The sequence below is a fragment of the Primulina eburnea genome, chromosome 4, assembly GCF_022965805.1.
Source record: "Primulina eburnea isolate SZY01 chromosome 4, ASM2296580v1, whole genome shotgun sequence".
In the NCBI taxonomy this organism is placed as follows: domain Eukaryota; kingdom Viridiplantae; phylum Streptophyta; class Magnoliopsida; order Lamiales; family Gesneriaceae; genus Primulina; species Primulina eburnea.
The window spans coordinates 37,994,501-38,066,589 of NC_133104.1; the positions used below are offsets into that span (position 1 = coordinate 37,994,501).

A 72,089-nucleotide genomic window follows, 5' to 3' on the forward strand; every position below is an offset into this window, starting at 1 on the left:
TAATTCAATACACACAACTTTACATAAATAAATCGAAATACAAATAATTATGTCTAAGTGAATAAACTTATGCGTTGTCTCAGGACAAAAATCGTTAGAAATATTTTCAATTTATACAAATACAATACTAGAGATAGCTAAAAACTAGTTTTCTTAATACATCAATAGATCAAAGTGCATCAAAAATAACTATAAGCAAAATAATCAATTATGATTCAAACTCTATGAAGCATGAATATTCAAAATTACAGTTTTTTTTTTTAAAAATAAGATATAATGATGTAGTTTGATTTAGAGATGAGCAAGATTTCGATTAAACCGAATTAACCGACCGAAGCGAGCCAATTCAGAAATTCGGTTCGGTTATTTCGGAAATTCGTTTTTTCAATAAAAAATTCGGTTTTCCAATAAAAAAATTCGGTTATATCGGTTACGGTTTACAAAATTTGAAATCGGTTAACCAAATTAACCGATATAATAAATAATACTATTTAATAATTTTTTTATTTTTTTAATCAATTTATATTTATATTTTTTTAATTTTTAAATTAACCATAATTCTAATATGACAAAAACTTGTGTGACACGGTCTCACGGGTTGTATTTTGTGAGACGAATATTTATTTGGACCATCCATGAAAAAGTATAACTTTTTATGCTAAGTGTATTACTTTTTATTGCGAATATTGTTAGAGTTAGGATCCGTGAGACGGTCTCACGTGAGACGGTCTCACATGAGACTCGCTCTTCTAATATATGGTCTCATCCTCACTTCTCTAATCGAATTTCTCGTTCTCACTTCTCTATTCTCCATTATTGACTTCATACGCTGTCAAAAATAATTATGTATATAATTAAATTTAAATCACAAACTTGTTTTTTTAAAAAAATAATCGGTTAATTCGATCGGTATTCGAATACCGATCGAATTAACCGATTTTAATTCAGTTCGGTTTTCATCGGTTATGAAAATTAATTCGGTCAGTTCGATTATGGCTAAATATTTCGGTTCGATTATGGCTAATTCGATCGGTTTGGTTAGCTCACCCCTAATTTGATTCAGTTCGTTCGATTAAAGCATTTTTTTTTTAAGTTCGATCACACGCTACAACTTATATTCCAGCTTCTAGGAAGCCAGATAACAACTATATCTTTATTTTCCTACCAGACAGTTACCTATATCTTTATTTTCCTACCATACCTTGCCTGAATTCATTTACAGCCCTCACTGAGGTCTCAATTAAAGGGAGGGTGTCTTTAATAGCTCCTACCTTCTAAGACTAGTTTTACATATGATAATTATTGGCATTTATTACACAAAGCAATTATCAAAGCTACATCAAACAACAATATATTTGCTTTGGGAACATGGTTTATTGACCGAAAAATATTCATAATTCAACATATTAGTTTTTGTGACGGAATCATCTAGGCATGCTTAATGATTCCGGGTTCTAGTCCGATCCGATCCGGATCTGCCGGCGTCGGAACATGTAAGAACTGGTCCAAATGGATTTCGGTTCTATACGTGTAAAACCAAATTGATCTGTTTGTTAATGGATTCGAGACACATCCGAAACTGATTCCAGTTCTAGGTTTAATGGATCAATTCTGATCCAGTTATAGGTCAAAACCTACCTGTTAATCATGTCTAGAATCATCTATATATTATTAATGGAGTCCAATGCTGTCATGATCGGTATCTTGGAACAAAGTGTGTAACCTCGAATTATAATCGCGGTTGTATAATTAATTAATAAATTTTAAAAATTTGTATTATATTGTTATATGATGAGTGTGGTTGATTAAAAATAAGTTATATATACCTTTTCTTGAACCATAATAAAAGCTTTTTTGTTTTTATTACTTTGTATAAGATATTTAAATGAGATTTATTCTAAAATAAATAAATAAATGAGATTTATTATAAAAAAAATAGCTAGACTTAATTTTGTATTAAATGTTTTTTTTTTTCAAAAACAAAACTTTCTTGCTTTCAACCTATCTTTTTATTTCAGATTTTTGAAAGAAAAGTAAGAGATTTACACGCTTTGTGACTTTTGACCTTTAATTTTTTTCTACTTTGTCGACCATCTCTCCTTGGTGTATGTCTCAATTTCAAGATTCAAAAAATTTGAACGTGTATGTCTCGTTTCATGAATATAAATCGAAAATTCGAGAAAATATAAAACTCAAAATTACGATCTTTTACGCACATTCCGCAAGTGATGCACAATATATTCATGTTATGGCACTTTAAATCTGAAAATATCTTTCAACTTTTCTACTAAAATTCATATTTTTGGTGTATAATATCGTCAAATTAAGCCAATTCTACAAAAAAAAAATATTTTAAAAGACTGGATATATTATATTACTACATCGTTTGGCGATTATACATTTTGCTGCAATAGTTGTACACCTGAAAGTCCAGGTGGAGTTTGGGTCTTAGATGCCAAAGCAAAAAGACACGTGGAAGCCAACAACCCCTACCACCACATAAATGATTAATTTATTTATTTACCAAAAAGTATTATACATTTAATTTTAATAGAAAACCCAAATGGACACGTCTCCTTGCAGATAAATTGACTAAATTGTCACATCCCATTTTCTTTGATCCATAATACAAAAATAAATCAATATATTTTCTATAAACGTGTATATATAATGACAATAGTATCAAAAATACTAATAATATATTCTCAATGAGTTGGTGATAAATGTTAGTTTTAATCAATATTTATCAATATTCAGGATTTCAATTATCTATATCGACATTTTTTTGAACGAGCTTGTCCTACATGACTTGTTCAATATGGTTTATCTGACTAACGTGATTTTTATATTGTCGTTTTATTTAAGTTTAGTGAGTAAACATCGAAAAATAGTAATTATAAGTTCTCACATCATAAAAAAACAATATAAATATCAGAATTTACACTAAAGACATGCAAGTGATATGATATTTTGAATTAAAAATGTGAACTCTTGAAAAAATATATATATCGCTGCACCTATAAAGGGCAAACAAGGTATTTCAGGTATTGTTTGCCGCCGAGGGCATTAGTGTCAATTAGCTCAGAAGTTAATCGTTGAGAAAGATATTTAAAGTTTGTAAAATATGATTAAAGACTTCCTCGTGCCCATCGTCCACAGACAACACACGACAGACTGAAGACAAATCGTCTTAGATTTCGAAACGAACGAATAAATTGCTCGATATTCAGTCGCCGGAGCGCCGTAGCCTGGACTTGTGGCTCTATGGCGGTGTTAAAGATGCTCATATTTACCGTATTTCTTTCGCTGATTGTTGGCCGCATCGCTGCCGATGCTGATGTGCTGATTTCGGACGCCGATGGCGTTTCTAGATCGGACGGCCATGAATCAGATGTCGTAGAGCATTTCAAGTCCAAGATCCATGCTCTTGGTTAGTTTTATCGTTCAAAGTGGAAATCCCTTGATTTTGACCTGTTTTATCGGGATGATTTTGGATCTAGTCTTTATATTTCGTGGTGGTTAAGGATTATTTTCAAGTTTTTATTTAATGCAAAAGGAAGCATGGATGATAAAGAAGAAGAGCAGACTATGTTATTCCTTCGTCCTTACTGTGGAACTTATGTTTAGAGCCGCGATGGTTTTACTAATGAAAAGAAACCTTAGAAAAATAATATAATTTTTGGAAGGTATGAAAGAAGTATTCGGTTTCGGCTATTACCTTCCGTATATTTTGCAACATATGAAATTATACATTTGAAGAGCATTCATGCAGATTCTTTGGAAAATTGTGTAACTTGGTGGAATGCTTTGTGTAACTGGCCTTATTTCTCCTTGATTGCTTTCAATTGTGTATTATACTAGAACTAACGGCAAGTGCTAGTTTAAATGAATGGAATTTTACATGTTTGAATTTTTTTGTGGTAGTGGCAGGGGTTGCGTCAGCAGGCAATCAGATTTGGCTGGTTTCTCTGAAATTTAATTTTGTGAAATGTAGTAGTTTTTGTTTAAAAGAACTGGCTTACCAGTGCCAAGTATGCATAGCGCATACATTTATCATTTAGTCAGATTCATGATTCTTGAAAGTGAAACTTAGTACCTGTTAGATCAATAGGATATCACTATTGCTACAGGCCTTGGTGAATGAAGGCTAATTAAATATCCCGTGAGAATGTAAAACCCATCAGGATTTTTGTGATCCCTCTCTTCATCTCGTGCGCATAGTTGCAAACTTTATAATTTATTCCCTTATTCAATTTTTAAGAACAGACTAGTGTATAGCCCTTGTTACTGCCTTCTCCTGCCATAAATGGAGCAAAATAACATATTTCTGTTTTATTTGGTATTTTGGTCACTGTATTCTGTTATCTTACGTTTGTTTGGTATTTAGAGTTCCTTGTTGATGAGAAAGCTCGAGAAACCAAACTCAAGGATGAGGTGATTGCTGCGAAGGAGAAGATAATAAAAGAAAAATTAGATAGCATTGCATCATTGGAGAGAGAAATTTCTTCTCTACAGGTGAGTCATTATGTATAAAGCTTAATATATTGGATGAACTACCAGCTCAAGAAATGGTTGGGTACAAGCTTTATGTATCTAAGGTGCTTTTTTTACTTCTTAGAAAAAGGGAAAGTTAGATGTTGCAGAACAAATGGGGAAGGCACATGCAAAAGCTGATGGATTGGAGAAGGAGGTGGAGAAACTCAAAACCGATATTGCTTTGAGAAATAAGGAAAAAGATCTATTGGAAACCCGGACTGCTGAAGCTGAAAAGAAGGCATCAGAATTGAATTCTAAAGTTGAGAATGTATGTCACATGCATCCAAAGAGTTACATACGTGTTTAAAGTTGAAACTATTTGAGAATTTTCATGTTTTTTGCCTCCTGATAGCTGCATCTTGGGCAGTCATGTTCTCAACCTGAATCGTGATGGATAAGTGTTGAGCCTTGAGAAGTGCATGGATTTAACGATAGTTATTTATTGCATTACATGAGTTCTCATCAAAAAGTTTATGTAATTTTCTAATTAATGTGGTTAGAATATAATAACGTTCTGTTTATAATTTGTTATTTCCGTGACTTTTTTTGTCTTTACAGCTTCAAAAGATTTATGAAGAACAGAAAACAAAGTTGCGCAAAACAGAACGAGCTCGTCAAATTGCTGAGGTGTCGAGTTGACATTATAATAAAGCGTTAAATATAACGAATTGATTTGTATGACTGAATACTGATTTTTTCTGTATCAAATGTATATAGGAAGAAATGATGACGGCAAAGTTTGAAGCTACATCCAGAACCAAGGAGTTGATGGAGGTATAGTTTAATTGTAATATTTTCTATTTGTACAGCTCTGGTATGCACTCAAATTTCGTGATGCACATCCATATCTTTGTTAAGTCTTATTGTTTATATTCACTAAAAACACTTGAGATTTCTTCTAGCGAATGTAGTTGTGTATCAAAGTCCTGCATATATTCAGAAGTGACAAATATGTAATACCCAAGCCTGACATACTAGCAAATGCATTCATTGATGAAGTCCTTAACTTTTCATTTAATCATTAGAGGAGGGTAATTGTTGTCCCATTGAACACGTTTTTATGTAGTAAATATGTTCTAAAACAATTTGACTTAATATCGCACACTCAATAATTATCTAGTGGAAAATGAACTATATGAGTTAGTTTAGTTCCAATCTTTTAATTATCAATTTATTGTATTATCGTGTTGTAACTGAGTTGTTTTAAGTCCTTCTCCAGCTAACACCGTTTGGATTGCTTATGATTGATAATTGTCACCAATAAGATCAGTTGTAAAATGCATAGGATATAGATACCGGACAACTTGATTTAGAATTACAAGCTCCTCAAGGGAATTTGAATTATGGTAAAAACAGCAATGAACTTCATATGCAGTTCTCATCAGTATTACTTCTGACAATTAATTTGACCAAATTGAATGATCTGGTGGAAAAAAGGTAAACAGCGTGTAATTCATATACCTGCTATTTTTCTTTGGTTTGTATTTTGATTAAATTTCATGTAATTTCATTTCTTAGCAAGTAAAAACCAATTTGGGGATTTATTTCATACTGAATACCTCTTCAATATCTGAACTGTCATCAGGCTCGTGGTGCGTGGTTTCCACCTTGGCTCGCAGAACATTTAATTCAATATCAGGTATTTGTTTGTATTGTTTCTCTTATCACCCCGATATATGTGCTCTATCTATTTATGTAGTTGACTGACTTTCTATTTCCAGTCACGTTTGGAGAAGAACTGGAAACTGCATGGGAAGCCTGCTCTGGAGATGATGATGCAGAAGGTCATTGTTTTTTGAACGGCATATTCTTATATGTAGGCATTGATGTGACATATATGATGGCTCGTGCTCTTCTTTGGGAACATTTTGGAATTCAGCTTTCACCCTTTTTTCTCAACTCAGGCTGTAGAGAAGAAGACACAAGCTGAAGAATGGGCTGCACCACATGTGGAAACAGTTAAAACTGTAAGTCTCACAGGCACTCATATATCTTGTTTGATTCGTTCTGATCGGTTTTCAGGCGGGAAAGGGAAGCTGACCTTCATGTGATTAAATTTTAAGTGAAACTTTTTTCTTATATATACTTGTTTCAATCCTAAATTGTTGATTATCTGCTCTGTGTTTTATATACTTTGAATTGTATAGGAGACCTATTTCGTTTTTAATTCCTTTCAGCATTGTGTAATGTTAATAGTGGTGCAATTTGTTTATTTATGTCTTGGTTATTGTTATGCTTTACCCATATCGTTTCTTATATTAATTGTAACTTGTTGTTTATTCTATTTTGTATCATCTTATGAAGAAATGGGTACCATCGGTAAAGGAACAGTGGGTGGTGATATCTACCAATGTTGAACCGCATTTCAAATCAATAACTGAAAAAAGTATTGAAATATATGAAGCTTCTAGGGTTGCTGTTACTCCCCATGTCATTAAAGTTCAGGAGCTTATGAATCCCTATTTTCAGGTGAGATGGTTCAATTATTTTTCTTGCTTATCTTTTGTCTATTTCTGCAGTGTGAGACAATCATATGCTTACCATGCAGGAATTTAAGAAATTCAGCAAACCGTATATTGATCAAGCTGCCACTGCTACTAGACCTTATGTTGATAACATACGTGTTACGCTGAAGCTTTATACAAAGGAGGCAGTTCTTGCCTATGGGAAATTCCTTGAGTCAGCAACAACTTACCATCATCAGGTATGTAAATTTATTCCCTTCAAGTTATGCATTCTGCAGTTGCCACGATGAGAGGATTATTGAGGGTTTTCGTCGATGATGTGCATAGTTGAACCATACAAGAGCCTTTTTTCTTGTGGCTCATTAATGGTAGGGGACTCCTCCAAAATTGAATGGATTATTAACTGTTTTCTTCATCCGTAGATATACTATATTTGGTTCATGATCTCAACATATATTTCTCATCTGTGATGAAGGTTCAAGATACAGTGCAAGAGAGACTGAAGAGTCACGAGCTTACTAAACCTCTTGCGACTAAAGAGTTGATTTGGTTTCTTGTAAGAATTTGACAAGACTTTTGTGTCTATGTTTCCAATATTTTAGTGCAAAAGCCAAAAATGTTGGTCAATACTGTTAAATTGACCTTTAATATTGTAGGCCTCTGCACTACTGGCTCTGCCCGTCTTTTTTATGTGGAAAATATGTTCAGCCATTTTCTGGTTAGTCATCTGGTCTACGAATGGTGCTTTATTTTCTCTTTTGATGTTTGAGCATATGTTTTTTTTGAGTTTGTATGTGTGGAACTTGTTTATTAAAATTTACTTAACCAACGCCTGTTTTTTTTCTTTTGTGATTATGAAATAATCTTTTGATTGCAGCAACAAGAGGAGGAAGCCTATTCACAATGGTAACTCCAAACATTCACGTAAGAAGGCTAAACGTGGACATTCGAACATGGACACTCAGATGGGTGATGAGTTAAAACAACCCATTAAACGTGTACACTCAGATGAATGACGAGTTAAAACACTCCGTTTTACTTAATTCCAGGTGCGCCGCGCTTAAGCAAGCGTCAAGTGAACCTAAAGTTGCAATTTTGTATTCAACATTCCCATGTCATCATGTGTGCATGCTGCGTCCTGTGCTTTTCACTGTAAAGGTCAAGAATATATTAAACTATTTTCTCTCTCATCAACTAGTGTTACCTCGTTTTTCTGTCATTACTATGAAACCATATCCAGCGTTTCGTGTGGATAGACCATTTCTGCTTCTTAATTTGATGGCAATATCTCGACATTTTACACTGTTATCTTCTACTCTGTGCAGGTTACTTTGGTCTCTTTTCTACGGGTTCTAAGCATACAGCTGCAGCATATGTAAGTCTATCTTGAAGCTTTTGGAATTTCCATTTTTTTATCTAGAAGAGAGAGTTGCGTAGATTTTGTCATTCCACATTTAGTTTTGTAAGTAGTGGGTCTGGTAATGTGTACCATACCTCTGTTGTCTTGCTATGTATTTTCCATTTCTTTATGGCCATCTATACTGTTCCAGACCAAATTTTGTTTTTTGTTTTATGACAGTAAAAGTATTAAATTTTTAATTATAAATCTTCCATTGTGTTTTGTGGAACATATTTGTTACGGGTTTCTCCCCGACCCCCGAGTCTCATGGAGACATCATTCGTGTCAGTTTTAAGAATTTATGTTAAAAAGGGGGGAATCCTTGTATTTTGAACGAAAAACGGGGTTAGGGTATGGTACATGTAGTGTTTTTTGTGAATTTCTCGTATTTTTGTAAAAGTTGAGGAATGTGTAGATAATTTAAGAATTAATATTTAATCACATTATAGTAATCTCAAAAATGACGTGCGTACGGATTCTCCTCTCGCTCAGACAGCCGTGAGATGTTTGTTATATTTAGCATATTTTAAGGTGCATCAAGGGTGTGTGTCTATATATATATATATATATATATATATATAATCAAATATTCAATCATGATATGTTTCGATTAATATTTTAAGAACGTTTTTTATAAGTGAAAAATTTTAAATTATGTTTTTAGATTACATTTTTGTAAAAATTTTGTGAAATGTTTTTTAAAAACATGTTGAAGTATAGTTTTTAAATAATAGTTGAAAGGTGTGAATGGTTTTAGAACTTTCAAAATATTTTAAACTGTAAAAATGTTTTTATAAAACGCATATTTATTTTATAAAATTTTTGTAAAAAAATATTTTTATAAAAAATTTTTATAAGTACTTGTTCAAATAGAGAATTAAAAAAAAATAAATATATTTTATTGAAATTGAAATATAACAATATAGATGATTAGAATCACAAGTAGACAAACAACAAAAAAATACAAATTTCTCTTTTAATTTCAATGCAAACCCTACCCCTTGATTTTATTACAATTTTTTCTTTTTATATTTTGATAAATATAAGTATATTTATATTATTTAAATAAAAATATATAATTAGATTGATAAAAGGAATAACTGTAAATCATACGCAATAAACTAATATTAATAGTGGAAATTTTTAAAAATAATAATAAAATTAACAACAATAATAAATAATATCATCAAAATTAGGGATGAATTAAAATTTCTAAATGACCAACAATAAATCAGTTTATATGGTATGACTTCGATTAGTTTTATAAAATATATGCTAAATTAATTAAATCGAGTTTCTAAATAAATTTGATGTTTTATATTCAATTTATTAGGTTTTTGAATAAAATTATAGTTTTTTTTCCTTCTTAAAATTAAACTTTTACTAAACCGATACCTACCAAAAATTTCCATAAGAAATCAAACAAATTAACAAAATTAAAATCAATTATTTTGGTTTATCCGAGTTAGTCGAATTTTTGGGGATTTTTTAATAAAAAATAGATTTTCTATAAAAATTTATGGAACCTTTTACATTTAATGGAACATTGACTCTAACTCAAACATAACTTTTATATACATGTGAATAAATGTGGCAAGTTTTGCTTTGGTTAGAGTAAACTAAAACCAATAGATATCTCAACTAGTCTAATTTGCACGCATCATGCGCGCCTTATTATCATTAATATTCAAACTATGACGTTTATGATACATAATGATTTAAAATATTTGAATTATACTGTGTAATCCGTTGTTCATCGATAAACGAAGCTTCCTCTTTATCATCTCGTGCCAGATGCGAAAGTTCTATACTCTAGTTCTAATTATTCCTCTGATTTAGTCATTGGATAAAATAAAATTTTGTGACGTATTTACCATCAACTATTATTATTTTGAATATTGTTATTCTTATTTGTTTTCCGTTATAATTATTATTATTGTTGTTACGATGAATAATGGTATTATTTATTTATTTATCATATTATTTAAATTATCTATTATTATTTAAATAAAAAATAGTTCGGTTTCTTCATTATTGAGTGAACATTCTTTTGATCTATTGCATATTGACATTTGAGGCCCTTTTGCTTCGATTTCAGTTGAAGAATACAAATATATATATTTGTTAAAGAACAAATAGGATGTGTTCAGCATATTTCCAACCTTTTGTAAGCTAATTTTACCCAATTTGGTATTCGTATTAAGTTCGTTCGAAGTGATAATACTACTGAACTTAACTTTGTTGATTTCGTTAAGTCAAAAGATATCATACATTATGGTACTGTTTGATTCAAGTACTTGTAAGTACTAATATAAATAGTCCTATCATATCACTTGTTTTGTACAAGTATTATTTATCTTGATCAATCAAATTATTAATTATTTATTTCACATCAATCAAATTCGTAATAATTTATCTCATATCAATCAAATCAATAATATAAAATTACGATATTACCCTTAATAAATAATATTATCCTTAATAAATAATATTATTAATATTCTATTAATATATCCAACAATGACAAATGATAAAATCATATTATCTCAAATTTAATCAATCAAATCAATTAAATCAAACACTATATTAACTATCATTTTATTATCACAAAATATTACTTATCTCCATACTATATATCTCATACCATGAACCAAACGATACCTATCAGTATTCTTGCGTAGAACGCCCCAACAAAACTCAAATGTTGAAAGAAAGCACCAAAACATATCGAATGTTGCTAGTGCTCTCTTGTTTTAATCAAATGTGCCAATGGTTTACTGGAGTGATTGCATTCTTACTACTGTATACGTTATTAATAGCACACCATCTTCACTTCTTTCTCATAAAACACCATTTGATATATTGTATCATAAGCGCCCACTGTATGCTCATTCGAAGATCTTTGGTTGTTTGTGCTATGGATCTCACGATTACTCGATCCGAATTGGCTTATGAGGTGCATAAACTGATCCAATACGTTTCCGAACTATGAGTTCCTCATCTGGAGGCTGCAGTTAATATGCTTAAATACATCAAAGGGACATAAGGGCAAGGCTTACTGTACAAATCCAATTCTGATCTTAGACTTAAATTTTTCTCTGATGCATATTGGGCTACGTACATAACCGGACACAAGGAGGTCGGTCACTGGTTTGTGTTTTTCTTGGGAAATCCATGATACCATGGAGGTCTAAGAAACAACAAATTGTTTCTAAATCTTCTGCAGAAGTTGAATATCATTCCATATAAGACTTCATCCACTTAGTCTTTGGTCAAAGACCTTGATGTCATATGTGATGGACCAGCTGTGTATTTTGTGACGGTTAGGCTGCTGCACACATCGTTTCTAACCTGGCACTACAACAAAAACGCCAAACGACAACGGATAAAGAAAAGGTCCGAGAAAAGGTCCAAGTGATGAGCTTGATTAAACTCATGCATGCCTCCTCACAGTTACATCTGGCCGACTTATTAACAAAACCTTTGCTGCCCTCTCGCTTTCACAGCTTTTTATCCAAAATGGACGTGCACAATATACAAGTCTCATCTTGAGGGGGAGTATTGAGTATACTTAGAATAATAAACGTGAGGAAAAAGTGATGTCGTGTAGTGCTTTAGTTTATTTTAGTTCAGTCATTAGTACACTTGGCAGTAAACTAATATAAATACATAACATATGTAATATGTATTCATAATTTTAAATTTCATGAAGAACTTCTGTACCACTGGAGTTTTATCCTTTTTCTATTACTAATGAAGTTTCAAAGTTGATGCATTATATTTGCTTATAAAGAATACAATCTTGACTACAGTCAGCGTAAAGAAAATGGAAACTTCCAAAATTAAAGTTCAAACTCGATCGACTCGAAATCATTCTTCAAATTCACATTCATCTCCGTTTTCAGCTCCGCCCAGGCAATAGTTTCCACTCCAAGAACGATGCAAAAGAGCTAGTGCACTCTCAGGCAACAATGTCCATCTGTCCTCACAGTCACAAACATCAAGTTTTGATATTCAACCACATAACCTCCAACTTTTCATTACAAACCCGTTAGAACACAAAGTTCTGAGAATCGACTAGTTAGTATAAAAGTAGTCCAAATTTTTTAGGTTTTCTTACATCTCCTTGTGATTACCAAGGAAGCCATGCAGTCTTAACAGGTGAACCAAGTTTAGCCATCGAATACCTGGTTATTTTCGCTGGAATGACGCTGTCTACATCGCCACTGCAAGTAGTTTTCCCTTGTTTTTAAGAAATAAATGTTTTACTAGATAAAGTGATTTAAACAATGGTATAATTTTAGTTACCTAAAGTTCCAAATGCATAGCCAGTGGTCATCAGCTTTTTAATGAGAGATAGTACCGTATCGGGGTCCTGCTAATGCCAAATGCTATGTACCGTAATTTTTCATTGATGTATGATACAAATTAGCTCATCAGAATGGATCTTGCAGCAAAAAATTGAAAAGAATGTGTTGGAATATTATGAGTTTCAGAGTTTGACAAATAAATCCACAAGAAAACTGAATAACCAAACTGAACGGACGTAATCGAGATATCGTAACTGAAAGAAGACTTATCAAAATTAAATGGATTAAGAATTAAAGTTCTTATAAGAATAAATAAGTCTTAAAACCGATTACATAAAGTTCAATAAACGAATTGATAATTAGAACTGAAGATTTCGAGTAACTGAACTGGAAAGTCTTAAATCAATTGAAGTATTCAAAGCTGAGAAGACGTCGGTTATAACTGATATTGTCTAGCTGAACTGATCTGTCGACCAGTTGACTCCTGATCAGTTAGTCACATCATCAGTTATAGTATCAGCCGACAAACTGACATTTCTTACCAAAGCTCTGATACTTCGTACTACTGTCAAATAAAGTCATCTACTTGGATTAAATGACTATTCAACGAAATTATTCATTAAATGCATTCAATGTAACCGTTGAAATCGGAGACTATGTATAGCTGATCGATTTAGTTGAAGAAGGTTGGTGAAACATATGGACAAACTACGATCATAAATTAGTTGCGATACATTTTTCAAACATATCTCATTTTACAAATCGCACACTCAAGCTCTTATTTCATTGTATTTATTCGTAGCATTCGGGTTACTCTATAAGAGCAATTCAGTTATTTACTGTAAGGTATTGAAAAACTAAGAGTTTCAGGTTGACGGTGTATAAGTCCAATTGAAGTGGATTATTACAATCTGTTGTAATACATCAAAGTCTTTTAGTGAAAAACATATATTTGAGATAGAAGGTGTGACATAGGAACATTTGAAGACTCTGAACATCCATAAAAAGCGTGCATTCTATTTTGTTATCTATTCAATTTTTATAGTATCTCCATAAAAAGCGTGCATTCTATTTTGTTATCTATTCAATTTTTATAGTATCTTAACCCTTAGTATTCAATCTATATTTCAGTCTAATTCTACACTATCATTAGTTGACTGATTTATATCGACAAACAAGATTTCAGTATCAGTTCAATTCAAGAACTGATTCACATCCAAAAATTGCAAAAAACTAAGTGTTTATTCAACCTCTCTTTTAAACACTCCAACTGCATTAACCGATCATATCAGAATGTACTAATATATTTGTGTGGAAATTGGAACAAAAGAATATTTCTTGGATCATATTACCTGCAACTTCCCCAGGCTCCAGGAGCTCCGATGACATTGGCTTGAAAGGACTTTTGTACATCAGGAGAGTTCAACTTGTTGAAGGGATATCCACCAGAGCATGGATCAAAGCCAAAGAACTTGACAAAACAAAGAACGAAACCCAATTAAAAAATTTATCGAAAAAGAGTATGATTTGCATTTGATTGAGGTGTAATTACTCGAATGTATCAATATAATTGTTTGATTATTTCTCTTAATAATTCTAATCAAAATTTATTTTTGGGATGCAAAAATAATTTGTATTCTCAAATCATATCATAGGAGTTGGGATTTATTGTGAAGATTCCATTTTCTCTAAGATCAATATTTTCTTTGGAAAGAAAAAAGAAAAAAATTGAAATATCATAATTTACTATCAATTCATTCAATGTTTTCTTTTTTAGAGGCCAATTTTTCACATTTCACTTTTATGTTAGATATATTCATCCTCATCCTTTTTGTGTGGAAATCTTGGTTCAAATTCTTCGCTATTGGGCAAAAGAAATGAGAATTTGGAGTGGAAAGGCGAAAGGGAGCACAAATTTCGCAAGGGAATATGTCACCTATAGCTGTATATGCTTGAACAATGTATGCCTTACATGTATCTGATTTCGACGATCGCTACGAGAAGTTGGAGTCATGTAATTCTTTTGATACGAGGGCGCTTGTCCATAGATAATCATATATTCCTTTTCTCTGTTCCAGTGATCTGTGAAGTCTATGTAGGGATTTCCAATCTAGAATCCATGTAGAAATCAATAATTTTAAGTTCATACAAGTTAAATATTTTTTTTCTGCTAGTATATTTTAACCAAATGAACAACAAAATCAAGAAAATGTGTCACTCGCAGCAATCCCTTTCAAGTTTTCGACAGTTTTATTAATGACTTTATTGTTTCGGAGGATTACATTATCAAGCTGAGTCACATAATGATTGCACAACTATCTCGTGATAAGTAAAAATCTCGAGTTTTGTACTCTGGAAATCTTTTCAACCAGTTGATTAAAAAGGTGTAAGAATACACTGCAGTTCTTTTGTCACCAGTAATGTAATCTGATGTTGTGTTTGAGTATGAAAATCCAACACTGGACGGGGATTTCAAGAAGAAGATATTGCAACTGCAGCGATTAGATTTGAAAACTTTAGTTAACTTCAATGTAGAAATTTGCTTTGTTTTGAGAATACCTATTCCATTGATACTCACTAGTGTTCCAAAAATATTTGTTATATCACCAAGTTTTATCATCGGGATTCAACCGAAACGGTCCAAATTCGGTCATTGCTCCCTTGCCTATTGAGGCCCTGTTGTTTCAAACATATAATGACTCTGAATTTCTGAGGTACCTTCAAGTATGCATGTAATTTTTTCGTCTTAACTGCAAACGTTAGGAATTTGTTTGTGTAATGCGATAAGACGACAAGGGTTTGAATCAATACGTACCGGCTGCGAAACAGTAGCATTATCATAGATTTGCCTCATTTAGCCATAGCACCAGTGGCCTGCTTGAAGAATCTTTAGCCTCATTTAACCAATGAAATAGTACTGCTTGGCCAGCCAAACCTAATAAATTTTATATTTCTTTCCTAACTTAGTAAAATATGATATTCTGAAATCATGAGCGATAAATTCTCACAATTTATTATATACTTTGAGAAAGTTATGTAAAAATTTAAAATATATATTTTATACTTAAAAGTTCTATAGGTTGTTAAAAACCCTATTTTTAATATTATGTGTTAGATTGTTGGAGATGTTAGAGGAGATCTGAATAAACACTTCACAAAATTTTCTTCTTAATAGACTTCGGGGATAACAATCGTTGTTAGTAGTCAAGATCAAATATCGAAATACTGACATAAGTAGACAACTTGTCAAATAAAAGTGCGAAAATAGTCCAACAGGGCCCAATGAACCAAAAGATTCATGAAAATAGCAGACTAAATATCAGTACGTGATTGTTGTTGAAAATTAATATTTAAAACATGTGTATTGAATATTTGAATGTTGAATATTTGAATGTTGAAAATAAGAGTTGTAAATATTGAAAATTAGTGTGTGATGATGTAGGTAATGATGAATTTATTTTTGGATTATTTGTAAAGAAATTATATAAATAGCCTCACCATTGTGAAGAAATTCACAATTGAGTTGAGAGAAAAAATATTATAAAGTGTGTAGTTTGATAATTTTGAGAATTTGAGATTTTTACTTTTTACCATAAATTTTTACTTTTTCATAACACGTTATCAGCACGAAGCTTTAAAAGTCCTCCATATTTTTCCAAGCTCCAAAACAGAAGAAAAATGTAACAAAAGTAATAATATTTATTTTACTGTTATTTATTTATTATGTATATATTTAATATATAATATAATGTTATTATATAATAAATATTAGAAATAATAAAAATAAATTTTTCAAAAACTTGTTATAAATCCTGGGATGATGTTAAGACGACATCTCACACTTCCGGTAAGCGATACGACAAGTATAAAAGCCTATAAGATTTTTAAACAAAATAATTTATGAAACATCATTATAATAATGTGATATGATATATATAATTATTTAAGCATGACTAATATTATATACACCGTATTATTACCATAAAAATATACAAATACATAAATTTATTTTTTGTAACGGGCATAAACGGTAACAAAACGGCTAGTTTTTGCCCTATAAATATGATCTCACAAACACATTCAATCACTCCAACTTTCTCTTCTTCTCTAAAAATTATTCTTCATCAAATTTTTCGAAGAAAAAAGAAGATGGCTTTCTCAAGGTTATTTTTATTTATTTTGGTTATCATTCTCACGAATCTTGTATTTATTGGAGAATATTTTCCTCGTGTGTTTTCTTTATTTTTACGAATGATTGTACTTGTTGTTTATCCATTACTTTGTATTACAATATTCATTAACTAATAAAATGCATCGTAATTTTTTTAGTACCACCATGACAAACTTGGTAAAGCTCGAATTCATTGCTCTTGATATAACGGGGAAAAATTATATGCCACGGACCCTTGATGTAGAAATGCATCTTGAGATATTGGGTTTAAGCAAGAGCATTAAAGAAAATTGTATATCTTCATCACAAGAAAAAGCAAAAGCTATAATATTTTTGCGTCGACATCTTGATGAATGTTTAAAATGTGAATATCTCATCGAAAAAGATCTCATGGCTATGTGGAAAGGATTGAAAGAAAGATTTGAACATATAAGGGAAGTTATACTTCTGACCGCCCGTGATGAATGAAATATGTTAAGATTTTAAGAAAGCCAGTGATTACAATTCGGCAATGTATCGAATAATCTCGTAGATAAAATTTTGTGGACATGAGGTTACAGAATCGGAAATGCTTGAAAAAAACATTTTCTACGTTTCACGCATCAAATATAACTCTACAGCAACAATATAGAGTGCATGGATTTGCGAGATATTCTGAACTCATCGCCTGTCTTCTTGTGGCGGAAAAGAACAACGAGCTGCTAATGAGAAATCATCAGTCCCGACCCACTGGATCAACAGCATTTCCAGAAGTAAATGCTGTAAATAAAAATGAATTTAAACCTGGAAACCAAGATCAAATTCAAAGACAAGGTTTTGGTCGAGGTCGAGGTTGTGGTCGTGGTCGTGGACGTGGACGTGATCGTGGTCGAGGCCGTGGTTTTGAAAAAAATAGAGATATTATTTTTATAACTCATCTCAAAAGGGTGTCACGAACCACCCACATAAAAGGAATCATGAGAACATGAGCGTTAATGAAAATCACTCGAAAAGATTTGAAAGTTCTTGTTTAAGATGCGGCACTCCTAGACATTGGTCTCGTATTTGTCGAGCCCCTGAGCACCTTTGCAAGCTCTATAAAGAATCGATAAAGGGGAAATAAAAAGAGACCAACTTCACTGAACGCAGTGACCGTTTGAGTGATTCAACTCATTTTGATGCTGCTGATTTTCTGAATGATTTCTCTGGAAATGACCAATATGTTGGTGCGATAGAAATGAAAAATATTGATGCTGCTTTTTCTCAACGATTTCTCTGAAAATGAACAATATAGTGGTAGAATATAAATGTACAATAATTTATTTTTCATGTATTCATATAATAATGTTTTATTGTATAATTATGATATGTGTTATATTTACATATGTATTGTCAGTAAAGTTTTTTTCATTGTATATTTTTGATGTTCAAATATGGAAATGCCATGAACAAAGCTAAACAAGGAACTAATCTCATGGAAGTTTGCATACCTGATAGTGGTACAACGCACACTATTCTTCGAGATAAAAGATATTTCTTGGAACTAAAACCAACAAAAATAATAGTGAATAGAATATCAGGTCTTGTAGACTTGATTAAAGATTGTGGTAAAACACAATTTTTGTTACCTAATGGTACAAATTTTTTTATCAATGATGCTTTGTATTCACCACAATCGAAAAAAAATTTGTTGAGTTTTAGTGATATATACTCTCATGGGTATGATACTCAAACAATGAATGAAGGGAATAAGAAATATATGTGTCTTACCACATATAAATCAGGAAAAAAATATGTGATTGAAAAACTACCAACGCTCCATACTGGATTGCATTATACACATATATGTCTCATTGAATCAAACATGATAGTTGATACTTCTTCAATGTTAACCAATTGGCATGATCGATTAGGACATCCTGGTTCAAAAATAATGCGAAAAATTATAGAAAATACACATGGTCATCCATTGAAAGATCAGAAGATCTTTCAGAATAATAAGTTTCAATGTAAATCATGTTCTCTTGGAAAACTTATTATAAGACCATCACCAGCCAAAATCCAAACTGAATCACCAATGTTTTTTGAACATATTCAGGGTGATATTTGTGGACCAATCCATCTACCATGTGGAACATTCAGATACTTTATGGTATTGATTGATCCATCCAGCAGATGGTCACATGTATGTTTATTGTCAACTCGAAATGTTTCATTTGCAAGATTACTTGCTCAAATAATAAAATTGAGGAATCAATTTCCCGATTATACAATCAAGAAAGTTAGACTTGATAATGCTGGTGAATTTACTTCCCAGACTTTCAATCATTATTTTATGTCTATGAGAATCATTGTTGTGCATCTTTTTGCTCATGTACATACACAGAATGGATTGGCTGCATCATTGATTAAGCGTCTGCAAACGATTGCTAGACAAATGATTATGAAAACAAAGCTCCTTATTTCTATATGGGGACATGCAATTTTACATGCTGCTGCATTAATTCGCATCAGACCAAGTGCATATCATAATACTCCCCATTGCAGCTTGCATTTGATAAAGAACCAGACATTTCTCATCTGAGAATTTTTAGATGTATGGTGTATGTGCCTATTGCACCACCGCAACGAAAGAAAATGGGACCTCAAAGAAAGATTGGAATTTATATCGGTTATGATAGTCCATCAATCATTCGATATCTTGAACCTGAGACAGGCGACGTGTTCACAGCACGTTTTGCTGATTGTCATTTTAATGAGGAAATCTCCCCCAATGTTAGGGGGAGAACAGAAACATACCGAAAAAGAAATTACATGGTATGTATCATCATTGTTACATCTGGATCCAAGAACAAAACAATGTGAAAAAGATGTAAAGCAAATTGTGCACATACAAAGAATAGAAAATCAAATATCAGATGCATTTGCAGAAACAAAAGGGGTAACTAAATCATATATAAATACTGCGAATGCCCCTGCTCGAATTGAAATTCCGAAAAAACAAATTGAAGATACTCATGATGTCATTAAACGCCTGAAGCATGGAAGACCAGTCGGTTCCAAGGATAAAAATCCTCGAAAAAGAAAATTCATAGATAAACACAATGATCACAAAATAAAGAACGATTTTCCTGAAGAAACACAAGATGATGAAAATGTTCTGTCAGAACCACAAACTGATAAGAATCATGAAATATTTATCAATTAATACTGGAAAAATATGGAATCGAAAAGATATAGAAGAAATTGATGATATATTTTCTTATAATGTGGCAATCGACATCAGAAATGATAATGAAGATCATGAACCAAAATCTTTTGGTGAATGTAAAAATCGGCAGGATTGGATAAAATGGAAAGATGCCATCCAGGTTGAATTAGATTCGCTAAATAAACGTAATGTTTTTGGACTATATTCCTTACACCTGAAGGTGTAAAACTTGTTGGATAAAAATGGGTTTTTATTCGAAAGCGAAATGAGAAAAAATGAAATAGTAAGATATAAAGCTCGACTTGTTGCACAAGATTTTTCTCAAAGGCCTGGAATTGATTATGAAGAAACGTATTCTTCCGCAATGGATGCAATTATGTTTCGGTATTTGATTAGCTTGGCGGTATCTGAAAATTTAGAAATGCGTCTTATGGATGTTGTTACAGCTTACTTATATGGATCACTTGATAGTAATATATATATATATATATGAAAATCCCTGAAGGATTTAAAATTCCTGAAGCACAAAGTTCAAAACCCAGAGAATGTTATTCAGTGAAATTACAAAGATCATTATATGGGTTAAAGCAATCCGGCCGAATGTGGTATAATCGACTAAGTGATCACTTGATGAAAAAGGGATATGTAAATAATTCAATATGCCCTTGTGTTTTCATTAAGAAAACAACATCTGGATGTGTAATTATTGTTGTATATGTTGATGATTTAAACAGTATTGGAACAAATAAGGAAATTCAAGAAGTTGTGTCATACTTGAAGGAAGAATTTGAAATGAAGGATCTTGAAAAAACTAAATATTGTCTGGGTTTACAAATTGAACAAAAAGAATGTGGAATATTTGTTCACCAGACAAATTATACAGAAAAGATCCTTAAACGTTTTAATATGGATAAATCAAATCCTTTAAGTACTCCAATGGTTGTTAGATCATTAAACATAGAAAAAGATCCATTCCGTCCATGCGAAGATGATGAAGATATTCTTGATCCAGAAGTATCATATCTAAGTGTTATCGGTGCCCTTATGTATCTTATAAATTGTACAAGGCCTGATATATCTTTTGCCGTAAATTTATTGGCAAGATTTAGCACATATCCAATAAAGAGACACTGGAACGGAATTAAACATATATTTCGTTATTTACGAGGAACGACAGACTTGGGACTTTTGTATTCAAAAGATGATAATCCAAATATAATTGGATATGCTGATGCTGGATACTTATCTGATCCACACAAGGCACGTTCCCAAACTGGATATGTATTCACCCGTGGAGGCACTAGTTTGATAATTTTGAGAGTTTGAGATTTTTACTTTTTACCATAAATTTTTACTTTTTATTAACAATTGTAATAAATAAAATGTTGAAAAGAATGAACACAAATAATTTTTATGAAAGTTGAAAGAAAAAAACACTTTTACGTCTTACTTTCTTGTGTTTCCAGAAGGATTCTACTAAAAGGCTTTCATAGTTACGAATTTGGTGACTACCTACTTTAGTGGTACTTACCAATTGTCTTACTAAAACTCTTAGTATTCAACTTCAATACAACTTAAACAAATTTGCATAAAAAAAACTCTTTCTGTCAGTTACAAATACTCACACTTTATAGATTTTATACACTTGTGATGAGAAAAATCAGCACAAATGATCTTTCAAATGATCACATCAAACATTGAAGTATAAGCTTGATGGTATTTCATCATAGCTTAGATTACTTCATAAATCTCAGATAGATAATGAATGTGTGCATTTCGTAGAGTGGAATATGAGTCTTGAATTGGCCTTTTTAGAGAGATTGCAACGTTTAGATTTGAATGCTATAAATCAGCTGTACTGAGACCATAATAAAAATAATACTCGATGTCAGGTGTCATTGTATTTTCCTAAAATAAAATAAGAAAATAAATGTGTAGAGTACGAAAATAAGACGGTAATACTAAATTAGTCTTTATGCTCAAAACATTCTCTAAATCATATGATTTACCGATACATAAATGTTTTTAGTCCATTAATAAAAAAAATATGCAAGATTCTAATGGACATAAGAACATACTAGATTAGCCAACTAAAAGAGATTTCCAAATATGGTTATCCTCCAAGATGATAATGATCTGATATTATATACAGATGTCAATGACCATTGGTGGTCAACCTTTCTAACAAAGCTCACACCAGAAAGAGTACAACAATGTAGATATTGTAGTAGATTATTTTCAGATGTAGAGGTCATACGATAACATATCAATGAAATGTATTCTATCCAGTTAAAAATTTTTTGAAAAATGGTCATTATTTTTACTTACTAATAATTTCATGCTAATAGTTGATAATTAGCAGGTTAAAGTTTTGTTGAAAATAAAATTTAATCAAAACCAGAGAATGCTAAATTATTAAAATGAAATTTTTTTTGTCAAAATTATAATTTTGATATTATTATTATTATTAAATCTCATTAGAATATTCTTGTAAATTTTCTACCAAGAGATGGACAACGTTGATGTAGATGTCATTATGAAAATACAGAGCCATATGAAGGAACACCATGAAATGTTTCAAACCAAGTTTGCCCTAAATGCAGAAGTTGTGGGTAGACAAAAAAATTTGATAAGAACCCAGTCTCTGATCAAATCACATGAAGTTTGGAGGTCTACACTCAATTGTGGTCTGTATTGCAGAAGCTTATCATTTTGGCTATTAAGAAATTATTGGCTTCTCAAAATGAGAGTTTTCGAGTACATGGCTCACAATTGGAGCAGTCAAGTACCCATAACACAAGTACTAATTCGGAATTATCTTTAGATGAGTCAGCCAATCAAAAATTGAGGTTTCGGATTTTTATCTCGACTTATCAAGTCAACCTTTCACCTCGGAGATTGAAGAAAAATAGATCAACTTTAAACCACAAACAGATAAGAGAAATCTAAAGTGGATACTAATAAGTTTATATTTTATTCATTTCAGGTATATCAGCAGAATTTAGAGAAAATAAAAACTAGAGCATGAAATAAGCCAACCACAGATCGGGTTGGCATAACAGGAAAATATATAATGACGTGGATGAAACACAATGCCCGTCCTAAGAAGATCAAGTCATGATATGAATTTGAGCCTTTTGTCTCCCTCTATACCATAACACAAAGTTTCTCGGAGGTATTTGCGCTATCAAAATAGATTCAAGATGTTGTTCGTGAGACATGAGCGAGTAATGACTATTTGTTTACATGAGATATTCTGAAACTATACTTCTTTAATAATGACTCAAGTTCAGTTATAATAAAGAATGCTTTAAATATAATTATCATTACTTGTTATCTTTTTCATCAGAGTATAGAGTAAGACATATTCTTTATATTAATAAATTGCATATTCATAAAAAAAGGAAAAAAAAAACTTTTAATTTAATTTACTCAATCCGATAAATATAATCACCTAATGTCATTCACTATAGCACAACTCGACGCATATATCGCTATACTCAAAGGATATCGATTCTTCCTTTTATTCATGTGACATAAATGAATATTAAATAAACAACTACATTTTTTTATTTGTATAATAATTAAAAACTAAGCATATAAATAAAAAATAAATATATACCGGCATTAAATATAACTTGACTTGTACTCATTTCCTATTATTTTAAAAATAAAATAAGGAATGGAGTAAAATATACATGTCGATGCAAAAGATAAATTAGTCGAAATTAAATATCAAGTGTCGATTAAAGTTTGATTAGGTAATTAATCACTATTTTTAGTATACTAATGCAAAATACCAAATATACCCCTTCGCGTCGATTTTAAATAAAAAAAGAGAAGGATATTTTACTAATATGGGCTTTTATGATATTTTTATTAGATAAAAAGAAATATTTTATAATTTGGAAAAATTACTATTTTCGATTCATTAAAAAACATATTATAACATCAAAATTAATTGTTCTACATCTTTCAAACTTAACAATAGAGTATATTAATTAATATGGATATATGGATCATCAAGGGTAAAATTGTAAATTTGTACGGTTTTTTTAAAAGCACTATAAGTTAAATGTGATGATTTGGACGAATAATTTCTAGGTTCTTTTTAGACTTTATACCATATTAGAGTTGAAAATTTGGAGGTAGACTCTCTATATTTTTTAAATAATGTCATCCTATATTTGTAATTTTGGTTGTCTATATTATCAAATTTCAATTTAAATCATCTTATAAAATCTATTTTTTAATTTAAGTCTTCTTCCGACGTAACATCAATGTGGTGTCGAAATGATATCAAAATTATAGATAAAAAAATAACTAAAATTAACCAAAAATGAATCATATATGAATAAGATTAAAAATTGACAAAATAAATTACTAAAATCGGAAAGTGTTAAATATATAGAACCAAAAATATAATTTTTTTAATATATTTTTTCGTGTAAATTAGCGAATTGACATTTCTTTAAAATTTGGATTGATAGTCTTTGGAATGAAGATACTTCTGAACTTGGGAATGGAATTTTAATGCTTGTATTAAATATTAATTAATGCATTGCCGCGTGCTTCACAGTCAAGCAACATCATATTAAATTATTAGATAAAATCAAACTTCGTTTCCTTGCAAAAATTCAAGCACTACACTTAGGCATATCTTCCACGAAAGGAGATTTGAGGAAAGCATAAAAAGCATCCAAGAACAAGAGAACAACTTTTTTCTCTCTCTTTTCTATTTATTGGGATTAAGGAATCCTACCTCCAAATAATTATGTTTTGATTTTTTTAAGAGACTTGAACTTTGTTCTTGAGCATACTAAATTATGTTTTTATTGTATTTTTGGAATACGATCATCTTCGAAGTGCTTTTATGCGTTATAATTGAGTTCGATATGAGATTTTATAACATGATAGAGTAACATTATTCATAGATTTACAACTTACATACACAACCGAGGTTTGATACATGTTGATAATTAATCATAGTCTAATAGGTCGAAAGTTAGAGGATTCCACTGTTCATTAATGCAACTGCAATTTATAAATAACACGACGACACTTGCTCACTACATTTTGTTAATTAGATTAATATAACTCGACAGATATATTGATATATTATGAAATCCCTTCAAAATCATAACTTATGAACTGAAATTTAATCGTTAGAGAATATTGAGGGGCATATGAACCGATATCCTAATAATTGGTTGTTTATTATTTTAATTTAAATTATTTATATTGTGTTTGTTGAATTCTTTTATTTGACTTCCAATTTGTTAAATAAATTTCACATTTTTTTTAAAATTATCTAAAGAATCGCGTTTGAGGTAAATCTGTCTTATGAAAATCTCCGCGAGACAATTATCGTACTTGTTATATTATATTAAATCTCGACTCGTAGAATTACGATATTATCGAACATCTTGAAGAGATTTAATTGTCATAAATTATTATTTTAAAAAAATATCGATCAAATTTTATTTATTTTAACTATTTAACAATAAAATAAAATCAAAATAATGAATTTCAAATAAAACTATCCAAATACAACATAAACTGATTTACATTTAATATTTGTAAGTCGTGTTGAGTTAATGAGTTTGATATTGAGAAAGCGATTTGATTTGACGAATACTTTGAATGAAGTACACTACAACTGATATTGAAATGACGTGACTTGAACAAAAAACTTCAATTTTCTCGGTTCAAATATGACGTGACGCGTAACGATATTTCTTGTCCAACCGTCTCAGCGCCTTTCAATTCATTTCAAATCCACATTTTTCATATCCATGCACCTCTCTGCAACTTATGCGTTTATTTTCAGGAAATTAACGTCGTTTCAGTGCTAAACTTTTTCATTATTATCGGGGAAAATGTCTTGAATTTGTGCCACTAACTGGGACCTGTTTCGTCGGGCTTGAGGATAATTGACGAATACATCACAAGGTATGTGTATATATTCTTCTTTTTCCTTGTACCCATCATTCGTTTTAATCTGTAAGAGAAAAGGGTGCATTCATCTGGGTCAGAATATCTATGCTTCTTGTATTTATCATCATTTTAATTCACTGTTTTCTGACTAAAATTTGAATCTTTTTCGTTCTTGGACTGATTTTTGCTTTGAATTTGGGAATCAGTGATTGAGGTACAGATTTGTTTGGCTTTGTCTGCAAATGGGTTGGAGAGATGCGATCTCTTTCTGTCCGCCGCCGAATTTCAGGAACATGTTTCAGGTTTTTGGTTTTTCCTCCTTATGGGTTGCCTTTTTCTTATTGATTTGACTAAGAATATTTTCGCGTCCGGAATAATAATAATAAGTTGTTAAGATTTAGAGCCAGGAAAAATAATTGACTTTCTTAAATTGGTATATGTTAAAATTTAAAGTAGCTTGAGTTCTTGCGAATCCGTGACGCAATTTGCTTTCTTTTGGCTTGTTTGCCTTCAGTATTAAATCATGAGTTAGCTTTTAGGTATCATCATCTTGAATTTTAGTAAGCACCAATATCCTTGGATTGCATGTGGCAAATTTGGTGTTTATTATTTTTAAAAAAGTGCAACTCCTCCTCCATTTAAATTAAAAAACGGTGTTACTTTTTTATTAGGGTTTTAGGCTTTCCCGCCAGTGCACTTTTATATTTCATACATGCAGAGTGATGATATGTTTATGTTGTCGATCAGTATTATGAAATTAAAGGTGACACACAACTTTAGCTGGAAAATTCTTGATATTCAGTTATTGGTTCTTTCCCCTGCATGTTAGCTTAAATGGATGTATCGTATTGCAAAATTTTCGATGTAAACTCATACAGTTTGAAATTAAACAAATAGGCAAGACCTGATGAGGCAGAGATCGGATGCCGACACACCATCAAGTCTCACGGGGCAGAGCTTGCAAGGAACCACAAGCATGACTGGCTTATATTAATACTGCTTGTAGTCATAGTGATCATTCTGAACATAATTAAACCGTTTTACCGTTTCGTTGGACAAGGCATGATGGAAGATCTTAAGTATCCTCTGAAAGACAACACGGTGCCTGTATGGGCAGTTCCTGTGAGAATCTTTTTCGCTGATATAATACATTTGTTCTCACTGAAATTAATGCTATTTTCCTTAGTAAAATTCTATTAATTTTTCCCTGATAATTGTATCTCTATTAGCAATGAATATGTACTTAAATGTATGTATTACAAATGACATCAATTTTTTTTTGTGATCAGATATATGCCGTTTTGCTTCCAATTGTCATTTTCGTTCTCTACTATCTTCGGAGAAGGGACGTCTATGATTTGCACGATAGCATATTAGGTATCTTAAAAGCTTCTCCTGTATTCTTTAATCTTTAATGAATTATAATGCAAAGGGTTTACACACACAAATAGCAAGATTAGCTGACAATGAAATTGTCAAACTTCAGGACTCTTGTTCGCTGTATTGATAACTGGCGTCCTCACTGATGCCATAAAAGTCGCAGTTGGCCGACCGCGGCCTGATTTCTTTTGGCGTTGTTTTCCTGATGGGCAGGATGTATGTCTTTTTAGTTTCTGAATATGGAGTAGTTTAAATCTGTTTTTGTGGATTACATGTCAAGAAACTTTAAATTTCTTAGCTATGAACTTAATTTTTTTAAAATCTAAGTATATGTTTACACGCGCGTTTCAGAAATACGATCGTTGGGGTGATGTGATATGCCATGGTAAAGAAAGTGATATAAAAGAGGGACACAAGAGTTTTCCGAGTGGGCATACTTCATGTAAGCTGGCCTTTTTGCTTTGTGATTGATTGTACTTATTTGCAGGATGTAGGCGGCTAGAAATTTGGTCAAGGTTCAATGAACTATTTTTACCCGAATCTTATCATATAATGAAATCCGTCTACAATACAGTATGCGGTACTCCTAGTTTTCTTTATCTTGGATAATTATGGTTGACCAGTAATTCATAGATTGTAGGATTTTTGCAGGGTCATTTGCAGGTCTGGGTTTTCTATCGTTATACTTGGCCGGAAAAATCAAATGCTTTGATCGAAAGGGGCATGTGGCAAAACTTTGCGTCGTTTTTCTTCCTCTTCTTGCTGCATCGCTTGTCGGTGTTTCTCGCGTAGATGATTACTGGCACCACTGGCAAGATGTGTTAGTCGGAGGTCTTCTAGGTACTTTATATTCGACATGAATGATCAAGTTAAATCACTTGACTACACTTCGTATTGTTGCCACATTATTTCGTTCAATTTGTGTCTGTGATATGTTTCAGGTCTTATAGTCGCTACATTTTGCTACCTGCAATTTTTCCCACCTCCTTACCACATGACAGAAGGTGAGTAAGACACGCATATCATGGGGTCATTGTCTGGTTACCATAAATTGATGTTGTCATATATTTGTTGGTTTTATGATTGAAAATGGTGAGAGTTAAACGTGCATTTTTTATCCATGATATGTTTGAATTTTATGATACTGAATTAATTTGGAGATTCATGTACTGGACATTGTGAAATCATATCTCTTACTATTTATTAAGGCTGAGTAGGTTAGAGTAACTTCCTTGGTCTGTTTTTTAAAATACCTAAAATACCCCTCACCCCCACTCTCTACATTACTAATTATATATATTAATAAAGTGTTAAAAAATAAAAGCAAGTCACATGTAGTTTAGTGGATAAAGCCTATGTTTCTTAATCATGAGGTTGAAAGTTCAATTTTTGCTTGGATCTTTTTTATTCTTTTTTAATTTATTTTTTAGTTCATATATCAAAATTATAATGTAGCCACTCATTATTTCTTATAAATATATTTTGATCCTCATTTAAATATAAATCAAATAAATTATAAAAAACATATCGTACAAGCACGCAACGCGTGCGTCGTTGTGCTAGTCTAAAGTAGATGTGCAACAGTGGGAGACCATTCTTTCTAGATACTTGATTCTAGTGTGATCTATGCAAAAATATTCGAAAAATGACACCCATAGATTTTACTCTGGCGTAGTTGTGTAGATTGTAATGCTCGACTTTCAAGTTTGATTACCAGGTTTATGTCAGAGTTAGGATATAAGTAAGCTCGGTGAGAAAATATCGAGGTAAACGTTCTCTTTTGATTATTTTTTTTCGTATGACAGGATGGAGAACTTATGCTTATTTCCGGGCATTGGAGCTAACTAGTGCCAACTCTCAACCGGTTGTTTCTGGGAATGGAATCGGCGTGCAAGGAATGAACCAACAGCCACGGGATCGAGGCTTCGTTGATCCGAGTTTAGACTCAACTATTGAAGCTATGGAGCATGGACGAAGTTGAGCATCTTAATATCTCTTTTCTCAGCTATGCCTTTACCGGTGAATATGCAAAATGGTGTGTTATGTTCTTTCAGTTTCATGGTCATGTCATGTTCTAAGGTGGGAGTGGTGTGTAATGATGGTATTCTAACTTGAATGTATATATATATATATATATTTGTATGATATATAAATTTGAGAATCCTAATGGTTTTTTTCAGTAGATCTCTTGTGAGACGATCTCACTAGTCTTTATCTATGAGACGGGTCAACCCTACCGATATTCACAAAAAAAATTAATACTCTTAGCATAAAAAGTGATACTCTTAGTATAAAAATTAATATTTTTGCTTGAATGACCCAAATAACCAATATTCACAATAAAAAGTAATACTCTTAGCATAAAAAATAATATTTTTTCATGGATGACCCAAATAAAATATATGTCTCACAAAATACAACCTGTGAGATCGTCTCACACAAGTTTTTGTATTTTTTTAATGTATTTTTTCTTTTATTTTCTTTATTTTTAGAGTTTCACAATTATTTCTAATAGTTCTTTCATAAATAGGTAGATTAGATTTATATTTAATTATTTAAATCAATAAGTTACACATTAATTATTGATTGAATGGACGAATGTTTATTGAATCGGACATTCACCTTAATAAATAAATAAAAAAAATTAAATATTTTCGTAATAAAATTTAATATTTACATTATTTTAGCAGTAGAGGTTATCTAGTAGGTGGCTAATTAAGAGAGGAAAAGGGAACATGTGGAACTGATGTTGAACCATGGGCCACATCCAGCGTATTTCCCATGTGGCCATATTAATTATTGGGCCCATAGAGGCCCAATTAATGTGAGGGTCTCTATTTTCTTTCTTTCTTTTTTTGAACACCTTAATTTTTTATTTAATTTTTACCTGGGGTGAAATGGAGTGGCAATTGGTTAATGATAGAATACAAAAGCTTATTCTTAAATTTTTTTTCTTTTCTTTTTTGGAACACCTTGATTTTTTTTTTTAACACCTTAATTTTTCCTCTCCTATTCTTAAACAATAATTTATTTTATGTATATTTTTTCCGGTATTTTTATTTATTTGTCAATAAAATCTTGCAAATAAATTTAAGACTTCGTAATTTGTAGATAGAATGCAGAAGTGCCTACTGCATCTTTAATTTTTTATTTTTCTTAATCTTAATTATTTCTTTTTATGATGACACCGGCTACATTAATTAAATGGAAAATCTTTGGGGCAAAAACTTATGCGGGACGGTCTTACGGGTCGTATTTGTTAGAAGAATCTCTTATTTGGGTCATCCATAAAAAAGTTTCTTATGCTGAGAATATTACTTTTTACTATGAATATGGATAGTGTTGACCCGTATCACAGAATAGTATCCGTGAGACGGTCTCACATGAGACTCACTCAATCTTGACATGTAATAAATTGTAAAATCAGAAGGAGTATGATAGATGTAGGAAGTCTATAATTGGACGAACAATGTTTTGAGATGAGTGTTACAAGTGGAATTTGGAGGGATGATAATTATTTTGTTAAAGATAAGGAATTTGATTACAATTTTTATTATTTTTTAACGTTAAAACTTGTAACTGTTATTTATGATATATCGTTTCATTACAAGATACGGAAAATTATCAAGCTCCCAATAAAATGGTTCGAGCAAAAACAATTAAATTTTGCTAAAAATTGACTACTTCATTAGTTGTTCTCCATTCATATATAGTATAAGAATGTTATATTTAAATCGAATATTTAAACATGTATATGTTGGAATGTTTGAGCTTAATGAAGAAAAATAAAGCAAAAGAAAAGATAAAGAAAATTTGACCGAACAAGAAAGTTCAAATGTACGTCTTAAAAACTGCAAGGAAATTTTCCAAGCATCAAAGGAGGCGCCTCAACACTTCCTTTGTGCCCTGAAATTTCTAGGACAGCAAGGGAAGTGTCGAGGTGCTTGACGGCACAGATTGGCAAATATTGCTACTTTTCATGATATCTTGCATTCAAATGGTGTCTCTTGACGTTTTATATCAGATTTTTTTGATGAAATTATACTTCTTTTCGAAACAACATGTCTCTAATAATTGAGATCTATAAATATATAAACAAAGAACTTTTGAGAAAACAACTTTTGATCATCAGATTTTCTTGCACATTTGCATTCATATTGAATGTCTTCTTCTTCTTCTTTTTCTTCTTATTTCTCCTAGACAAGAGAAGGTTTATATCATTTCATGATTATGAAACTTTTGATTTGTATTGCTACTGTCACAAGTTGGAAGTCTTTGTATCTTGGAAAACGATTGTCATATCTCATGAGCACAATGTACATGGAAAAGTTCGTCTTAACAACGCGTGGACTTCAAATTTACTAACATATCTTCACGAGTTTATTTATCTTCATGCTGCAATTCAAATAAAAGTGTTAAAAAAAATCATCACCAAAAATCTAAAAGAAGAATTTTGTTATTCTTTGGATTAATAATATAGTTATTTTAATGTTGCAGACCAAATAAAGGTGATAAGGAGAATCCCCACAAAAAATCTTAAGACAAATTTTCTATTATTTGGATTCTTCTAGTTTGGTTTGCAACTTTGAAAATGTATGACAATGAATATGAACGACTTCAAATTAGGCAGTCACGTTACAATACGACGACTTATAAATAGTTGAATTTTAAATATTAGGTTTTGAAATTTATTTACTTTTTCTTTTAATAGTCCTTAAATTTGATGTTCTTTTGCATCATTTGATTGAAGAACTATGTATATGTTATGCTAAGGACATGAATCTGAGAAGTTCATTCAATCAACCAAACTAAAACTAGATGCATAAGCCAAAGTTGCTTAAAACAAATAATAAAATAACACTATTCGTTGTCAGTGTCGTTTTTCACGTGTATTCAACACTAATCAGCAACATGGCATGAACGTGAATCAATCACTCAAATTCTTCAACATGAACATCTCCAATATTAAACTTGTTCATGTTCATAAAAAAAGCTCATGCAGCTGCGTAAAAGTCCCTCGCCAAGTCGTCACGTTCTTCCCTCAATATTTCATATATATAGACATTCATATCTTGACCTAATTATCTTTCCATAAGAACAAAACATGGATTGATGGAAACAAGAGTTTATTAGGAATAAGACTATTCAAATCTAATATATTATATCTGTAGTAGCCCGAATTCCAAATTGGGTAATTAATGGATTAATGGTGATTAAGAAGGTTTAATGTGTAATTTTGACCGTGGTCATGATCGGACGGACCGAAGATGGTTCGGTAGCACCGAAGAGTTCGGACGATCCGAAGTTAGTTCGGTGGATCCGATCATGAGGTGTCAAGAGCTGATGGACACGTGGGAGTTCGGACGTTCCGAAGTGTAGGTTCGGTGGATCCGATCATGAGGTGTCAAGAGCCGATGGACACGTGGGAGTTCGGACGTTCCGAAGTGTAGGTTCGGTGGATCCGATCGTGAGGTGTCAAGAGCTGATGGACACGTAGGAGTTCGGACGTTCCGAAGTGGGTTCGGTGGATCCGAACATAGCCTATAAATAGTGCTCGGATTTCCTCATTTTGTATTGACAATCCTTGAGTTGTGTCTCATATTTGAGAGATTTGGAAGGTTTCTAGGGTTAGTTGTCGGTCGAGCGATAGCCAAGAGCTGCCAGGATTGGTAGTGTAGCGACGCTTGAGTTACGAGGCAATCGACATCAAAGGGCTGTCGACGGACGAAGGTAAACCCTAAACCTTTGGTAGTACTGGTTTTGCTAGTTGAGCATGGTAGTATTGTTCATTGGGTATGCTTTTGATGCATAGGCTTGTTCTAGACCTGATTAGCGGTGCTGCGTAAGGCTAGGCTTGCTGTGATAGAGGTACGAAAGTACTATCCGAGATATCCTGGTCGAGTATACATTCTTATATGTGTTGCATGATTATGTGGTGCATTGATATATGTCATATGATGCATGCTATTATGTCACGTTTATTACTGCACGTTGCATTTCATGTTGAGCCGTATCTCCTTCGAGATAGCCTTTACTGTTGAGCTGTATCTCTTTCGAGATAAGCTATATCTTGTGGGGCCGCTCAGCCCTGTCTTGTCTTGTGGACGCATGGACACCGAGAGTACACAGTGGCCGACGGGTCGGGAGGGCTTCGGTGATCCGGGACATTTTAGGTCCACGTCTGTTCTTGCAGTGGATGCAGTGACCCAGAGGTAGGACCGCGCGGCACTATCCACTTGGCGCCTCTAGACTGAGCATTTTGAGATCTTTTGTGACTCCTGTTTCTTGACTACCCTGGTATCATATCATAGCATGTGCATTTCATATAGGTTTGTATACTCATGCTTTTGTACTGGGCGTTCTTATCGCTCACGTCCTCGGTTTTTGTTTATCTTGGACACCCCATTCCCACGGGGCAGGCCTCAGGTTGGACAGCTCGGGAAGAGCAGGAGGAGGACAGTGAGTATCTGGTTGGTTTAGTTTTCAGTACTATTCTATTTCGATATGGTTGTACCGAATATATTTTGAGTTGTTCTGATTTCGATTGGGTTGTATAGCTATCATTTGTTGGTATTTTCCGCTGTTATCTCTGATTTTTATTAATTAAGTTAATTGCATGCTTAGTTCTCAACTAGTAGGTGATTCTGGAACGGGTCACTACATTTATGGTATCAGAGCATGCTTACGATTTTGGGATATAGATTCTGTTTTGGGATTTTTCGTGGACCATTTTACCATTTTCCCCATTCTATCTTGTAGCAATGGCTGACCACTTTGGTGATGAGAGTAGTCAGGGAAGTGTAGGTCGTTGGGGTAATCAGGACGATCGTAGGCGTCATCGTGAACATCGTCATCGTCGGGATGGTCCTAGGCGTTTTGATTTGCATCGTTTTATTCAGATGGGGCCTAAGCCTTTAGTTGGTGGTGAGACTCCCGATGATGCTGAGGATTGGTTAGAGCGCATGGAGAGTTGTTTCCGTGCATTCCAGTGCACCGAGGAGCAGAAGATAGAGACCCTTAGTTTTCTTCTCGAGGGCCGTGCGCGCAAGTGGTGGCGATCGACTTCTGCGCCGATAGTCCAGTCCCAGGGTAGGGTGACTTGGGCCGATTTCCGTGCAGCTTTCATGCAGCTGTATTTTCCTCCAGCCCTTCGCCAGGCGAAGACGATTGAGCTCCTGAACCTTAAGCAGGGGAGTATGTCTGTTGATGAGTATCAGCAGAAATTCTTCGAGTTGTTACCCTTCGCTTCTCATATCAGTGGCAGTTCTGAGGCCAAGTATGACCATTTCCTCCAGGGTCTTAACCAGGAGATCTTTGACCGAGTCACTGTCTGTGATAATCCTACTTCTTACGATGGGTTAGTGAACCGGTGTCGCCAGGCAGAGATCAGTCTCCAGCGTGGTAGGGCTATTCTTTCTTCTAGACCTCCGAGTACTTTGAGCCCTAGGTCTCAGTCGTTCAAGAAATCTGGTTCTTCTTCTTCTGGATCTGGATCACGGTCTAGCGGTGTTTTCCGCTTTGGTGATAAGAAGGATGTTTGTGTGCATTGTGGGAAGAACCATCCCTCGGAGCAATGCCGATCAGTCGCGGGAGCTTGTTTTCAGTGCGGAGAGATGGGGCATATTAAGAAGTATTGTCCTCAGTTGCGAGGTGGAGCAGGATCTGGTTCCGGATCACAGACGACTGTTCAGCAGAGGAGGCAGGGTCAGGCAGTGGGTAGTTCGAATCTTCGACCTCGTGCCCAAGGTCAGGTATTTGCGCTGAACCAGGATCAGGCTGCAGATGACTGAGAGAGTCATAGCAGGTACTTTTCGTTTATGCGGTATTCCTGCTTTTGTTCTTATTGATACCGGAGCATCGCATTCATTCTTTTCTGCACGATTTGTTAAGCGTCATAAGTTACCGTATGTTTCTCTAGACGTCATTCTTTCCGTTTCTACTCCGATGGGTCATTCGGTGTTAGCAAAGCGTCTAGTGATGGGTTGTCCCTTAGATTTTGAGGGTAACGATGTTGTTATTTTCGTTTTGTTCATCCTCTAAACTTGATTTCGAGGACGAAATCGTTTTAAGGGGGGGAGAATGTAGTAGCCCGAATTCCAAATTGGGTAATTAACGGATTAATGGTGATTAAGAAGGTTTAATGTGTAATTTTGACCGTGGTCATGATCGGACGGACCGAAGATGGTTCGGTAGCACCGAAGAGTTCGGACGATCCGAAGTGAGTTCGGTGGATCCGATCATGAGGTGTCAAGAGCTGATGGACACGTGGGAGTTCGGACGTTCCGAAGTGTAGGTTCGGTGGATCCGATCATGAGGTGTCAAGAGCCGATGGACACGTGGGAGTTCGGACGTTCCGAAGTGTAGGTTCGGTGGATCCGATCGTGAGGTGTCAAGAGCTGATGGACACGTAGGAGTTCGGACGTTCCGAAGTGGGTTCGGTGGATTCGAACATAGCCTATAAATAGTGCTCGGATTTCCTCATTTTGTATTGACAATCCTTGAGTTGTGTCTCATATTTGAGAGATTTGGAAGGTTTCTAGGGTTAGTTGTCGGTCGAGCGATAGCCAAGAGCTGCCAGGATTGGTAGTGTAGCGACGCTTGAGTTACGAGGCAATCGACATCAAAGGGCTGTCGACGGACGAAGGTAAACCCTAAACCTTTGGTAGTACTGGTTTTGCTAGTTGAGCATGGTAGTATTGTTCATTGGGTATGCTTTTGATGCATAGGCTTGTTCTAGACCTGATTAGCGGTGCTGCGTAAGGCTAGGCTTGCTGTGATAGAGGTACGAAAGTACTATCCGAGATATCCTGGTCGAGTATACATTCTTATATGTGTTGCATGATTATGTGGTGCATTGATATATGTCATATGATGCATGCTATTATGTCACGTTTATTACTGCACGTTGCATTTCATGTTGAGCCGTATCTCCTTCGAGATAGCCTTTACTGTTGAGCTGTATCTCTTTCGAGATAAGCTATATCTTGTGGGGCCGCTCAGCCCTGTCTTGTCTTGTGGACGCATGGACACCGAGAGTACACAGTGGCCGACGGGTCGGGAGGGCTTCGGTGATCCGGGACATTTTAGGTCCACGTCTGTTCTTGCAGTGGATGCAGTGACCCAGAGGTAGGACCGCGCGGCACTATCCACTTGGCGCCTCTAGACTGAGCATTTTGAGATCTTTTGTGACTCCTGTTTCTTGACTACCCTGGTATCATATCATAGCATGTGCATTTCATATAGGTTTGTATACTCATGTTTTTGTACTGGGCGTTCTTATCGCTCACGTCCTCGGTTTTTGTTTATCTTAGACACCCCATTCCCACGGGGCAGGCCTCAGGTTGGACAGCTCGGGAAGAGCAGGAGGAGGACAGTGAGTATCTGGTTGGTTTAGTTTTCAGTACTATTCTATTTCGATATGGTTGTACCGAATATATTTTGAGTTGTTCTGATTTCGATTGGGTTGTATAGCTATCATTTGTTGGTATTTTCCGCTGTTATCTCTGATTTTTATTAATTAAGTTAATTGCATGCTTAGTTATCAACTAGTAGGTGATTCTGGAACGGGTCACTACAATATCTTAGAGATAAATACACAAAACAAATCATAGAGGATAAATACCAGGATTATATTAGGTCAACCGGGTCTGAGAATAAATCTTATTATTAAATCAAGTCAAATTAATCTAGAAATGCAAAACTCTTGTTTTTCAATTTAAATAAAGGACAAAGCTTAATTAGGAATAAAATATTCCTTTCAGAAACCAAGATGTGTTCCATGACCGAAATGAACACAACTGAAAAACCAAAAGAAAGTGATATGGAAATTATCGTATATGTATTATTGTCTGGTTTTACACAAACCGCCAAGAAGTTCAAGACATCATGTTTACTTAATGTCTTAGTAAATCAATAGTATTCTATTAAAAAAGGTTCAGAGCCAAAAGGCACATCTCCTAATGTGATGCTTTTTCATGTAAACTCTTTTTCTACATCATGTACATTTATGCATTAATTTCATTAATGCGGGAGATATTTGGAATGTTGGAGCTTAATGAATAGAAATTAAACAAAAAAAGACAAAAGAAACTCGACCGAATAAGAATATTTAAATGTATGTTTTAAAAGCTGGAAGGAAATTTCCCAATCAGCAAAAGAGACGCCTAATAACTTCCCTTTATTTCTAGGGCAGAAGGAAGAGCCTAGGTGCTGGTAAAGTGGGACCTAGGCACCTGGCGACGTAGATTTGTAAATGTTACGACTTTCATGATATTTTGCATCCAAATGTTGTCTCTTGATGTTTTTCATCAGAATTTGGATGAAATGACACCTCTGAGATGAAACAATATGTCCCTAATGATTGAAATTTATAAACATATCATCAAAGACAACTTTTTGATAAAAACAACTTTAGATCATCAGATTTTCATGCACGTTTGCGTGTCTTTTTCTTCTTATTTCTTCTATACAATAGACGGTTTATATAATTTCATGGTATTAGAGTGGGAGTTATTAATAAGTCATTGTAATTGACTTCACACACACATACCTGTACCACACTGTATAAATAGCCTAGCACTCTCGTCATTCATTCAATTCAAGATATAAGTTTTGTTCTTCAGTTCGGAGCTCTGTGCTCTGTTTGTTAATCAATGGAAGTTACTTTGTTCTTCTAATATGATATCAGAGCAATAAAGGAGAAACCTCCGTTTTTTTTTTCGATCAATTCTCATCAATCTTCGATCTTCAATTCAGCTAAGCTTTCGCATCACTTGCCCTACCTCACGTTTTTTTGACAATGGTGAAAGGCGGTGGTCAAGCAGTTACCAATAATGCAAATCCAGCTTACGTCAATCGCACATTCGCTGAAGATTCGAGCAATCCATATTTCCTGCAGAATGGTGATCATCCAGGACTCATTCTTGTATCTCATCAGCTTTCTGGCTCGAATTATAATACTTGGAGCAGAGCGATGGCCATGGCGTTGACTGCCAAAAATAAATTAGGTTTTGTGGATAATACTATCACTCGTCCCTCACCTGATGATCTGCTATACGGTGCTTGGAATCGATGTAACAGTATGGTCACGTCTTGGATCTTAAATGCTGTTGTTCGTGAGATTGCCGATAGCTTGATGTACATGTCGACTTGCTATGAGGTCTGGCTCGATCTCCGTGATCGCTTCCAACAGAGCAATGCTCCAAGGGTTTATCAAATTAAAAAGTTACTTACTGCACTTAATCAAGGTTCATTGAGTGTTAGTTCATATTATACAAGATTGCGCACACTTTGGGATGAATTGAAAGATTATCAGCCCGCTTCACTCTGCCACTGCGGATCGATGAAAGATTGGGTGAATTATCATAATCAAGAATGTGTGATGCAGTTTCTCATGGGGTTAAATGAATCCTATGGCCAAATCCGTGCACAGATCCTGCTGGTTGATCCTCTTCCTGTCATTACTAAAGTGTTTTCCCTCGTGGTCCAGGAGGAAAGACAAAGGTCTATCACCACTGGAACTAATACATCAGACTTTAACACTTCCTTTGTGTCAAGTGCCTCCACTGCTGTCGGTAATGGCAAGAAATTTTTGAATTCCAAAGGTACAAATGATAAATTTTGTTCCTATTGTCACTACACTAATCATACAGTTGATAAGTGTTACAAGTTGCATGGTTTTCCTCCTGGTCATCCTAAGTTTGGGACAAAAATGTTTCCTGGAAAACCACAAGCACAGGCATGTCACACATATACTACTCCAGAGCCGACTTCAAATATCTCCGTAGACTCCCTCACACATGGACAATGTAATCAGCTTATTGAGTTGTTAAGCTCGAAAATTCAGACATTGAATACCTCCACTATGGATCAACAACAGCAAGAGTCGTCAGTGTCCTGCTTCAATGGTATTTTTTCCTTATTTGATTCTATTCCTGCCATACAGCGCCTGGATTGGGTAATCGACACGGGAGCCACACACCACATATGTTGCTCCATGTCTCTTTTTACCACAATTCGGCAATTCAGTTCGAAAGTGACTATTCCGAATAATTTCTCCATTCATGTTACACATGTTGGCACAATTCAGTTAACCAGTGAACTGGTTCTTCATGATGTCTTATATGTGCCACAATTCAAGTTTAATTTGCTTTCCATCACTTCTCTTACTAATTTTCTTTCTTGTTCAGTTTGTTTCCATTCTAACATCTGTAAAATTCAGGATATCAATCAATCCAAGATGATTGGGATGGGTAGACGTGTTGGAAATCTCTATGTGCTGAGCAAGTTTGGGAAGACCTCCTCTCCGATTATTTGTAATACTTCTGTTGATTCTTCGCAATTATGGCATTTTCGTATGGGGCATCCTTCTTTTGTTACGCTTTCTGTTTTAGATAAACGTTTGGGTACTACTTTTGTAAAACAGAGTCATATGCCTTGTTCCATCTGTCCCTTATCAAAACAGAAGCGATTAGCATTTATTTCTCAACACAATATGTGCACTATATCTTTTGAACTCTTACATGTTGACATTTGGGGGCCTTTTAGTTCGGTTTCAGTTGAGGGATATAAATATTTCATGACCATAGTAGACGATCATTCTCGTTTTACTTGGGTCTACATGTTGAAAACAAAATGTGATGTCCAACACATTTTTCCAGCGTTTTACCAAATGATACACACTCAATTCGGTGCCAAGATTAAAGGGGTTCGGAGTGATAATGCTCCAGAACTCAACTTTACCGAGTTTTTCCTTCAAAAAGGAATTGTTCATTTTCATTCTTGTGTTGAAAGGCCACAACAAAACTCCGTTGTTGAACGTAAACATCAGCACATTCTTAATGTGGCTCGGGCACTTCTCTTCCAATCTAATATCCCTCTAGTATACTGGCCTGATTGCATTCTCACTTCTGTTTACCTCATTAACCGGACTCCATCCGTATTACTTGCCCACAAGTCACCTTTTGAGTTGCTGCATTGCAAACAGCCTTCATATGAACATTTAAGAGTTTTTGGGTGTTTGTGTTTTGCCTCTACTCTTGCCTCAACTCGAGATAAATTTTCATCTCGGGCAATAAAGTCTGTATTCATGGGGTACCCGTCAGGATACAAAGGCTATAAATTGTTAAATGTTGCAACAAATGAGTTGTTTATATCCCGGGATGTCTTTTTTCATGAGCATTCTTTTCCGTTCAAGGATACCACTACTTCTCATTATTCCTCAGACATATTCTCTGACAGTATTATGCCGACTCCTGATACATCATCCCTTCTTCCCAATAACTTGCAAAGGCATAGTAGATCCAATCGGCCCATTCATGCCCCATCTCATCTTCGTGACTACCATTGTTTTACAACTAGATCTACTCTTCCTTGCACAACTGCTCATCCCTTGTCCACTTATCTTACATCTAATCGACTCTCGCCTACCTTTTCTGCTCTTGTCAACAATATATCTTCCATCCTTGAACCAGAACATTACTCTCAAGCTGTTGTTCTTCCTGAATGGAGACAAGCAATGATTTACAAAGCCAAATTTTCTGCTGATGGTTCTCTTCAGCGTTATAAGGCACGTCTCGTTGCCAAAGGTTACACACAACAGGAGGGAATTGACTACTTCGAAACGTTTTCTCCAGTGGTTAAACTTGTTACTGTCAAAGTTTTGTTGGCTTTAGCTGCTGCCAAGGGTTGGTTCTTAATTCAACTTGATGTAAATAATGCTTTTCTTCATGGTAACCTCTTGGAAGAAGTGTATATGTCTCTGCCCCAAGGTTATTGCAGAGAGGGGGAGAACTTACCGTCAAATGCTGTGTGTAAACTTCACAAATCCATCTATGGCTTAAAACAGGCTTCTCGCCAGTGGTTTGCCAAGTTTTCTGCTGCATTATTAGACATAGGTTTCTCTCAATCTCATGCAGATAATTCTTTATTTCTTCGGACAAAAGAAAATGCTTTTGTTGCTCTATTAGTTTACGTGGATGACATTGTCATTGCCACCAATTGTGCAAAAGAGGCAAGTGATCTAAAAATGTATCTTGACAGCAAGTTTCGGTTGAAAGACTTAGGAGAATTAAAGTACTTCTTGGGGATAGAGGTTGCTAGATCACAAAATGGAATTTCGATTTGTCAACGAAATTATGCTTTGAAACTACTTACAGAAGCTGGTCTTCTTGGTTGCAAACCAAGGTCCACGCCCATGGATGCAAATACCAAACTTTCTCTTGATGATGGGGAGTTGGTTTCTGATCCCATGACATATAGAAGATTGGTTGGACAATTGATATACCTCACAATTACTCGTCCTGACCTGACTTATGTTGTGAACAAGCTAAGCCAGTATGTCTCAAAGCCTCGTATGTCTCACATGGAAGCAGTGTTAAATGTTTTGAGATATATAAAAGGTACTATTGGACAAGGCTTGATATACAAAAGTGGTTCTGATTTGAAGCTCAAATCCTTCTCAGATGCAGATTGGGGTTCATGTCCGGACACACGAAGATCAATCACAGGTTTTTGTGTGTTCCTTGGTGAGTCTATGGTGTCTTGGAAATCAAAGAAGCAACAAACAGTTTCAAGGTCTTCCGCTGAAGCTGAATATAGATCTATGGCAGCAACAACTTGTGAAGTTATGTGGCTCAGAACTTTGCTCATAGATTTGGGTGTTGAAGACAGTGAACCTTCTGTGTTATTCTGTGATAGTCAAGCTGCTTTACACATTGGCTCCAACCCAGTGTTTCACGAACGCACGAAGCACATCGACATTGATTGTCATATTGTGCGTGAACAAGTGCAAGCAAAGGTCATCAAATTAATGCATGTATCTACAGAACTACAGTTAGCTGATTTGTATACAAAGCCATTGTTTTGTTCACGTTTTAAGGAGCTTCTTTTCAAGATGGGAGTGCACAACATCCACTCACATCTTGAGGGGGAGTATTAGAGTGGGAGTTATTAATAAGTCATTGTAATTGACTTCACACACACATACCTGTACCACACTGTATAAATAGCCTAGCACTCTCGTCATTCATTCAATTCGAGATATAAGTTTTGTTCTTCAGTTCGGAGCTCTGTGCTCTGTTTGTTAATCAATGGAAGTTACTTTGTTCTTCTAATACATGGTGGAGAAACGTGTGATTTTTAGTGCTACTATCACAAGTTGGAAGTCGTTATATCTCGGGACGATTGTCGAGGTAAATTCGTCTTAAGGACAATGAGTTTTCTCTTGTCTCGACTTCAAATTGACTAACATATTTTAATGAGTTTTGTTTTGTTTATGTTATAGGGGTAACAGAATATAAACATGACGAATGATTTAGATGAAGGGGACGAGGGTAGTCGTCAACCTTCACATTTGAAATTATTTTTTTATCATCAAATTTAAAATTTATTCTAAATATGCAATTTATGTACTTAATTTAACATCTTTTATTTTAAAAATTAAATATTTTAGCCTTATTTAAACTCTGATAACACCATACATTCTCTAGAATTACATTTTGAATTTTATATTGTAAGAAACAAGGCAGAAAAAAAAACATATATGTACTAAAAAAATCATGGATGAAATTAATTTAAAGATCGAATTATTTGAAATCTGAGCATATCATTCAAGGTACGTGATCATTAGTGTGGGTATCGTCCCATCTTCAGATTTTTTCATCCAAATTTTAATATCTTTTTTTGTTGTATTAAATATTATTCAAATGTCGATAGCTAATGAGTAATTGGTAGATATGCTCATATTCATTGGATGTTATTACATTTTCTTTTTCAAGGGATATTATTTTTCCAAGTTTTAATTGGAGTGTTAATACAAAATAAATATAAATATTGTTTGAACGGATTAGTGGATTTAGAAAAATACATTTGTTTCACTAGTTAATATTATGATATTGATCTCCTATTTGAATCATTCATAAAAAAAAATGGTTGATATGTTTCACAGATAAAGATTCGTGAGATCGTCTCACAAGATATCAATTATTGTCTTATATGCTTGAAATAAGAGAATATTAGTTGAAAATGGTTATGTTTATCAACAAAAACTTGTGTGAAACGATCTTACGAGTCGTATTTTGTGAGATGAGTCTCTTATTTGGGTTATCATGAAAAAATATTACTTTTTATGCTAAGAGTATTATTTTTTATTGTGAATTTCGATAGAGTTGACCCGTCTCACAGATAAAAATTCGTAAGATCGTCTCACAAGAGACGTAGTCACGTTTATTCCTGATCATATTATTAGTTCAACAAATAGATTTATTGGTGTGTATCTCAACTCTTATCTTGACACCTCTGCATCCGATTAACTGCACATTTTCACATTTTATGGTATTTGATATATGTTGATGATTTAAGAGCTAACATTTGATCACAAAATACTCCAAATATAGCATAGAATAGTCTATCTTTTTCTCGATAAATTAAAATTCAAAAGTTGCCATTGATATACTATTTCAAGCAAAAAAAAGAGTGTCCTAATTGTTCAATCCCTTGACATTATTATGGTACAAGATAATACATATGACAAAAGAATTACACCAAAAAAAAAACCGTATATAATCCGTGGTCCATCCCCTATACAACCACAAGAAGTGTCAACAAAAATATCAGCACCTGAACAAGCCCGAAACTGGGCTCCGGTGAAATTCCACTAGCTCCCGGGTTAGTTGTTCGGATCATGATTTTGAACTTACAAGTTCCAACCGAAGGATCACTAGTTGTGATCACTGAAAGATTTGGAAACTTGCAGGCACTATCGAGCTGATTATTCTGCTGGTAATAACTGTTAAAAGCGTATGAAGCATTACCTTGTGCATTCAAATTCGAGCAAGATGTTCCGTACCCAAGACTCGTGCAGTCGGAGTTCGCACAAGCATAGCTAACGCTAGGACCTAACTGGGGGTCTACAGGATTGGCAGATGGTGATAAAACGCACCAACGTCGGTTCAGATACTGAACGTTGCTAGCTGGAACGAGCCCGTTATTGTTTGAACCGAGGCTAAGGTTGTATTTTGGGGTGCCATCATAGTTAAAGATTCCCCAATGTCGTTCGAAATTACCAGGTTGAATGCTCTTGGCATCCTCATCTATAAGGCTAAACAAGTAGACATCCATAGGAACTGGTCTCATTGGAGTACCTTTATTCATATGAGATATGAATCCTTGGTTGAATCTTTGAGCGGATGCAATGTTAGCGTTTCGATCCCCATCGGTAGGCCACCCGATTTCTCCAACTACGATAGTCAAGTTCCCAAATCCGTTTTTCTCCAAGGCCCATACTAAGGTATCATAATTCGCATCAAATACGTTAGTGTAGATTCTCCCATTGTCGTTTATGGGCGATGAGTATCCGTCGAAAAAGGCGTAATCCAGTGGAAAGCTCGGGTCATTGTAAAGGCTTATGAAAGGGTAGATATTTACGGTGAATATACCCCCATTGAGACTTAAGAAAGAAACAATCTGCACCATGAGATCGTGGATATCTGGTCGGAACTCACCGGTGGAAGGATTTTCAGTTGAGCTTTGATACACATCTGCGTTGAGTGGAATGGTGACTCTTACTCTACTACCGAGACCGGCTTTAATAAGTGCCGCCTGAATATTTCTGAGAGCTGGAAAAGTGGTGCCAATAAAAGTCCCATTGGAGCCACGCAAGAATGGTTCGTTCCCAACCGCAACGTACCTTGTAAAGGAAATGGGCTTTAATCAGTGAAAAATAAAGCAAGAGTCCCGGACATCATCGAGTATTGGCTTGAATCAAGATTACAGGGCTTTTATTTTTTTAAGGCTATTCCATGACATGCTTCATAATGGACATCTAGATTTTCTTGTCACACGAATTAGAAAGCAGAACTCAAAAATTTCCAAGGTTTTCATGTCTGTACCTTAATTTTTAACTGCTTCAAGGCAACCCGACAGAGAATATGAAACATCACTAAGATCTAAGTATGGCAAAGAATCACCCTATAAGCTTTTTGTTTAAGGCAGGAATAATTCAGCTAAAAAAGGAAAAAAAAAAAAAACAGAACTGTTTTCAACTACAAAACAAGAAATTTCCATGATGATCTTCCACTATAAGAAAGATCCTAAATTTAGCAATGATCTCTGTAAACAATCTTGAACATCTGAATCCAATTTGATCAAACCGAATCAATATCTAGAATCCAAGCTGATATTTTAGAAAACATCAAGAAAATCTGATGACTACAGCATAACACCAAAAGGCCTTCAAAGTGACCGTAGTTTCTGTAAAATTTCCAAAAAAAAAAATCACCTGGATACAACAAAATATAACCAACATCCTGCAATCCATTAATCGAGATTTATAACCTCTAACGCTGAGTCAAGAATCGACATACCCAAAACTCCAAACTTTTAAGAACAAAAAAATGCAAAACCAAAGGCCAGAAACCAAGAGGAATAACCTAATATCAACACTGTTGGATGAAACGTGAGCGGAAACGTTCTTCTCAACCCATCTCTCGGCAGCATCCACGCTATTTGCGAGACTAAACAACATATCGTTTGGGATTCCGACCATTACCTCAATCCCTGAACCACTGAAAGCTTTGAGAACGCTGGATTCTGCATCAAAAAGTTTCACCTTTTGAATCCCGTTGTCTCTGAGGAGCTTCACAACTGTAGGAGGAGGTAAAGGGTGACTCGATTGTGTTCCCCAGTTTGCTCCAATACCATGAACAGTGTTTATCGAGAACAAAACCTTAAATACTGCGAGTGCCAACATTTGATTCCTCCCCAGAATTCCCATTGAATTTTAGCTACTGAGAATAATTTTATCACCTCCGAAATTTGAAAACAAAAATGGGATCTTTAGAAGGTTGCAAGATTGTGATAAAACTAGATATTGGCGCCTTGGAAAGCCTTATGAAATTCTTAACAAAGGAATAATCACCAATAACAGAGAATGAATTAAGACGGAGACTTTTTAAAAAAAAATTCAAGAAACAACTTCGACCGGTGGAACTAGAAGTGGGAAAAAAATAAAGATGCAAGAAAGGCTGAAAAACAATAAAACTTGAGACGAAAGAATGAAAACTGAAGTAAGATCTGTGATGAAAGAGTGGAGAGTTTGGGAAAGTTTGATGATTTCTATATATTTTGGAGCCCAGACAGCATATATACAGACCGAAGCGAGGTCATGTGGTGTCAGCCTATAGCTTTCTCGAACATGAATATCCCAACTGCAATCAAATTTAAGGTAATTAACTGGGTCAGACCTTATAATCACAAAGATCAAAGATTAATTATCATTTAATACGGTGATTTTCTATTTACTTGTACAAGGGCTGCGATGATCTTCAAAAATCAAGAAAATGCATTTGTAATATATTTAATCGTGGATGCAGGTTTCTGGGTCGTGCAATCTCTTCGTTTTGCTTGAATTTGTCGAGAAAAAAGGAACATGATTATTATTTATTTCTCACAATAATTACAGCATTGTCGATATTGAATATTAAGATTGTAAATCAATCGAATCGAGATGAATATTAATAAAAGTTAATGTTTGAGTTGAGTATATTCAGATTCGAACTCAATTATATTTTTTAATTTTTTAGCTCAAGTTTGGCTTGAAATAAACTTTGAGTTCGAGTTCGACCCGGAATCTTTGAGCCTATTCGTGAGCTGTTCGAATTATTGTTCGTATAGTAAGGTTCGAGAATGAAAGCTCGAAATATCCGAAAATCCGAAATATATATATATCTAATATAATTAATATTATGTTAATGTATTCGCGAACTATCGAACGAAATAATTCGGGCTCGAGTTCTGTTTGAAAAAGTTTGAACACATTCAAATTCGACTTGAGTTCAATAAATTAAAATATAAATCAAATATTTATCGAACAAACTCGAAAAATTCGTTAACGGGTTCTATTCATTTAAAGCACTAATTCAGTATACTATGATCTATAATGGTGTAATTATGGGTGAACTAGTTTGGATGAGAAGCAATAATAAAGTCGTTGTCTTTAATTATATTCTTGCCAAATGGCTAAACCATTATCATTATTAAATTGAGTAGTCATTTGATTTACATTTGGTTTTCGTGTCGGAGTGTCTTTCGTTTATTCCTCCGTGGGATTCTTGGAGTTGTGTGTCCGATCTTGTAAATCGTTGTAATTTATTGAAAAAATAAGATGTCATTTGTTATAAAATGAATTAATCATAGAAGAAAATTTCCCTTCTCCCACCTGAAATAAGATGAGAAAGAAATAGCGAAAGCAATAATCAATGTGCAACTATATTTTTCGATCGTCGAACATAACTAAAAATAATATTTTTAATATAAAATTTAATATTTCAAATTCATTTAAAAATTAAGATATTTAAAATTCATCGTACTTATTAATTAATGTTAGGTCAGATTTATGACATCTGGGAAGTTCTCGTTGGAATTTATATGAATGGTTTTTTAAAAAGTGTGAATATAATATAATAATTTTTTTTTTATCCATCATTATTATTAGATAGAAGTATAGGGGACGGTGGAAAATGGGAGCATCAAATATTCAAATTAAAATGCGTAGAGGAGGCCCCGGGACCTAATTTTCTTTCTTCAACAAATTAAAAAATAACAGATAATGGAAGACAATTTCATATATTTTTTTCGTGAGATAATTTAATTTAATTTATATTTAAAATGATAAAGTAATATTTTCAACATAAATGTAATATTTTTTTATTAATCGGCTAGTTTTGAAAAATTGTCTCATAAAATTGATCTGTGAGACGGTCTTACATAAGTTTTTATGATTTAAACAATACTAAATGTGGGCTTTGGTATTTGTATATCAGGTTCTCTACTGTTTGCACATTTATATAATCGTATTTAAAAATCAACAAGCCCGTAGAGTCTGCTCTATCCTAAAAAGTTAGGAAAATTCGTTCATGTTCGTGAAGGAGGGCAACGGCTTAGATTTGACCTTTTTTTCATATGACACGCTTGGCTCAATTTGAGTCGTTGGATCTGATATCCATCGGTAAAAATACTATTTTAGTCCTCGTATTTTCTTACTGAAACACTAAGTTCTGAAACATTTCAGCATAACATTTTTAGTCCTTAAACTTTAAAAAAATGCAACACAATTAGTCTTCATGCTTAATTTTATCGGGACTAATTCATGATATTTATTAAAATCGGGGCACAAAATATGAATATAAAAATTAGTAACCAAGATATTATGGAAGAATAATATATAAAGATGTCCATACAAATATGTTTATTTTGTTATACTGTTATTATATATAGATTAAAAAATTATATATTTTTTTTATATATTTATGTATTTTAGGATCTTACATGAAAAATTACTTAATAAATGATTAAGATCAATTGAAGGATATTATTGAGTTATAATAGTTCGATTATTGAAATATTGAACACGGTATATTAAATCGAGTTTGATTTTCAATCAAGCGAAAGATATTTAAAATAAACATTCGTATAAATCAAATAAATATTTTGGTAAAATATTTAAGATATATACATGTCGAATGCATAAAAACATATTTGATTGAAACATTTTATCAAACATTTGGTATGTAACATTTTGGTATTTCGCGTACACATAAATGCTACAAAAATGCATCTTAAAAATAGCAGAAATAATAAGTAAATACAATAAATAAATAGACACGAATTTGTTTATGGATGTTCGGAGATTAATTACTCATATGTCACCACTTCTTCTCATTGGGAAGAATCCAATAGAAGCCTTTAATTTATACAACTCATTTCGACTTAGGACTTATTAATTGCCTAATCGACATTTCTAACACATTGTCGATTGTAGACCATAACATCACAATCTACAAAATGTTTAATGTCTCTTATGCAAATGCTACAAACACAATCTTTAATATCTTTGTATAATGACTCAATTATTTAAACTTTGAAGCTCAACTCTCATGTATATTTGTGAGTTGTGTGTGAGAATTTTTACAGTGTATGTATATGTATCTCACACTTGGGCTTGCTCTCATTCTAGCTAGTTTCTTCATGTAGGTTGTCCATGATTTAAATCTCCTTCCAAAGCTTGTATTTGATCTTTAATATATTGTAGTTATAGGCTCCAAAAACGATATATACGTTGTACACAAGAATGTGTCCGTTTGGAAAATTTTTGTATTGTTTCTGATATTGAAACGGTCATTTCCGCCTTGCTCACCACTTTCTCGAGCCTAACTGGTTTTTAGTTCCGCTTCCAGTTGGGCTCGTTAGCCAGACTGATCATTTAGTTGGGCTCGTCAGCTATATTGAACCAAACTGATAAGTTCTTCTGAAATCAGCCTTTAAGGCTGATTTTGTGCAAAACTAGTCATTTCATCGTCATTTATCAGTATCTTAAACTCTGGTCCAGACTTTGACTTATGAAAATGATTTTTATATCATCGTCTTAGATTCATAACACATACTGAATCGTTTTATTTGGATAATTGAGCTGGTCTGACTAACCAAAATATCGAAGCTGCTAATGCCCAACCGATCCTCGTTGATCTGCCAAACTGATGGCAGCAAACTAAAAAGTTTGCTTACATAACATCCGATTTAGCCCAACTGACGTTAAATATAACTTGTCTCAAATTGAATTTTTTGTTCAATAATTTTGGCGACCGGTCATTTTCATCACCGAGCTGTGAGATATCATCAAAACAATGCAGCTCACCTCACCAGATGTTCAGTTTGGGTAAATTCGAGTTTCAACTTCCATATTGAGTTAGCAACTTCACATTTGAGTAAATATATTATAAATATAATAAAAAATTTGTTATCATCAAATTCAAATTTGTTAGAGTTTCTAAACCAAATAATATATATCTTTTAATATGAACATTTCTTCCTGGATTTTCTAATAATTTATAAAAAATAAAAAATTATCAAATAATCTAGATTTTTTATTTAAAAAATAATATATCAAAAATAGATACACTTCTATTTTGTTAAGATATCAAATATAAATATGTTCTATATATAATTACGTGGGTAAATATAGAGATTGATAATAAATTACAAAAATAAAACAAGATAATGCCTATGGTTAAAATTTAATTCTAAAAATTTCAATTTCAATTTTAATAAAAAAAATCATAAAATAAAAAAATTAACTATATTTTAATTCAAAAAAAAATCTTAACGACGTGATTCAAAAATAATAATATTCTAACATCTATCATTCTTAAATTTAATAAGTTCAAATTTTAATATTCTTACATTAACATTTAACAAAACTAAATTTTATAAAAAAAATCTGTAAAATTTAAGTATATCAGCTAACAAAATACGGGAAAATTATTATTTTTAATTATCTCATTTTTTTCCATACTTTGAATCTATCCTTAATTTTTTGATTTCATAATAAAATATAATAGACAATTATATTGCTATAACTAATAATTTTGATTTCATAATTAAAAAAATACTTAATGCATGCGTTATATATGAACGAGCAACCAGTGTGCCAAGGAGCTGATACGAATTAATAAATCTATATTTTCATTCCAAGTTTGAGGGGAAACCCGTAACTGTAGGAACATTCACTTAAAACAGCGAATCTAGTCCAATAAACGTGTCTAAATTCATGTGAAATTTTTCTTTATTCAAGTTACCTTATGAAGAGAGAGGGAATCCTAAGATGACCAAGAAAAGATTCCAAGAATTTTGCGACGCATTCAACCATCTCCTGAATTTCCCAGCAACCCCAACAAGGAGCTAGAGACATAAGGCAAGTGCTTAGAATTTGGTTTCTGTATTCCAATTAGTCACGTTTGCAATTATTTCAACAAGATATATAAACATAGAGTACGTACTGTTTTTCTTTTTCTTTTTCTTTTTCTTTTTTTTATTAAAAAAATAAGAAGAAAAAAAGAGGTTCATGAGATAAAATGAATTCATCATTCTTGTTATTGTTTTGCAGGGGTGGTGTGGGGTGGCAATTAAGGAGAAAAAAAGAGTGGTTGAAAGCTTCTTCTGGTTTAAAAATGGCAGTAACGCATGTACAATATGCTGTGGTTGTGTCCATCCTAGGCACTGCATCCTTCATTCTTGGCGTTCTGGCAGAAATGAAAAAAGTGAGTTTAAACATATATATGACATGAATATCAAACAAAACAAGCTCACAACACATACAATCTGCATATATATTTTCTGACTTCTTTGTATATTCAGCCACCAGCAGGAGAGGTGATCACAGGGGAAGACGCGGTGATCTGAAGATACCCTTCGGATCCCTCCATATTTCTCGGATATGCTTCCTTCGTGCTCCTCTCAATCACTGTCATTACTGGATATCAGTCCTTGTTTTATCCCTACAAGGGAAAATCAATTCCAAGGGCTGCAATTTTTGGCAGCAGTTGGTGCACCTCATTCTTCTATGTTTCATTGTAATTAGTATATAGACATGTATCGCGTCGATCAGTTTCCACATATTCATAAAGACAGATGGACATTTTTAGAATATTTTTACATATTCGTACCATCTAATTTATTAATGAAAATTTGAAACTTTACAGGTCTAACTCGATCTTTGCAGCGATTTTCTTGTTATGGCCAACGATTACAGAACAACTTCACCACTCAATAAACGTCCACTCCAATCTTGACTACGAGTTCCCGACGGCGAAAACAGGTCTGCTTGGTGGCGGTGCATTTGTATCCCTCAATGCATCTCTTTTCTGGTTGGTCTCTCTTATGCTGACCACAAATGTTCGAGAAGATTACTTCGATGGCGCATAAAAACACGAGACAATATGAAATATGTGTCAGAATTTTTCACAATTATCATGTTTTTTACATATACATGAACATGAAAAATATATGCGGAAACGGATCGAGAAATACCTCCGGCCATTGAAAATTTGTTGAAGCTGTTTCTGATTTATTTTCGATTGAAGCCTTCTAAACACTTCAACACTCCTTTAGATGGTGTATTTTCTGTATGAGATTGTGTGTTTAGGGACCTCAATGTCTTCGGTATTTATAGGCACACTCATACCATCACCGAGTGTTTTGGGAGCTCGAGATTCAAACCAAATTTGTATACGCATCTCAATGTTCAAAATTTGATGCTACCGTGTACAAATTTTTCAACAATTGTTGGCAATGACCGTCGTCATTTTCAACACGTTTATTTTACGGGTCACAATTTTCTTATATTCTCCCACTTGACCCGTATATCTCATTTATCATAGGAGAAATTAAAATACATGAATCATGGCGATAGGTCATCTAAAAACGATTATTATCTTCCATGTATCACAATGTATTATATCTCTCAAATAACTTAATGAATAAACCCTATGTTTATTCGAGGTCCAACTTTATTGATATTTTTCATGATAACTGAATATGTACATAACTCAATATGAAAAATATCATAACTTAATGAGTTTCATTAATTTTGTTTTTACAACAAAATTACATAAAAGAACCAAGTCACATTCTTTCTGTATGATCCTTGAATTTCAATGGTGGCATGCCTTTAGTCAAAGGATCTGCAATCATCAATTCAGTGCTAATGTGCTCGATAACCATGGATTTATCTTTAACACGTTCTCGTATGGCTAAATACTTAATGTCGATGTGCTTGTTTCGACTACCACTTTTGGTATTTTTAGCCATAAAAAGAGCAGCTGAATTGTCACAATATATTCTTAATGGCATAGATATAGAATCCATAATTCTAAGCCCTGAAATGAAACTCTTCAACCATACACCATGTGAGGTTGCCTCAAAACAGGCTACGAACTCAGCTTCCATAGTGGAAGTAGCAGTCAATGTCTGCTTTGCACTTCTCCAAGATACAGCTCCACCAGCTAGCATGAAAATATACCCTGAAGTGGATTTTCTTGAATCAATGCAGCCAGCGTAGTCTGAATCAGAGTAGCCAATTACTTCCAAATTCTCAGTTCGTCTGAACATAAGCATATAATCTTTGGTCCCTTGAAGGTACCTCATGACTTTCTTTGCAGCTTTCCAATGGTCTAAACCTGAATTACTCTGATATCTTCCCAACATCCCAACAATAAATGCAATGTCAGGTCTAGTGCAAACCTGAGCATACATCAATTTTCCGACAGCAGAAGCATAAGGAATGTTTTTAATTTGTTCCCGCTCTAGATCATTCTTTGGGCATTGGCTCAAATTGAATTTATCACCTTTCAGAACGGGAGCTATACTTGGTGAACAATCTTTCATCTGATATCTCTCTAAAACTTTGTTTATATAGGTTTCTTGAGACAGACCTAGAATACCTCGATTTCTGTCTCTATGTATCTTAATGTCAATGACATAAGATGCATCGCCGATATCCTTCATATCAAATTTTTTAGAGAGGAATTGTTTCACCTCATATAACAGACCCTTATCATTGGTTGCAAGTAATATATCATCCATATATAGAATAAGGAAACAAATCTTGCTCCCACTGACCTTCTGGTATATACATTGATCCATGGGGTTCTCAACGAATCCGAATGAAGAGATAACTTCATGAAATTTTAAATACCATTGACGGGAGGCTTGTTTCAATCCATATATAGATTTGTTAAGCTTACAAACCAATTGCTCACCATTACTAGAGAAGAATCTTTAAACCTCTTCTTCTAGTTCTCCATTGAGAAAAGCCGTTTTCACATCCATTTGTTGTAAATCTAAGTCAAAATGTGCAACTAAGGATAGAATGATACGAAGAGAATCTTTCTTAGATACAGGAGAAAAAGTCTCCTTGTAGTCGATTCCTTCCTGCTGAGTGAATCCTTTAGCTACGAGTCTTGCTTTATACCTTTCAATGTTGTCTAATGAGTCTTTCTTTGTTTTGAAGACCTATTGATAGGACTCGTTTTTACGTGTTTTTAGTGTTGGTTTCGAGTCGCATTCATACATCATATTAGCTTGTTCTAGTTTATTCTTGCATTTTGTTTGCATTATTTAGCATATGACTGATTTCGTGTGTTTTGTGGTATTTTGTAGGAATGGAACCAAATATAGCAGAAAATGGGCACAACAACGAAGAAGCCTCGCTAGGGCGGTCAAAACTGACCGCCCCAGCGAGCATTCTAGTCTTACCGAGGATATCGAACAGAAGACCTCTCGCTAGGGCGGTTAAAACTGACCGCCCCAGCGAGACTGCTAGCCTGGACAAAAGAATTTAACAGAAGATCTCTCGCTCGGGCGGTCAAAAGTGGCCGCCCCAGCGAGACTAGAGAGAAGGCTCAAAGTTTTTATTCGAGAGTCACTCGCCCCAGCGGTCAAAACCTACCGCCCTAGCGAGTTACGCGATCCAGCAAGATTCTGCGAGATTTGTTTCTATTTTCATGGACTCTATCCAAGACCACTAACCTAATACACGAGATTGGGCGCCGTTTTTCAGACTTACACATCATATTTTCATCATTTTTTCTGGGAGAGAAGGCTAGGAGTAAGGAAGACTTTCGAAGAACTCGAGAATTCCAAGCGTCGCAGCCATCTTCCATCGTCATATTTAGTATTTTATTATTCAGTATTTTATTCTCTTGCATAGATTGTTGATTTTTAGTATGAATTTGGTTGGCTAAACTCTAAATTTGTTGGGATTTGAGGGGATCCTACCCATACTCGTTGTTTAACATTATTTCTTGACATTTTTACAAGTGATTTGTTTATGCTATTGTTATTTCTTGTTTCAAGCGAAGCCTAGCTATCTTCCTTTGATTATTGCATGTTGTTAACGATTTCGACAGACTAATTAACAATAGGATCGCATAGTATAAACCACGGACTTACAATTTTAGTAGACATACGGAATTGGGTACGTGTCGATAGTAATAGTTCACCCGGATGAAAGCTAGTGGATTCCATAGAACGTAATGCAATCGTGAACTGTTAAATAATTGAGGACACTTGATTACTGCATGTTTATGATTAGTATTAATATAGCTCGACAGAGTATATTGATTAGTCTAGGGAATTCCGTCGAATGCACGAGTAAAAGTCGAGTCTAATTATCTGAACACGAGTGGTAGGTGAACTGATAATTCCCAACAAATTCGTTTCTCATTTGATTTTCATCCAATTTAATCATTGATTTCTTGATTATTTGTTCTTGCATTTTAATCATTTTAGTATTAAATTCACTTTAGTTTAATCACCAACTCCATCTATCGTTGCTAGAGAAATTTAAGTGAAAATAAGAATAGTGTAACGCAGTCCTTGTGGATCGATACTCGTATTCACGTACGTTTATTATAACTTGACTATCGTGCACTTGCGATATTTTAAATCGAGCTTTCATTTATAAAACAAATTTTGGGACTATTCACTGTGCAAGTTTGGCTCGATCAAGTTTTTGGCGCCGTTGCCGGGGACTGTTGATTCACAATTTTTTATTTTTCATTTAAATTCTTTAGTATTATTTATTTTATTGTTAGTTGATACTCCTATTCTGTTGCAGATTTTTCTTGTGGTGCATGCGAAGATCACTCGACGTGGAGCTTGAATTTGACCCTGAAATCGAAAGAACTTTCCGCAGACGAAGACAGCAACAAAGACTCAAAGAACAGATGGAAAGACACGAGCAAGAACGTGGAGAGGAACAGCGTGACAATAGACAAGTTGAGATACCACGTCGCATTCCGATGATGGATTATGCACAACCGTCTCTTGAGGGAGCACGTCCAAGCATCGTGAGACCAGTCATCCGAGCTAACCAGTTTGAGATCAAGCCAGCCATCATTCAGATGATTCAAAACACTTTTCAATTTGGGGGAAGTGCACTTGACGACCCTAATTCTCATATAGCTGATTTTCTTGAAATTTGCGATACTTTTAAGTTTAATGCTGTGTCTGATGATGCTGTTCGTTTGCGTTTATTTCCATTTTCACTAAGAGATAAAGCTAAGGCGTGGTTAAACTGTTTGCCTGTAGGGTCTATCACTACATGGGAGGATATGGCGAAGGCATTCCTGACCAAGTACTTTCCTCCGTCGAAGACTATGAAGCTGAGAGCCGACATTACTACTTTTGCTCAATATGAGCTTGAGTCACTTTACGAGGCGTGGGAGCGATACAAGGATTTATTGAGGAGATGTCCACACCATGAGCTACCTCTTGGGTTAGTTGTTCAAACTTTTTACTACGGTCTGCTTACTTCTAACCGTACCATGATAGATGCTGCTGCCTGTGGTAACTTGCTGAGAAAAACGGCTGAGGAAGGATATGAATTATTGGAGGAGATGGCTGCTAGCAGCTATCATCCTCATTCTGATAGGCAGAAACGAGGTGCGGGGGTTAATCAAGTTACTGATTTGTCTGCGGTGTCAGCACAGTTGGAGGCTTTGAACAGAAAGATTGATGGGATGAGTGCGAGTGGATCGGTTATGCGTCTGCAAGAGATTTTCTGTGATAAGTGTGGAAGTGAGCATGACGTGCAGGATTGCCAAGATGGCAATCCATTCTATGTGCCTGAGGGAGCAAAACACGTGGGATTCCAGAACCGTCCTAGAAATGACCCTTATTCAAACTCCTATAATCCGGGATGGAGGAATCACCCAAACTTTTCGTGGGGAGGTCAAAACAACCAAAACCGCCAACAAAGAGGGCCACCACATGGGATGCACCAAGGATTCAAGCCAGAACCGCCTAGGGAGGAGAAGTCAAATTTAGAGCAAATGATGACTAAATTTATTTCTGCAACCGAGACGAGATTTCAGAATCAGGATGCATCCATAAAAGGGTTAGAGAATCAAATTGGACAATTGGCTAAGTTAATTGCTAATAGGGAGCAAGGAACTTTGCCAAGCAACACGGAGACTAACCCGAGAGAGCATGTGAAAGCTGTGGAATTGCGCAGTGGAAAGGCACTTGAGTCTAAGGAGGAAAAGAACAAGCAAGGTGAGGATGAGGTGGAACAGCAAGGAGGTAAGTCTTCTAACTCTACTTTTACACCTATTGCACCGAGTAAAATTGTTATCCCCCCACCTTTTCCTGCAGCACTGAAAAAAGCTAAGTTAGATGCACAATTTGGTAAATTTCTTGAGATATTCAAAAAACTGCATATTAACATTCCTTTTGCTGATGCTTTACTGAATATGCCAAGTTATGCAAAATTCTTGAAAGATATCTTAGCAAACAAGCGGAAGCTAGAAGATCATATGACTGTGAACTTGACTGAAAATTGCTCCGCTTTAGTTCAAAACAGGATGCCTCCTAAGCAAAAAGATCCAGGGAGTTTCTCTATACCTTGCATTATTGGTGATATTAATTTTCATAAAGCTCTATGTGATCTTGGTGCGAGTATTAATTTGATGCCGTATTCTGTGTTTAGGAGACTGGGATTGGGTGAACCCAAGCCAACTAGGATGTCATTGCAGCTGGCTGACAGATCTGTCAAGTATCCACGTGGGATTATCGAAGATGTCTTGGTGAAAGTGGATAAGTTTATTTTTCCTGCAGATTTTGTAGTACTTGATATGGAGGAAGATTTGGAGATGCCTTTAATCCTAGGGAGACCATTTCTGGCTACAGGGAAAGCACTGATCGATGTTGACGAGGGAAAATTGAGACTGAGAGTTGGAGAAGAAGAAATTATTTTTGATGTCTTTAATACTCTCAAGCACACAATGCACGATGATAGTTGTTTTCGCGTTGATGTCTTAGATTCTCTTGTTTGTGATTTTGTGCAGGATGGATTGCAAGAGCCATTGGAGGCTACTCTCACTACTGAAAAACAGGAGGACGAGCTGGACAAGGAAAGGATGGAGATGGTAGCTCATTTGAATGCCATTCCACCTTGGAGAAAGCAAGTGAGGCTTCGACTAGAGGAATTGGGGGATAGAAAAGATTTAGTGCCTCAAAAGTCAAGCCTAGAGGAGCCACCCACTTTGGAGCTCAAACCACTACCTCCACATCTCAAGTACGTATATTTAGGAGAAAATAATAAACTGCCTGTTATTATTTCCTCTTCTTTGACAGACGATATGGAGAGTAAGCTCTTGGGAGTCCTTAAGGAGCATAGAGGAGCATTCGCTTGGAAAGTTTCGGACATCAAGGGGATAAGTCCTTCGATCTGCATGCACAAAATCCTAATAGAAGATAAGTACTCACCTCTAGCACAACCACAAAGGAGACTCAATCCAAAGATGCAAGAGGTAGTAAAAGCTGAAACGATCAAACTTCTGGACGCAGGTATTATCTATCCTATCTCTGATAGTGCGTGGGTAAGTCCTGTACAATGTGTGCCTAAAAAGGGTGGGATTACTGTTATTACCAATGAAAAAAATGAGTTGATTCCCACTAGAATCGTTACGGGTTGGCGTGTGTGCATGGATTATAGGAAATTAAATGATGCAACCCGTAAAGATCACTTCCCCTTGCCATTTATTGCTCAAATGATTGAACGATTAGCCGGTCATGAATTTTACTGTTTTTTGGATGGATATTCGGGATACAACCAAATCACAATTGCCCCCGAGGACCAAGAGAAAACTACTTTCACTTGCCCTTATGGTACTTTTGCGTTTAGGCGTATGCCCTTTGGTCTATGCAATGCACCTGCTACATTTCAAAGATGCATGACCGCTATTTTTCATGACATGATTGAGAATTTTCTTGAAGTTTTTATGGATGATTTCTCTATTTTTGGCTCTTCATTTGATGAATGTTTAAAAAATTTGAATTTGGTGCTCATTAAATGTGAAGAGAGCAATTTGGTGTTAAATTGGGAGAAATGTCACTTCATGGTGCAAGAGGGGATTGTGTTAGGACACAAAGTATCGGAGAATGGAATCGAGGTCGACAAGGCCAAGGTGGAAGTGATCAAAAATCTACCACCACCTTCATCGATAAAGGGAGTTCGAAGTTTCCTAGGCCATGCGGGTTTTTATAGGCGTTTTATTAAGGATTTTTCTAAAATTGCTAAACCTTTATCCTCTTTGTTGATGAAAGATGTTGAGTTTAATTTTGATTCTACTTGTCTGCAGGCATTCGAAGTACTCAAGAAGAGCTTGGTGACAGCACCTGTGCTGACTGCCCCTGATTGGGAGTTACCGTTTGAGGTAATGTGCGATGCTAGTGATACAGCTGTTGGTGCGGTGCTGGGTCAAAGGAAGAACAAGGTATTTCATACCATCTACTATGCAAGTAAGACCTTAAATGATGCTCAATTGAATTATGCTACTACTGAAAAGGAACTACTTGCTATAGTATTTGCTTTTGAGAAATTTCATTCATACCTTGTTCTGTCTAAAGTGATTGTGTATACAGATCATTCTGCCCTAAAATACTTGCTTGCTAAGAAAGATGCGAAACCTAGGTTAATTAGGTGGATTTTACTATTGCAAGAATTTGATCTCGAGATTCGAGATAAAAAGGGTGTAGAAAATGTGGTTGCTGATCATCTGTCTAGGCTTGAGGATGTTAGAATTAATGGCTTTAACACTGATATAGATGACTGGTTCCCTGATGAGCAATTGTTTGAGGTAAATGCGTGCCCTTGGTATGCCAATTTCGCAAATTTTCTTGTCACTGGCACACCTCCCCCAAATTTATCGTTTCACCAAAGAAAGAAATTCTTTTCTGACGTGAAATATTATTTTTGGGAGGAACCGTTTTTGTTTAAAATCTGTGCAGATTCCATGATAAGGAGATGTGTAGCGGAGGAGGAAACCAGTCAAATTCTGAACCACTGCCATGACCGTGAGGTAGGTGGTCACTTTGGACCCATACGGACGGCATCTAAGGTACTCGAATGTGGCTTCTATTGGCCAACTCTTTTTAAGGATGCTCGTTTGTATGTTCTCAATTGTGATAGATGCCAACGCACAGGTAATATTTCTAACCGTCATGAGATGCCTTTGAATAACATTATTGAGTGTGAAATATTTGATGTGTGGGGGATTGATTTTATGGGTCCTTTTCCTGCGTCTTTTACAAAGAAATTTATTTTGGTGGCAGTAGAGTATGTATCTAAATGGGTGGAGGCGGAGGCTTGTGCCACGAATGATGCACAAGTGGTGTTAAAATTTTTGAAAAAACACATTTTTAATCGATTCGGTACACCACGTGCAATCATAAGTGATGGTGGCACCCATTTTTGCAACAAAATTTTTGATAAACTGATGGGCAAATATGGTGTCACCCACAAAGTTTCCACTCCATACCACCCTCAGACTAGTGGACAAGTTGAAGTGTCCAATCGAGAGATTAAGAGGATTTTAGAAAAGACGGTTAATGTGAATCGAAAGGACTGGTCCATTCGGTTAGATGATGCTTTGTGGGCTTATCGTACTGCGTTCAAAACACCTATAGGCACTACACCATATAGGTTACTTTTTGGTAAAGCATGTCATCTACCCGTAGAATTAGAGCATAGAGCATATTGGGCGACCAAGGCACTGAACTTTGATTTTGCTCTTGCAGGTGAAAAACGACTGTTGCAGTTGAGTCAGTTGGATGAGTTCCGAGGTACAGCGTATGATCTTGCCCTATCTTACAAGGAACGCACCAAAAGAGCCCATGATAAACACATTGTAAGAAGAGAATTCAAAGTGGGTGAAGCGGTGTTGTTATACAACTCTCGCTTACGACTCTTTCCGGGCAAGCTGAAGTCAAGATGGTCAGGACCATTCGTTATAGCCGAGGTGTTCCCATCAGGTGCAGTGGTGTTGCATGACGGCAAGGAAGGGACGTTTACTGTGAACGCCCAAAGATTAAAGCACTATATTGGTGGCACGATTGAGCCACAAATTGGAGTCACTCGGCTCCAAGACAGTCGTTAAGGACATGGGTGAAAAGTCGAGCTCTAGACGATAAATTGAGAACTACTTCTACTCCTTATTTTATTCTTTTCGTTAGTTAATTAATTGCATCATTTGCATTTAGATAATTGCATGGCATTTGCATTAAAATTTTTTTTCAAAATGATTTCGAAAATACCTCACTAGGGCGGTTCATTTTAACCGCCCCAGCGAGAGGTTGTAATTTGTAATGGATTTTTGGCCGAGCATGCATCGCTAGGGCGGACACTTTTGTCCGCCCCAGCGAGGAATCGAAATTTTCAAAAACATTTTTTCCCGAAAATCCCATGCTAGGGCGGTCAAACTTGACCGCCCCCGCGAGTGTTACAACTTTTCAAAATAATTTTAGTCGAGGATGTCTCGCTCGGGCGGTCTAAACTGACCGCCCTAACGAACACTCGCGTCTTTTTAAAATTTTTAAAACCGAGGTTCTCCCGCTAGGGCGGACCAGCGAGCACTCGTAATTTTCGGGCAGACAGACTCTCGCTAGGGCGGACACTTTTGACCGCCCTAGCGAGTCGCGAATGTTTAAAAGCTGCGCCCTCCCTTCTCTCTTCTCCCACTCGCAAAACCTACACTTTTCTCTCAAATTTTCGCCCCTCCACTCCAGATCTGAAGCGATTGACGTGGTTTCTTGCCAATTTACAGGTATATTTGTGAATCTCCATTGTTGCAAAGCCCAAGACGCGATTTTCCCGGCCAAATCTACACTCTCCGACCACCACCCACGCCGCCGCCTCTTCACGTTCCGGCGAGCTTCCAAATTTTCCGGCGACTTCATATTACTTGTGCACTCTACTCTTACCATGGCTTCCAAACGCTCGAAGGTAACCCGCGGTGCCTCTAGTTCTCGATCCACCCCCTCTATATTTGTGAATGATAGGGCTAGGGAGCGATTTGAGCAAGCTAAACTCCATAGAAAACCAATCCCTGAGAGGGGATGTACTTCGTGGATTTTAGATAATATTTTTGAGGAGTTCCAGGTTGCAGGACGAGGGTGGACGAATTTTTTTAGCACAACCGAATGCGGCTGTGGTGCCGGTTGTACGTGAGTTTTACGCTAACGCCCCGGAAGGGACTGAAAATAAGGCTAGGGTGAGGGGACGTCAAGTCCCATATGATCCTAAAACGATAAATGATTTGTTGGGTTTACCGGCAGTGGATGATTCGGTATTCCAGGCTTGGGTGCTGAATCCGGATTACGATCTGATCATTCACACATTGTGTTATTCGGGCACTACGTGGAAGCAGCCGGGAACGTATACGGTGTTTCTTGAGAAATTTTTGAAGGTGGAGGCGGCACTTTGGTATGCCTTTCTATCGAAGAGATTGATGCCGGTAGGGCATACGAGTGATGTACAGCGGGATAGGGCGGTGGTTCTTTATGCGATCTATACCGGGATGCCTATTGATGTGGGCAAACTCATATTCGGGCAGCTGACTATCTGTATCAATTGCAACAATTTAGCCTTTTATTTCCCCACTATCGTGACTGAGCTATGTGCCCGCGCGGGTGTGATTTTCGCGCACGATGATGAGTGGCTACCGCCACTGAGATCCATCGATGAGGCTCTGCATACCTCCAAGTACGCGAAGAGACGGGATGAGCTGCCCGCTGATGTATTTTACGGTCACGTGCAAGCCGCTCCACCACCGCCGGTCGTCGGACATCCACCACCACCGCAGCCACGCCGCCGTGCCATTCGAGACCGAGTCGACGAGTTGGGCGCTTGGGCCACCTACCAGACTCATTATCAGGCCATCGACCAAGCCCACACTCTGAACATCGAGTACTTGGTGCAGGGCATCTCGACTCACTTGGGCTTAGACACTTCCGGCCGGCCGCCTGTTCCAGCATACCCGCCACCTTTCCACTTCCAGTACACGTATCCTATGCCGCCTGCAGCTGACGAGGGCAGTCCACCACCTGAGCATGATGAGGAGGAGGAGTTTTGATCAGGGGAGTTCACTGTTTCCCCTTTCTTTTTCTTTTGCATTTTCTATTGTTGCATTTGAATTCATAAGTTGTTATTGTTTTTCGTGTCTGTTTCGTTTTGTGCGATGAGGGCATTGCACAACTCTAGTATGAGGGGGTCGGGTAGTTTGTTTTGTTTGTTTGTTCAGTTATTTAGTTTGTTAGTTGGGTTTTTAAGTCGGTGTATTTTCGTTGTTAGATTGTGAGTCGTTTATGGTGAGTTGACATGATTTATGAGCCGATGATGATGTTGCTTTGAGAAATATTGATTGGGTCAATGCATGAATGATACTCTGGATTGTTGAAACATGAGTTTTGGTGCAAATTTTGAACTTTTTGAGCACATATGTGTGGGGCCTAGAATTTTGTAGGAATAATGGTGAAATTTGAAATTCTTGTTGGTTAACTTGAAAGACATCACGTATGAATTGATTTAGCATGAAAACCCGTGGAAATAAGTCACTAATTGAGATCGTGCATGATAGCATTTGACTGACCTTGAACCGTACATATGCCCCCTTGTCAATATCCTGAATTCAAATACAGTACTCCTAACCAGCTGTAATCCAAAAAGATATATTCTTAGCCTAGGGAGTACATGTGTGAAAATTGTGCATCAAAATGTTGAAATAACAAAGTTCTTGTAAAAAGAACTTTGTGAAAAAAGAAGATGTAAGGTGAGGGGGAGCCGAAAATAAAAGGAATGAAATTCTATTCCTAGGCTAAAAGTTGGAGATGTAAGGAGTCGAGGAAGTCTGACACACAGTCTTGACAATTGCACAATGAAAATGATCGATGTACTCCCAACTTTTCGCCACTTGAGCTTATTTTCTTTCCTTTCGACACCCTTCTATGCACTTAAAAATTGACTAAAGTTCAAAATGATGGTTAGTGATGAATGGACACGGGGATGCATGCTAGTGAGATTTGTATTGAAGTGTTAATTGAGTGACTTGCATAACTTGACGATTGATCTATTTGACGTACGAATGACTAGACCCACCATGACACACACACGTTCAAATTAGTGCCAAGACTTATTTGTAGATGAAAAAGAGTATTTATTTGTGAAATGACTTGATTATGATGTGAAAAAATTTACTGAGGCACGAACATAAAATTGTTAACTCACCATTAACTTTTTCTGGTGTTGGTTATTTCGTTTTTTTTATTTATTTTGTCTGTTTAGAATCTCGTGCTTTAACCTATTTTACTCGAGGGCGAGCAAAAGGTTAGTATGAGGGGGTTGATAGGACTCGTTTTTACGTGTTTTTAGTGTTGGTTTCGAGTCGCATTCATACATCATATTAGCTTGTTCTAGTTTATTCTTGCATTTTGTTTGCATTATTTAGCATATGACTGATTTCGTGTGTTTTGTGGTATTTTGTAGGAATGGAACCAAATATAGCAGAAAATGGGCACAACAACGAAGAAGCCTCGCTAGGGCGGTCAAAACTGACCGCCCCAGCGAGCATTCTAGTCTTACCGAGGATATCGAACAGAAGACCTCTCGCTAGGGCGGTTAAAACTGACCGCCCCAGCGAGACTGCTAGCCTGGACAAAAGAATTTAACAGAAGATCTCTCGCTCGGGCGGTCAAAAGTGGCCGCCCCAACGAGACTAGAGAGAAGGCTCAAAGTTTTTATTCGAGAGTCACTCGCCCCAGCGGTCAAAACCTACCGCCCTAGCGAGTTACGCGATCCAGCAAGATTCTGCGAGATTTGTTTCTATTTTCATGGACTCTATCCAAGACCACTAACCTAATACACGAGATTGGGCGCCGTTTTTCAGACTTACACATCATATTTTCATCATTTTTTCTGGGAGAGAAGGCTAGGAGTAAGGAAGACTTTCGAAGAACTCGAGAATTCCAAGCGTCGCAGCCATCTTCCATCGTCATATTTAGTATTTTATTATTCAGTATTTTATTCTCTTGCATAGATTGTTGATTTTTAGTATGAATTTGGTTGGCTAAACTCTAAATTTGTTGGGATTTGAGGGGATCCTACCCATACTCGTTGTTTAACATTATTTCTTGACATTTTTACAAGTGATTTGTTTATGCTATTGTTATTTCTTGTTTCAAGCGAAGCCTAGCTATCTTCCTTTGATTATTGCATGTTGTTAACGATTTCGACAGACTAATTAACAATAGGATCGCATAGTATAAACCACGGACTTACAATTTTAGTAGACATACGGAATTGGGTACGTGTCGATAGTAATAGTTCACCCGGATGAAAGCTAGTGGATTCCATAGAACGTAATGCAATCGTGAACTGTTAAATAATTGAGGACACTTGATTACTGCATGTTTATGATTAGTATTAATATAGCTCGACAGAGTATATTGATTAGTCTAGGGAATTCCGTCGAATGCACGAGTAAAAGTCGAGTCTAATTATCTGAACACGAGTGGTAGGTGAACTGATAATTCCCAACAAATTCGTTTCTCATTTGATTTTCATTCAATTTAATCATTGATTTCTTGATTATTTGTTCTTGCATTTTAATCATTTTAGTATTAAATTCACTTTAGTTTAATCACCAACTCCATCTATCGTTGCTAGAGAAATTTAAGTGAAAATAAGAATAGTGTAACGCAGTCCTTGTGGATCGATACTCGTATTCACGTACGTTTATTATAACTTGACTATCGTGCACTTGCGATATTTTAAATCGAGCTTTCATTTATAAAACAAATTTTGGGACTATTCACTGTGCAAGTTTGGCTCGATCACCTATTTACATCCAATGGCTTTTACACCATCAGACAACTGAACACGATCCAGTCTCCATTAACTGCCATAGAATTCATCTCTTCTTTCATAGCATTAAACAATAGTTTTGACTCATTACTACTCATGGCTTGTGAAAACGTTTCAGGATCATTTTCGGATCTGATGTTAAAGTCCGATTCTTGTAAATACACAACATAATCACTAGATATAGCTGATCTTCTTATTCTAGTAGATAAGGTTGTTTGGTTGATCAACAATTTCTTGTTGTTCTTCATTAACAACTTGATCTACTGGATTTTCATCAGCGATTTGTGGAACTTCAGTAATCGGTTGCCTAACACCCATTTGGTCTTGAAGGGTGTGAATAACGACCAATCTGTCATTTGAATAAGAGGGTTGTTCATTAATGTGATCATTCTCAAGAATTATGTCATTTGAATGATCACTCCCATTAATCAAATCATTCTCAAGAAATTTTGCATTTCTTGATTCCACAATTCTAGTGTTGTGAGATGGACAATAGAATCTGTACCATTTGGGTTTTTCGGCATACCCAATGAAATATCCACTTATCGTTCTTGGGTCCAGTTTCTTTTCATGTGGGTTGTAAACTCTTATTTCTGAAGGACAACCCCAAATGCGTATATGTTGCAAACTCGGTTTCCAACTTTTAAATAACTCAAATGGCGTCTTTGGGACAGCCTTAGTTGGAACTCGGTTTAATATATACACAGCTGTCTTAAGAGCTTCAGTCCACAAGGATTTAAGAAGTTTTGAGCTACTTAACATGCTCCTCACTATGTCCAATAATGTTCTGTTTCTCCTCTCAGCTACACCATTCTGGTCAGGAGAACCAGGCATAGTATATTGGGCAACAATCCCATGTTCCTGGAGAAACTTCGCAAACGAACCAGGTGCTTGTCCATTCTCAGTGTATCTACCGTAATATTCTCCACCTCTATCAGTTCTCACGATCTTAATATGTTTTCCACATTGCTTCTCCACTTCAGCCTTAAAAACCTTAAAGGCTTCTAGTGCTTCGTTTTTATTATGAAGCATGTAGATATACATGTATCGTGAATAATCATCAATGAAGGAGATGAAGTATTTCGGACTTTGCATGTCCATATCTGGACAACAAATATCCGAATGTATGATATCTAATGTTTTTGTACTCCTCTTGGCACCCTTTTTAGACTTATTGGTCTGCTTTCCCTTAATACAGTCCACACAAGTCTCAAAATCAGTAAAATCTAAAGTATTGAGTACTCCATCATTTACTAATCTTTTAATTCTCTCTATAGAGATGTGTCAAATCTCCTGTGCCACAATATAGAGGAATTTTCATTTATAACACATCTTTTAATACCTCCTTGAACATGCATAGTGGTATTATTATTTTGTAAAGAAATAGAGAAAAGACCATCAACCATTGTACCATTTCCAATAAGATTTGATTTATAAAACAAATTTATTGATTTATTCAAAAACTGAAATGAATAACCAAGGGGTACAAGTTTTGAAACTGAAATTAAATTCCTAGAAAAACTAGGAACATAAAAGGTCTTTTCCAATTTTAAAATATAACCACTATTCAACACTAGGCAGCAAGTCCTAATAGCCTCCACATGAGAAGACATCTTGTTTCCTGAATAGATGCTTCGTTCATTTTCTATTGGTTTCTTTAGGTTTTGCATACCCTGCAAGGTATTTGTAACATGGATTGTAGAACCAGAATCAATCCACCATGTGTTATAAATCATATTAACCATATTAGATTCATAACAGACAAATGAAGTAGGAATACCTTTCTATTCAAGCCAATCCTTAAATTTATTGCAATCCTTCTTTATGTGTCCCGTCTTTTTACAGAAGAAACACTTGGATTCTTTCTTAATGTCAGGTTGAGGTGAAATTATTCCTTTCCCTTTTCCCTTGACTTTGGCTTGCTTCTTGTACTTTCCTTGTTTAGTCATAAAAACATTATCACTCGTTTCCATTAACAATCTTCCTTCCTCTTGAACACACATGGTCATTAATTCATTGATTGACCATTTATCCTTATGTGTGTTGTAGGAAATTTTGAAGGGTCCATATTGTTGTGGAAGAGTCCATAGAGTGTAATGCACAAGAAAAGTCTCAGACATTTCCACTTCAAGTATCTTGAGCCGAGCCGCTATGTCCCGCATCTTCATGATGTGCTCTCGTACACCTCTCACACTGATGAGCCTTAATGAAGAGAATTCCATAATTAGGGTGCTTGCAAGTGCCTTATCTGAAGACTGAAACTGTTCATCAATAGCTTTCAGTAACTCTCTGACATTATTATTGTAATGCCCGAGATTTTAATTAGATTAATATGAGATTATTGATTATGACTTAATGTGGTTATAGCCGGGCCAGTCCGAGATTGTATTGGACAAAGAAATATGAAAGCCAAGATGTGGGCCGAAAGTGTTGCGCCCGGGCGGAAGTCTTTGTCCGCCCGAGCGCCAATGAGTGAACAAGAAAGTCGAACACTTCGCGCCCGGGCGGAAGTTTTTATCCGCCCGAGCGCGCTTGTATAAGTTGTGAGGGCCGAGAGTTCCGCGCCCGGGCGGAACTTTATGTCCGCCCGAGCGCGAGACATGCAAATTGGAAAATTGCCACGTTTCTCTTGGCATGCGAATTGTATATATATATATATATATATATATATATATATATATATATATATATATATATATATATATATAAGCCTTTAACAATTCAGAAAGAAAAAGAAGAAATCGAAGCCACTTTTTACAGTTTGATTTTAGAATTCGATTACGAGAAATCCGTCCGTTAGATTTTGAATCTGACTGCAGTACTGTGTTCCTATCAACGCAGGCTACAACTGGACGTAAGTTTTACTACGTTTTGACATGTTTTGAAATTATGATGTTGTTGGAATTGAATACACGTCATATATGTTGTTCTTGACATGTTAGACAGCGTAGAATCGGAGTCAGATTAAGAAACGGACTGATTATGGAATCGTTATGAATTTCAGAATGAAATTGACTAGAATCGATATCAGATTTGTACGGTGGTTGATTGTAAACGTTTGGAATTGATATAGACTGATATAGTATTATCAGTATCGCAAGATTGTACTGTTGTACTGTCAGAATTTGATAAAACAGAGATGTTGTGATTTGATTAGAATATTGATATTGTCATTGCCAGATTGAGTATTGACACACTTTGTGTTCGAGACTTCGACAGATTCAGAAAGACAGCAAGAAAGGTATAAATAAATGTTGATTCGGGATTGCACAACTCGAGTTAGGTTGACTTGAGTTTCCCTAAAGCACATACTTTATTTTATTGCATTGATATTTGCAGATTATCAGATTGATATGTTACTGTATTGACTTAGAACAGAGTCAGAGTCCGAGTCTAGGGCAGATTAGCCTAGCTAGGGCAGAACCGCCGAGTCTTTCTCAGAACCGATAAGACTCTAGACTTACGGTGTATCGAAGAGCTTTAGATGTAGATCGACGTCTATCTCAGACACTCGATACAGCATACAAAAGTCTAAATTAGATTGGGATCCCTAGAATTGAGATAAGATAAGAGTAGATCACGAGTCATTGATTCATGTAGTCAGATTAGATACATGTTTTGATGTTTGTTTATGCTTTTATATATGTTTTATATGATTGCATTTAATACATTGTTTATACTGGGATATTTATATCTCACCGGAGTTATCCGGCTGTTGTCTTGTTTGTATGTGTGCATGACAACAGGTGAGACAGGTACATGGTCACAGAGGTAAAGACAGACCGAGATTAGAGTGGTGATACCGGACTTGGACTAGAGCTAAGGGTTTAAACACTTGATAGTAATTGTTGAACCTGAGTGTGTATGTTTGTACATTTTATCAGATTTATACTTTTATACTGATATGTATAGGAGTTTGATTCCATTACCTTCCGTATTTAAAAAAAAAATTTAGACCCTGTTTACTATAAATGATTAATTAGTCTCAATCATGATTAAAAGATGATTAGCGTCTGGGTCCCCACAATTATGCTGATCGACAGAACCACGCATACCAGCAGAGATTTTGGTCTTTATGAACATTACGCAGAGTCGATTAGATCGCTCCCATTTTTCATAAAGATCAACATCATCAGGAATGCTGGTTTCAGTGATAGCAGATGGTTCGTCTTTCCGTATAGCATAATCAATATCCATCCACCTTAATTGAAGAAGAATTATTTCTTTCCATGTCTTATAGTTATCACCCTTTAGTTCGGGAATGTCACATTTCATATCAGAAAAAGTTGCAGGTTGCATAACTGCACAAAATATCATATGCTTAAAATTTTGAGACAATATCATGTTTTACCGATGTAATTCATGTTTTAAAAATCTAGTGACATAAAATTTGTCTGTGGGCTAAAATTTTAATTCAATAAGATTTTTATGTAACTTTATGATAAAACTATCAAAATGTATTTTCCTTAACTCCTGTGGGTAAATTAAGAAAAATATAATTTGATATTTTAACCTAATTAGTTATATAAATATAATAAAAATCCCTATGGGGTAAATTTTATTATGTTTATATAATTAATTACAATTGATGTCCATTATGTGATCCAAATCCACTTAATGCATAATTTTTCATAATTAAGGATGATGTGGTTATTCCTCAATTATTTAAAATTATACGGTTCACTGGACAAAATTTTGGCTTTACTTGATACTTTATATAATAATTATTTCGCAATCAACACTTTCCAAGAGTGCTCCCAAGAAAGATAGGTAGTGTTTAGGCCCTTTAAATATCTAACTCCTAGACAGAGCAACGTTCCTCAAGGAGACCAGTGGTTAGTCAAGGCAGTTTAAACTGGTCTATGAAGAACTCCCTCAGATCATGTTTTCTTACGTCACCTTATAATCATTATTCAACTTAATTATCCACATTTATGTGAATCTTTATAAGCCAAAATTTTTCATATTAAATAACTTTATATTCACATTTTTACTTAATATGAACAATTACATTCCCCATCAGTTTTTCTCTTCAATCAGAGTAGTGATAAAGTGATGATCACATTTACATAAAAATGTGGGCTCCTCATCAGTTTTTCTCTTTTATCAGAGTAGTGATAAAGTGAGGATTATTTGTTCATTTGTGAATATCTGAAATATTTTATTATATTATATTCACATCTTACTTGATATGTTCATCTCAATATAATTTAATATGAACATAATGTGAATATTGATTTTCAAAATATTTTTCAATACAATTTGCATTTAAATTTCAAGAATAAATGCAAACACAATATTAAATTTTCATGTACAAATCAAACACTTATCTGCAATATTTGACATTATCTAACATGCAAAAATAATTTCTAAACATGTATTGAAAATTGCACTGAATTTGAAAATATTTTAATGTGTACAAATTATTTAACCAAATGCTATATGTATACCAAAATATACATATAACTTAATAATATATTAATTATTTCTTTATTATTATTATTATTAAAAATAATAAAATAAATAATAATATATATATATACATATATTTTAATCGACACATGCATAATCAATATATGTGGGTCCCTCATATAATATTTATTTATTTATTATTATTATTGTTTAAAAATAATAATAATAATTAATGTGGGGCCCATACCATTTATTTTGACAATACAATTCTCGACAATTTGAAAGGAAATTGGAAGAATGAATTAAAGAAACTTAAATGTGTGTGGTTGCATGTCGTGGGAACCCATCAATTTCACATTGATCAACAATTAAATATCTACACGCACAATTACATTATTTGAAGTTTCATCTTCATAATCTCAGAAAGTTTTATGCAACTTTCCTCCCGAAAAAAATTTCTTATTTCATATAAAAATTCAAGAATCGATTATAATGTTCAAGACTTCAAAGAAGAAGTCCAAGATGCAACCGAGAACAAGTAAGTTTCTTATACAAAAACTTCGAAAGAAATTTTATGATAATCGTTTAATTTCACAAAACAAATTTTCAAGGTAGATGTATCACGGCTCTGATACCAAATGTCAGAATTTTTCACAATTATCATGTTTTTTACGTATACATGAACATGAAAAATATATGCGGAAGCGGATCGAGAAATACCTCCGGCCATTGAAAATTTGTGGAACCTTTCTGATT

The 72,089-nt window shown here is 34.9% G+C and overlaps 3 protein-coding genes, 1 non-coding gene and 1 pseudogene across 6 annotated transcripts; 2 read left to right on the top strand and 3 right to left on the bottom strand.

Annotated features, from left to right (window-relative positions):
• The first annotated feature begins 3,133 nt into the window (after nucleotides 1–3,133).
• On the top strand, nucleotides 3,134–8,629 carry LOC140831118 (uncharacterized). Its single transcript, XM_073194895.1, has 14 exons — nucleotides 3,134–3,430; nucleotides 4,388–4,515; nucleotides 4,619–4,804; nucleotides 5,095–5,163; nucleotides 5,254–5,310; nucleotides 6,122–6,175; nucleotides 6,258–6,320; nucleotides 6,441–6,503; nucleotides 6,841–7,005; nucleotides 7,085–7,240; nucleotides 7,477–7,557; nucleotides 7,658–7,719; nucleotides 7,879–8,050; nucleotides 8,327–8,629. Exons 1-13 carry the CDS (start codon nucleotides 3,265–3,267, stop codon nucleotides 8,015–8,017), a joined length of 1,389 nt encoding a protein of 462 aa, XP_073050996.1. The 5' UTR covers nucleotides 3,134–3,264; the 3' UTR covers nucleotides 8,018–8,050; nucleotides 8,327–8,629.
• A 3,641-nt stretch (nucleotides 8,630–12,270) lies between these two features.
• Nucleotides 12,271–23,724, bottom strand: LOC140830275 (serine carboxypeptidase 1-like; annotated as a pseudogene).
• A 2,093-nt stretch (nucleotides 23,725–25,817) lies between these two features.
• On the top strand, nucleotides 25,818–29,499 carry LOC140831119 (lipid phosphate phosphatase 2-like). 3 transcript variants are annotated; one of them, XM_073194896.1, is made up of 9 exons: nucleotides 25,818–26,023; nucleotides 26,215–26,310; nucleotides 26,906–27,130; nucleotides 27,298–27,385; nucleotides 27,495–27,604; nucleotides 27,740–27,830; nucleotides 28,040–28,228; nucleotides 28,330–28,392; nucleotides 29,194–29,499. In XM_073194896.1, exons 2-9 carry the CDS (start codon nucleotides 26,251–26,253, stop codon nucleotides 29,367–29,369), a joined length of 1,002 nt encoding a protein of 333 aa, XP_073050997.1. In that variant the 5' UTR covers nucleotides 25,818–26,023; nucleotides 26,215–26,250; the 3' UTR covers nucleotides 29,370–29,499. The 3 variants fall into 3 exon arrangements, with proteins under 3 accessions (XP_073050997.1, XP_073050999.1, XP_073050998.1); XM_073194898.1 differs by having other exon boundaries at nucleotides 25,823–25,910; XM_073194897.1 differs by having other exon boundaries at nucleotides 25,876–26,029.
• Nucleotides 29,500–43,782: 14,283 nt separating this feature from the next.
• Nucleotides 43,783–46,643, bottom strand: LOC140831120 (glucan endo-1,3-beta-glucosidase 5-like). Its single transcript, XM_073194899.1, has 2 exons — nucleotides 45,817–46,643; nucleotides 43,783–45,074 (listed from the first exon to the last, which is right to left on the bottom strand). The coding sequence occupies exons 1-2, from the start codon at nucleotides 46,158–46,160 to the stop codon at nucleotides 43,967–43,969; spliced, it is 1,452 nt and encodes a 483-aa protein (XP_073051000.1). The 5' UTR covers nucleotides 46,161–46,643; the 3' UTR covers nucleotides 43,783–43,966.
• Nucleotides 46,644–56,382: 9,739 nt separating this feature from the next.
• LOC140831278 (small nucleolar RNA R71) lies at nucleotides 56,383–56,489 on the bottom strand. Its single transcript, XR_012117851.1, has one exon. It is a non-coding gene; the product is annotated as a small nucleolar RNA R71 (small nucleolar RNA).
• Nucleotides 56,490–72,089: the final 15,600 nt, after the last annotated feature.

What these genes read in the sequence shown, in the direction of transcription:
- LOC140831118 (XM_073194895.1), top strand. Translation starts at nt 3,265, where the DNA reads ATGGCGGTGTTAAAGATGCTCATATTTACCGTATTTCTTTCGCTGATT. An exon ending in GTCCAAGATCCATGCTCTTG is followed by an intron (nt 3,431 to 4,387) that starts GTTAGTTTTATC and finishes TTTGGTATTTAG; the next exon opens with AGTTCCTTGTTGATGAGAAA. An exon ending in GAACCAAGGAGTTGATGGAG is followed by an intron (nt 5,311 to 6,121) that starts GTATAGTTTAAT and finishes AACTGTCATCAG; the next exon opens with GCTCGTGGTGCGTGGTTTCC.
- LOC140831119 (XM_073194896.1), top strand. Translation starts at nt 26,251, where the DNA reads ATGGGTTGGAGAGATGCGATCTCTTTCTGTCCGCCGCCGAATTTCAGG. An exon ending in TGCCTGTATGGGCAGTTCCT is followed by an intron (nt 27,131 to 27,297) that starts GTGAGAATCTTT and finishes TTTTGTGATCAG; the next exon opens with ATATATGCCGTTTTGCTTCC. An exon ending in TCCTTACCACATGACAGAAG is followed by an intron (nt 28,393 to 29,193) that starts GTGAGTAAGACA and finishes TTCGTATGACAG; the next exon opens with GATGGAGAACTTATGCTTAT.
- LOC140831120 (XM_073194899.1), bottom strand. Translation starts at nt 46,160, where the DNA reads ATGGGAATTCTGGGGAGGAATCAAATGTTGGCACTCGCAGTATTTAAG. An exon ending in TCCAACAGTGTTGATATTAG is followed by an intron (nt 45,075 to 45,816) that starts GTTATTCCTCTT and finishes TTCCTTTACAAG; the next exon opens with GTACGTTGCGGTTGGGAACG.